This window comes from Bombina bombina, chromosome 2 (assembly GCF_027579735.1).
Source record: "Bombina bombina isolate aBomBom1 chromosome 2, aBomBom1.pri, whole genome shotgun sequence".
Taxonomy (NCBI): domain Eukaryota; kingdom Metazoa; phylum Chordata; class Amphibia; order Anura; family Bombinatoridae; genus Bombina; species Bombina bombina.
The window spans coordinates 589,920,744-589,992,832 of NC_069500.1; positions in this window are offsets into that span (position 1 = coordinate 589,920,744).

A 72,089-nucleotide genomic window follows, 5' to 3' on the forward strand; every position below is an offset into this window, starting at 1 on the left:
ATGTGCAGGGTTTTCAAGAGGATGTTCTCAAATCTTCATGTAAACAAAAAATACAAAGACTGATTTATTAATTATTGATATTAACAATGTAATATGTTTGACTGCAGCTTTTAAAGCTTAACTATATTTTCAAATCCATGGCAAGCGCAATTGCCAAATTTAAACTGTTTTTGTGTCATTTTAAAATTCACACATTAAAGTTGTGTACATATTTAATAGTTTAACAATATAATTTGAGATTGAATTTCAAGAGGATATGGATGGGAATAACACTATCAAATTGTTTTAATTCAAAATATAAATTAAATCAAAATAGTACAAAGTAATTAGAAAACCATACTACAACTGGGTTTTGACACACAGTTCACATAATAGCAATAATACAGAAGCAGAAGTGTAAAAAGGAAAAAATATAAAAATAAAAAATAGTAAAAGTAAAAAGTGAAAAATGGTCTCCTTAAGTGATCCACAAATAATCAGAGATATGCGGTTACCATGTATATATCCCCATCTTCTCCCTCCGGCGTGGCACTCCACTCCGATTAGATGCACTGTAATGATGTGATCTATTGCCGTTGTTATGGAAACTGGCCGAGAGAGCCTACATAACTTTTTTTTTTTTTTGCACTTCTTCTGGGGACTTTATCTCAGATCTTCTGGATACTATTCATTTGGGAACTTTATCACTTTGGATATCACCATAGAGGACATACTGTATATCACTACAGAGACGTACATTACTCCTGAATTTGCACTGTTATATTTTTGTATCTTTTGTATGTATTATATTAGCTGGTCTATTTTTTACCTTTATAGGTTACCCTATTTTTTTGCTTTTTGTGTTATAATAAATGTCATATTTTAATATAGATTGATGCTTTAGCCTATTTTTGGTGCTCCCTGCCTCTGTATTATTGATATTTACCTTTGAGATTGTTAGGGGTCTAGTTTGGGAGCTTGTGTCATTTATGTAGGCGCTGTGTAGATCTATCTTTCATTAATACAGTTCACCTAATAGGTCCCCAGTGTTGTTGTAATACATTTATTCTTTGCCCATGGGTTAAAATAAATATTTAATTAATTCCAGTCAAGAGCATCTCTTGGCTTTATGCAGTGTTTTTTTTAATCTGAGTCTATTCAAAGTACTATTAGAAAAACTCCATCAAAAATCATTTAGTGAATGCTTTTTTCTACCCACAAAAACAATCACTATACCTTACATGGGGACAATTCTTCACCAGATTTCTATTTAATAATAAATCATAGTTTAAGTAATTTGCTAAAGGATCTTTCAACTTTTTAAATTTGATAATTTGGACCTGTTTAAGTGGCATTTTTGGCTATTTACGTTACATTTTCTTGCACATGCTCAATTCACACATGTTAAAGGGCCATGCTCTAATTCATTGCAGCATGTCATTTTTGCATTAGTAAGCATAGTTTACTATTAATTTATCATCTGAGCTGGACTCGACTGATTAAACATAGCTGACAATCACCCACTGTGTCCATTTCGGGAGCTTCAATGATTGCAACTCCTGATGGTGGCCTTTACCTATGTTTTTAACCATAGCTCCCACCATTTCCTGGAGGCTTTCTGGTATGCAGGAGGTTCAAATGCTTGTGGGAAGTGGCCCATCAGCATTTTGTGAGGGCAAGGCTGTGTTGGAAGGGGCGGCTGGGTCACATATGGACCATGGGTGTGGACACATGTAACCCTTTAACCACTGCAATATACCCTGTATGTCACTGTTCATTAAGGGATTGTCTGGGTATAATTGCACGAGCAGCAAGACTGCGCTATTAGACCCTCCGTTCCTCCTGCAGGCTTGCACCCCCATAAAAAGACCAGCAACATAATAATACATTTAATTAAAATTAGATAAAATAATTAATTCAACATATTATAATTTAATATTGGTAGTAAGTGAGGAAAAACTACATTCAAACATATTAGTAAGTCATTATTCATATTGGATACTTTGGGGCCCATTTATTAAATGCCGGATTGGACAAGGTTTGATCTTGGAACCTCGTCCAGCCAGTATTGCGGGCAGCCATGCCCCATGTCAGTCAGCCCGATCGTATCAGGATGAGGTGGTGGAGAGGCTAAGCAGCTGCAATCTTAAGACCACAGCTACTTAACTATTGTTTCAGGCCTGCACAAGCCTGAAACACTCTGGCCCAAAAGCTGCATCTGCAGCTTCATAAGTGGGGCCCATTATCTGAAATATTTTAGGTTTACCTTGGTTACTTATCTTTTGCTTCAATCGGGGTCTCTGAAAATCTTTGTGAAGCCTCAGAAATATCAGTTTAGTCTATATATATATATATACTGTATATATATATATATATATATATATATATATATATACACACACTCACACATATACAGTATGTATATGTGTGTGAGTATGTGTATATATATATATATATATATATATATATATATATACTGTATATACAGTGTGCGTATATATATATATATATATATATATATATGTATATATATATATATTTATATACAATTAAACTTAGAGAGAAAGGATTGAAAAGCATATCTCAGTGGAATTAACAGCTCAGCCTTTGGGAATATCATATCAGAGCATGTTTTATACACTAAGTGCCTGGTTTCAGAGACTATATATGATCAACAATAGTATTGGGGCCCCATACTTTTCACTTGTGAAGTATTATCTTTTTACTGCTGCTTAGTATTTGCGGCAATTGTAATTTTTAAAGTGATAAGTTTGGTATATACCTGATATACTTTTTATTTAGCTTTTACAAGCTTGGTGGTAGCTGCTAGGTATTGTAGTGGTTTTTTAGGTACATAAGTTACACAGAACAGATTGGTAGTTTTAGAAGATTTGGCTCATTATTTGAATTAATTCTCACATATAGCTGTACTCTTTTTGTTATAAGAGGAATATTAAAGCTATAAGTTTGGTGTGAACCTTGAGTATATAAATCTTATCCTGTGAACATATGTAAACTACAAGCATTTTCAGTGATCTCCAGTTTCAGTGCAATCATCTCATAGAACCTATAGTGTTAGATTGTTCATTTTAAATTTTATGGTGAATTTTGCTTTTTGGAAATAGGGTGGAGGATAGACGGTCTGGAATTGCAAGATTACAACCATAGTATTAAAAAATGTTTGAAATCACTGTGCAGCCATTGTCCTTCTTTGATTGATAGTTACTGCTTTTCAATCCTTTCTCTCTAAGTTTAATTGTATATTATTTTGGGACAGCTAGCACGGATGGTAAACAATTTGGAATTGTAGGAGTGTACCTCTATGTTTAAAGCTTTTTGCTATATATATATATATATATATATATATATATATATATATATACTGTATTTACAGTATATTTATGTATATATTATTTTTTTATTTCTTATAGGATACATAGGACCATATAAATGCAATGACTATTGTTTGTGTATAAGTTGACATGTCCTATATAGCATATTCATTTCTACAAGGTAATAATGTCAATAAAGTCTGAACACGGTTCTTTTGTCAGCAAATAATATGTTCCTATATAGAGGCAAATAAGTAATAAATAACATATTATAACCAAAGAAGAGTGGTACATAATTTTGCAGAGCATTAACTATATAATTTTTAGAAATGTGATCCCTGAGGTAGTCTGTTTTTTGTCATTTTTCATTTGTTGTTTATGTATTTAACTAACAGTTCCTGTTATATTTTTTTCTAATTAAAACTTATTTTCTTATTTAATTCTTATTGATTGGCATAGTTGGTTTATGTTGAAATATGGTATATATAGATGGTATATGGTGAAATATGGTATATAGATGGTATATGATGAAATATGGCATATAGATGGTAAATGGTGAAATATGGTTTATAGATGGTATATGATGAAATATGGCATATAGATGGTAAATGGTGAAATATGGTATATAGATGGTACAGTGGGTATTGAAAAGAATCACCCCCCTTGAAAATAATCACATTTTGTTGCTTTGTAGCCTGAAATAAAGACAGACACAGTTTTTGTTTATCCAGTTGTAGTTACTTAGTGCAACTTATAACATCCAAGTGAAAGATATAACATCAACATGTCAGGTAACAATAAAGACAATTCAAAAACAGAATCACAAAGGCCTCGCTTCCATTGAGTCGTTAAAAAGGGAGCCGTAAGCTACCGAAGCGGACGACAGCTAAAAGTAATTTACGGCTCCATTTTAGTACCAGGTTTCCATTGAAAAGATTAGCGTGTTGCGCGCAGTCGCTCTTTTCGGCCATATGTAAGTTTGCGTGGCCAACCAATGTCTGATTTGTCGAAAAGCGCGCCATAGCAAGTGCATTGCCATGGTAACCCGACCTCTGTCTATAAGAATAACGGTTTGCGCCTGCGCCCTTTACCTGTGATCGCCTCTAGAGAGAAAGACACAGGAGCTAGTTGCGTTGGTAGGAGTTTTGGGTTTTTGCAAGTTGTTTGAGAGTTAGTGGATAGTTTGATATTTTATTTTCATATATTCTTATTGAAGGCCTCATATAATATTAGGAACACACACACACATCCATAGATTAGTTAATTAACACACATTAGTTTATACACACAAACACACACACACTTTTATTTGATACAAACACATTCACATTTTTTTTTTTTTATTTCATTAACCCCCATATCCCCATCTTCCTTTATTACTCCTTTCATTAACCCCCTTATCCCACTTCCCATCTCCCCTTTGACTACCCTTCCCTTCCTCACTATATAACTTTATTTTTTTTTTATATACATTTTGCCCATCCTTTTGTTTTGTTACATCCCATATTTTTTGTTTAATTTGACTATATAGCCCACCCCTTTCTTCATTTGCATCCCTTATTATTTTTCTATAATTTTGTTATAATCCTCTTTTTTTTTGTATCTTTTTTCATTTACATCCCTTTGTTTATTTTCACCCCCACATTTTATTTTTATTTTGAGGGATATAGAATAGAGATAGTTAGGGTCTAGATAGGTTAGGTAGTTAGTTTTGGGGATATTTAATTTAGGGTTTATTTAGGTGAATTTGTGTAGTTAAGTAAGTTAGGGACTTTAGTGTTAGGTTAGAGTTAGGGAGGAAGGAGAAAGGGATGGATAGGCCTAGTGGAGTTGGGAAGGGGGTGGCTAGGGGGAGGGCAGTGGAGAGGGTGGATAGAGTGAGGGGGAGGGGGGAAGTAGGGAGTAGTATGGGCAGGACTAGGGGCCGAGGTTTGGGTGGAGGATTTGTCCTTCCTCAAACCCTGGCAGAGGAGGGAAGGAGAGAGGGTGGAAGAGGAGTGGAGGTGGGAGGAGTGAGGAGGAGTCAGCCTCAGCTAGGCACAAAAAGAAAAGGGAAAGTGGGGCAGACTGTGGCAAGTGGGAGTGGGGCTGGTGGTAGCCTGTCACAGCCTGCAGGGACAGAGGAGGGAGAGAGGGCTGGTCCCCAGTCACAGGAGGGAGAGTCTGTGTCTGCTGGCCCTTCAGGTGTGAAGGGCAGGCTAAGAGAGGAGAAGTACTCTGAGGAGGAGAAGGCCTACTTGGAGAGGGCACCTCAGCTGGAGAATCCTAACCTGAGGGCGGGTGTCCGGAATAAGCTGTGGGAGGAGATTCGAGTGGCAGTCAGCTGCTTAGGACGTAATCGTTCTACTGCCAGCATTAAACACCGCTATCATGACTGCAGGAGGGAAACCAAAGCTAAGCTGGCACAGCAGGCCAAATATGCACGTGGGACAGGTGGTGGTCCTAGCAAGAAAATCCACCTAAGGTCATGGGAGGAGATGCTGTCCAATGTCATCTCGGATGAATCTGTTCACGGATGTAAGGGGACAATGGACACCTCTGTGCACCTGCAGAGGTGTATGAAGGTGAATATTCAATATTAAATATAACCATATATGTGAGGTATATATGTTGTATATCATAAATACCCATCTGTGTTTAGCTATGAATCTAAATTTACATAGTTGTATTTAATATGTTCAGCAAGCACTCTGTATTGTATATCTGCTCCGACAAGCAAGAATATTGATAATATAATATCCAAGAATATTAAGCATTTCATATAAATCATGTGTCATTGTCCTTAAAGGGACACTGTACCCAAATTTTTTCTTTTGTGAATCAGATACAGCATGCAATTTTAAGCAACTTTCTAATTTACTCCTATTATCAATTTCTCTTTGTTCTCTTGCTATCTTTATATGAAAAAGAAGGCATGTAAGCTTTTTTTCTAGGTTCAGAACTCTGGACAGCAGTTTTTGATTGGTGGATGCATTTATCCACCAATCAGCAAGGACAACCTAGGTTGTTCACCAAAAATGGGCCCCCATCTAAACTTACGTTCTTGCATTTCAAATAAAGATACCAAGAGAATAAAGAAGATTTGAAAATAGGAGTAAATTAGAAAGTTGCTTAAAATTGCATGCTCTATCTGAAGCACAACAGAAAATATTTGGGTACAGTGTCCCTTTAACAATGTTTCTTTAAGACACAGTCTATAAAGATTCATCAGTTATGGTCATATATGCTTGGATTTTATCCCAAACACACTATATGTATGTGTGTGTATGTGTGTGTGTGTATGTGTATGTGTGTGTGTGTACATATATACACATAAATATGGAATATAATAGTCTGTATTGTTATGCTACAAAGTAATATATTCTATTAGATAGATAATGTAAACATACCGTATATTTATTTGTAGGTTCCGAACAGGAGGAGTATGAAGCTGCACCAACTGAGGAGAATGAGGATATCTATGGCGACACTACCTCCTATATCAGCCTCTTAGAAGATGATATGCAGCAGCCTAGGGCATATGAGGTGGAGGATTTATCAGGCCCTTCTCCATCTACCTCGGAGACAACATATCATGTTCTGGGTTCTGAACCCCAGCAGACTCATCCTCCTCAACATTGGCAGTTCATGCATACTTCGCAGCAACAAATGGCACAGCCCCCACAGCTGCACCCACCGCAGCAGATGATGCACCCCCCACAACATCCTCCTCAGCAGCAGATGATGCACCCCCCACAACATCCTCCTCAGCAGCAGATGATGCACCCCCCACAACATCCTCCTCAGCAGCAGATGATGCACCCACCACAACATCATTATCCTCAGCAGCAGATGATGCACCCACCACAGCAGCATACAGATCTGCATCATCTGTACTATATGCCTCCCACTCCTATGGCACAACAGGAATCCACACCACCACCCACTGCACCCACCAATGTATTGCCAACAGTGCCATCACAGACAACCTCCCAGTCACCAATACGGAGAGACAGCCCTGGAACCAGCCAATTATTGGTTCCTGAGACACCAACTGTACAACAGGGTCCGGCACAGTCCCAGCAGGATGATCTACTGAGGCTCATACATAGAGAGCTTAGGCTGTCCAAGCTCCAGCAGCAGCAGGGTTTCAGGAGGATACAGAGCCAAATGGACATCCATAATGCCTCACTCGTCCACCTGGCAGAGGCAGTGGAGAGGCTCGCGGATAGGCCCCAAACTCCATCCTCCCTTGCATCCTCTGTCATCTCCCTGCAGGACCCTGAATCACGGTTATTAGCCTCACATTCAGCTGGTGGGCATCACACAAGACGCCACACTTCCCCCCTAAGTACCTCTCCAAAGTCAAAATCCCGCCGCAAGAAGTAATTAATATTCTTTTCTTTCCACCCAAGATATATCATATCTAATTTTTGCACTAAAGCACTTTTTTAAGTGCGATTTCATCTCATAAATATGCATCCATTTTTCTAATCCAAATTTGAACATATATCTTAATATTATTCTAATAGCTGTTTCTCTGCTAAAAATTAACAGCTTTATTCATTTTTATTTCACATGATGTCAATTAATATGCAGGTGTACATTGTTGATAAATGTATGTGTCCTTTTATTGAGGATATTATGCCGTTTAAGAATACTTGGGGATACGTGTCTGAAATTTATACAGTAGAATTATTAGGCAAATGAGTATTTTGACCACATCATCCTCTTTATGCATGTTGTCTTACTCCAAGCTGTATAGGCTCGAAAGCCTACTACCAATTAAGCATATTAGGTGATGTGCATCTCTGTAATGAGAAGGGGTGTGGTCTAATGACATCAACACCCTATATCAGGTGTGCATAATTATTAGGCAACTTCCTTTCCTTTGGCAAAATGGGTCAAAAGAAGGACTTGACAGGCTCAGAAAAGTCAAAAATAGTGAGATATCTTGCAGAGGGATGCAGCACTCTTAAAATTGCAAAGCTTCTGAAGCGTGATCATCGAACAATCAAATGTTTCATTCAAAATAGTCAACAGGGTCGCAAGAAGCGTGTGGAAAAACCAAGGCGCAAAATAACTGCCCATGAACTGAGAAAAGTCAAGCGTGCAGCTGCCAAGATGCCACTTGCCACCAGTTTGGCCATATTTCAGAGCTGCAACATCACTGGAGTGCCCAAAAGCACAAGGTGTGCAATACTCAGAGACATGGCCAAGGTAAGAAAGGCTGAAAGACGACCACCACTGAACAAGACACACAAGCTGAAACGTCAAGACTGGGCCAAGAAATATCTCAAGACTGATTTTTCTAAGGTTTTATGGACTGATGAAATGAGAGTGAGTCTTGATGGGCCAGATGGATGGGCCCGTGGCTGGATTGGTAAAGGGCAGAGAGCTCCAGTCCGACTCAGATGCCAGCAAGGTGGAGGTGGAGTACTGGTTTGGGCTGGTATCATCAAAGATGAGCTTGTGGGGCCTTTTCGGGTTGAGGATGGAGTCAAGCTCAACTCCCAGTCCTACTGCCAGTTCCTGGAAGACACCTTCTTCAAGCAGTGGTACAGGAAGAAGTCTGCATCCTTCAAGAAAAACATGATTTTCATGCAGGACAATGCTCCATCACACGCGTCCAAGTACTCCACAGCATGGCTGGCAAGAAAGGGTATAAAAGAAGAAAATCTAATGACATGGCCTCCTTGTTCACCTGATCTGAACCCCATTGAGAACCTGTGGTCCATCATCAAATGTGAGATTTACAAGGAGGAAAAACAGTACACCTCTCTGAACAGTGTCTGGGAGGCTGTGGTTGCTGCTGCATGCAATGTTGATGGTGAACAGATCAAAACACTGACAGAATCCATGGATGGCAGGCTTTTGGGTGTCCTTGCAAAGAAAGGTGGCTATATTGGTCACTGATTTGTTTTTGTTTTGTTTTTGAATGTCAGAAATGTATATTTGTGAATGTTGAGATGTTATATTGGTTTCACTGGTAAAAATAAATAATTTAAATGGGTATATATTTGTTTTTTGTTAAGTTGCCTAATAATTATGCACAGTAATAGTCACCTGCACACACAGATATCCCCCTAAAATAGCTAAAACTAAAAACAAACTAAAAACTACTTCCAAAAATATTCAGCTTTGATATTAATGAGTTTTTTGGGTTCATTGAGAACATGGTTGTTGTTCAATAATAAAATTAATCCTCAAAAATACAACTTGCCTAATAATTCTGCACTCCCTGTATGCTATCTAACATTAGTCAACGTGACATGTGTAAATGTTATAATTTATATTCCACAAGCATGTGTTGTTTGCTCCTTCAGATGAAGCTAATAAGGCTTATACAGTTATAGAAGAGTTGAAAGGTAAATACTCCTTCCTGTTAATATGGCCAAACACCTTGCATTCATTCTTATAGTCCTATGTGGAATGTAATATCTGAAATATATACCTATCATGACTAATACCTATCATGACTAATGCACTCCTTTTTGTCAAGATTATTATTCAATATTTAGAATAATTAGATAAATGTATCTTTATGATATTTAAGCACAGATGTATACACAACATATATGTGATTGCCATGATATACAGGGAGTGCAGAATTATTAGGCAAGTTGTATTTTTGAGGATTAATTTTATTATTGAACAACAACCATGTTCTCAATGAACCCAAAAAACTCATTTATATCAAAGCTGAATATTTTTGGAAGTAGTTTTTAGTTTGTTTTTAGTTTTAGCTATGTTAGGGGGATATCTGTGTGTGCAGGTGACTATTACTGTGCATAATTATTAGGCAACTTAACAAAAAACAAATATATACCCATTTCAATTATTTATTTTTACCAGTGAAACCAATATAACATCTCAACATTCACAAATATACATTTCTGACATTCAAAAACAAAACAAAAACAAATCAGTGACCAATATAGCCACCTTTCTTTGTAAGGACACTCAAAAGCCTGCCATCCATGGATTCTGTCAGTGTTTTGATCTGTTCACCATCAACATTGCGTGCAGCAGCAACCACAGCCTCCCAGACACTGTTCAGAGAGGTGTACTGTTTTCCCTCCTTGTAAATCTCACATTTGATGATGGACCACAGGTTCTCAATGGGGTTCAGATCAGATGAACAAGGAGGCCATGTCATTAGATTTTCTTCTTTTATACCCTTTCTTGCCAGCCACGCTGTGGAGTACTTGGACGCGTGTGATGGAGCATTGTCCTGCATGAAAATCATGTTTTTCTTGAAGGATGCAGACTTCTTCCTGTACCACTGCTTGAAGAAGGTGTCTTCCAGAAACTGGCAGTAGGACTGGGAGTTGAGCTTGACTCCATCCTCAACCCGAAAAGGCCCCACAAGCTCATCTTTGATGATACCAGCCCAAACCAGTACTCCACCTCCACCTTGCTGGCGTCTGAGTCGGACTGGAGCTCTCTGCCCTTTACCAATCCAGCCACGGGCCCATCCATCTGGCCCATCAAGACTCACTCTCATTTCATCAGTCCATAAAACCTTAGAAAAATCAGTCTTGAGATATTTCTTGGCCCAGTCTTGACGTTTCAGCTTGTGTGTCTTGTTCAGTGGTGGTCGTCTTTCAGCCTTTCTTACCTTGGCCCTGTCTCTGAGTATTGCACACCTTGTGCTTTTGGGAACTCCAGTGATGTTGCAGCTCTGAAATATGGCCAAACTGGTGGCAAGTGGCATCTTGGCAGCTGCACGCTTGACTTTTCTCAGTTCATGGGCAGTTATTTTGCGCCTTGGTTTTTCCACACGCTTCTTGCGACCCTGTTGACTATTTTGAATGAAACGCTTGATTGTTCGATGATCACGCTTCAGAAGCTTTGCAATTTTAAGAGTGCTGCATCCCTCTGCAAGATATCTCACTATTTTTGACTTTTCTGAGCCTGTCAAGTCCTTCTTTTGACCCATTTTGCCAAAGGAAAGGAAGTTGCCTAATAATTATGCACACCTGATATAGGGTGTTGATGTCATTAGACCACACCCCTTCTCATTACAGAGATGCACATCACCTAATATGCTTAATTGGTAGTAGGCTTTCGAGCCTATACAGCTTGGAGTAAGACAACATGCATAAAGAGGATGATGTGGTTAAAATACTCATTTGCCTAATAATTCTGCACTCCCTGTAGAGGTGATTAATACATTTTAATTGACATCATGTGAACAGACACAGACTCTTCCTAGGACCAATGCACAATGCACTTTAAAATTGTTTCAATAATTCCATGTTAAAGACAATACTTCATATCTCTTGAAGTATGGAATATTAAGCACTTATGTATTTTGGTTAATAGTCTAAATATTGCAAATGTATTATCTGCTTTAGCAGACATGACATTACATATATTTTATAAATATTAGTACTATGACACATTATAACTTTAATGTGTTATCGTTTTGTATTGAATAAATATGATTTTCACATTGAAAATTACATTTGAATGAGGGTAAATCTGTAATAATAAAACTCATCTTCATGATAAACAACTTATTTCCTTTGAATTATTTTTCTATATGTATTGAGATTATATATAGCATCCCTGGGCAAAGGTTTCATTTTGAATAGGTAGATATTTTATTTATTTTTATAATATTTTACCAGGAAAGATACATTGAGATTTCTATAGTTTTCAAGTATGTCCTGGGTACACAAAACATTGCATTGATACAATGGGTACAATAAAATAAAAAACAATAATAATACATATGCCCAAAAATTTAACATAGAACAGGTAGGAAATATATAATCAACAATGACAGGTGCATTCTTTTTTGAGCTATGTAGAGAGGGATCTCTTAAAGAATATTAGGCATGGGGAAGGTTTGAAAGTGTACGGGAGGTCGCTCCATAATTGTGGTGCTTGCATATATTTTTATATGTACATACATATTGATATTTCTATGACAACATGAGTGCAAATATTCCTATACATAGGACCAATAAATGTAGCATATATAATGTTATTTGTACATTGAAACACTCATAATTTCTTTTGGATTTGCAATTTCAATGAGAAACAGGCCTCAAAAAAGCTCTTTTTCCTCCTTTACACCTAGTTGAGCTGGGGGTAATATGTCTCAATGTATCGACAGCCTCCGACAGTGTATTAACGGTTAGCTCTTTCATTGGAAACCTGGTATAATTTATCGATTAACGGCTTCTATTACTTTCTATGGGACGCGAAGATCTTTTCGGTGGTATAACCACCTTTTGCTTTAATTACAGCCTTTAGTCTGTTGGAATATGTCTCTACTAACTTTGCACATCTAGACTGTATCAATCCATAGTTGATTGTTTGCTTCAGTTGCACTACCAGGGACTGAGATGCTCCAGGAAATCTCTTTTCAAGCTGAGCTAATCAATATGTCCACAGCTGATCACAGTTAAAGGTCAAATGACTTTGTGTGTGCCGTTGAGAAGGTGATCACCTGATTGAGTTTACAAGTAATTTTAGGAGGGGGTGATCCTTTTTCCTACTCAGTGATTCTGTTTTTGAATTGTCCTTATTTTTGCCTGACATGTTGGTGTTATATCTTTCACTTGGATGTTATAAGTTGCACTGAGTAATTACAACTGGATAAACAAAAGCTGTGTCTGTCTTTTTTTTTAGGCTGCAAAGCATCAAAATTTGATTATTTTCAAGGGGGGTGATTATTTAAAATACCCACTGTATATGGTGAAATATGGTATTTAGATGGTATATGGTGAAATATGGTATATAGCTGGTATATGGAGAAATATAAATGGAGGCCTCTAACTGCAAATTGTGATAGTTTAATTTAAGCAAAAGGTAAAATCAATAAAGTAAATGTAAGCTAATAATCTAAGGTATCTAATTCAACAGACATTTTCTCCTATTTAAATGAAGAAAACAATCCAACAAAGGCATATGTTCCTGATATAAAGATAGAACAATTATAATGCAGCTTACTTGCTTTAAAGTAAGTATATCATAAATATGTATGAGCAAAACTAAAAATATTTTCTACTTTTGTACTTACTGTATATTATATTTATGATACATTCATTTTATTAAATCAAACAAAATAAATAGTTAAAGTGTGAGCATATGGCTAAAATGTATCAGGTTTAAAATGTGTTTTAATTTTACAAAATTGTAGAGAATCCAGTATATGGAGCTGCTTAAAGGGACATTGCAATGTAATATTTACTTCTAATGTGTTCTCAGTGAACTATTTTATCTGTTGGAGCGCATTAAATTGTTTGAAATATGTATGTGTGCCTATTGAAAAGGCAATATATACTTGTAAATTTAAATGCTGCTGTATTATATATATAGAAAAGCTATGAAAACAATAGGCAGCAGTAGAAACCAACCTCTGTCTTTTTAAAAGGGTGTTCCTGACGCTGCTTTGAATACAATGAAATCTTATCTGCTGCTTTCCCGTATACATTGTCCATTTAATCAATTTCTTTGTTATCAGTACTATACTTCTGCTGTCTATGTTACAATTAAACAAATATGGGGAGACTAACTGTGCTACAGTTAAATAGAAACATAGATATTGACAGAAGATAAGAGCCATGGGCCCAGCAAGTCTGCCCGATATTTTCTAAAGGTATAAGCGTATCTAGTTTGTAAGATAGGCTTATGCTTATCCCAGGCATTCTTAATGTCCCCCACAGTATTTGTCATTACTACCTCTTGTGGAAGTTTATTCCATGAATCAATCACCCTTTCTGTAAAAAAGTGCTTCCTCAAATTACTCCTGAATCTACTACCCTTTAGTTATAGATCATGACCCCTTGTATTGAATTTTAAAATTTTATGTAAAATACTCACAGCCTCAGATTTACTAAGCCCTTTAATATACTTGAAAATATCACCACTTTCCCTTCTCTCCTCTAAGCTATACATATTTAGGTAATTGAGCCTATCCTGGTAAGTTTTATTTTTTAGACCATGTACCATTTTTGGTACACCTCCTTTGCACAGATTCAAGTTTCTTAATATCCTTCTGAAGATTTAGGGGCCGAATTATATGTTTCCGCGCGAGCCTTCAGGTTCGCCGGAAACAGCAGTTATGAAGCAGCGGTCTCATGTCCGCTCGTATTATCCGCTCACACTTTCAGAAATTGTCCCATGGCCTCCAGAACTGTACACAATACTCAAGATGAGGCATTACTAATGATCTGTATAGTGGCATAAGAACCTTACTATTTCTGCTGCAAATACCTCTACCAATATATCCCAGCATTCTGCTGGCCTTACTTGCTGCAGTACCACATTGTTTATTAATTTTGAAATCATCTGAAATAATAATCCCCAAGCCCCGTTCCTCATTTGTAACAGTCAGTAAAGTGTCTTTGAGTCTGTAATTAACGTTTGTATTTTTGTTACCTAAATGCATAATTTTACACTTTGCTGTGTTAAACTTTAGATCCCAGTCATTTGTCCAATCCTCCAATTGCTGTATATCACTTCTCATTTTGTCTACCCCTCTGGAACATCTACTCTATTAAAAATGTCTGTATCATCTGCAAACAGAGATAATTTCCCCTGTAACCCTTTGCTGATACCTCTGATAACTATGTTAAACAAAACAGACCCCAGAACTGGCCCCTGAGGAACACCACTAGTAACATCCCCTGTGCTGAATGAACTCCATTTACTAAGACACTTTGTTTTCTGTCCTTAAGCCATAATTCTACCCAGTTCAAATTTTTTTAGTCTAGACCATAAGATACAGCTTATGAAGTTTGTTCTGTGGGACGGTGTCAAATGCTTTGCTGAAATATAAATATAGTTGTTAAAATCCATCTGACAAATGAGCTGCTAATTTGAGTCTCACCAGGTTTCAAGGTACCTTGAGAAGTTCATAAAGAACAATACTTAATTTAAAATCTTGGAAGCTTTCAGTATTATTCAGGAATATAAGACAAGAATAATTTCTTATGATATGAATTTATATTTATAATCACAAAAGTAAAAAAAAAACACAAAAGTAAAAAAAATAAACATTCATTCATGATTCAGATAGAGCGCATCATTTTAAACAACTTTCCAATTCACTTCCATTATCTAAATGTGCACTATCTTTTTATTTGCCCAGTTTCGAAGGCACCATCTCCTACTGAGCATGTGCAAGATTCACAGTATATACGTATATGCATTTTGTGGTTAGTTGATGGCTGTCACATGATGCAGTGGGAAGGAAAATAAAACTAACATTGAAATTTGTCAGAATAAAAACCTACTGCTCATTTGAAATTCAAACTAAGTGCTTTTGCGTTGCCTTTTTATTATGACTTTATTGATTGTGTTATTCTACTGTTTTTAGTGGTCCTGTAATCTCTCTAAGGCTTCTCTCTAATGGGCCCATGATCTAAAGCTCTCCAATGATCTAAAACGTTTTGTCAGTACAGCGAGGTCCCACAAAACAATTTACCTTTAGATGTTTATCTCACTATGCAGGGTTCTGTATGTTATGGAGAGACTCCTAAATTACAATATAAAGTCTAAAACATTCCAAAGATTTTGTGTGATTTCTCTCCATGCTGGCGAGTTTTTGATCATCATCAGACCCAAAGGGGCCGATTTATCAAGCGTCTAGCAGACATGATCCATGTATACACTGTCGGCATTTATCATTGCACTAGCAGTTCTGGTTAACTGCTTGTGCAATGCCGCCCCCTGCAGTTAGCAGGGGGTGTCAATCAACCCAATCGTATGAGATCGAGCGTATTAATGTCCACAACCTCAGAGGCAGTGGACGAGTTAAGGAGCAGCGGTCTCAAGGCTTGCATGGAAGCAGAGGTATTGGGGCCAATTGACTGCTTGGTAAATTGGCCCCTTAGGCTCAGTAGTTACTTTTAACCATTTAAATTCATTTACCTTCCTACAGTATTCACCAATAAAATATGAATCAATACTGTAAAGAGAGAGACTAAACTCACAACTCCTGCATTTCTTTATAAATCTGAGTTGCCTGTGAAATGTGTTCTGATGGATATACTCTTGCCAGAGCTAAGAGTTTTATTGCATCTAGCCAACTGAAATAAAACCACATATACAGGGGCCTAGTTATCAAGCCGTCAACCTCAAATACGCTGGAATTCCGCAGCGTATTTGTGGCGAGGCTGATTCGCCTTAGTTATCAAAGGCTCGAGACCGGCAAAAGTAGAAATTTGTGACGTAAACTTCGATCCGCCGGACTCAGTCCGACACAGATCGATTCTTACGTCACTCCAGATGTTCACATTCTCACTACTTTTGCTAGTTATCAAAAAACTAGCAGGTACGCTCGGCACTTTTACGGCCCAGCGTACCTGGTTTTCAAAGCGCCAGCCTGGAGGCGGCGGATCCCATAGGAATCAATGGGAGTCTGACCATAGCGAAAGTACAATCAGCCAATCAGATTGAGTGGAATCAGCCAATCAGATTGAGCTTGCATTCTATTGGCTGTTCCGATCAGCCAATAGAATGCGAGCTCAATCTGATTGGCTGATTGGATCAGCCAATCGGATTGAACTTGAATCTGATTGGCTGATTCCATCAGCCAATCAGATTTTCCTACCTTAATTCCGATTGGCTGATAGAATCCTATCAGCCAATCGGAATTGAGGGGACGCCATCTTGGATGACGTCCCTTAAAGGAGCCGTCATTCATCGTAGTCCGTCGGTGAAGAAGGTGGTTCCGCGTCGGCGGAAGGAAGATTCAAGTCCCGGCTTGGAAGATGACTTCGCCCGGATAGAAGACATCTTCAGCGCCTCTTTGAAGATGACATCGGCCGGATCGAAGACTTTTCTTCAGCGCCGCCTGGATGATGACTTCATCGGATGGAAGATTTCTTCAGCGCCGCTTGGAGGATTAACTTCTTCCGCTCCGGATGTCCTCTTCAGTTCCATCGGTGGCTCGGCTGAGTGAAGACGATTCAAGGTAGGATGATCTTCAGGGGATTAGTGTTAGGTTTTTGTAAGGGGGGTTTGGGTTAGATTAGGGGTATGTGGGTGGTGGGTTTTAATGTTGGGGGGGGTTGTATTTTTCTTTTACAGGCAAAAGAGCTAAACTTTTTGGGGCATGCCCCCACAAATGGCCCTTTTAAGGGCTGGTAAGGTAAAAGAGCTTTGAAATTTATTTAATTTAGAATAGGGTAGGGATTTTTCTTATTTTGGGGGGTTTGTTATTTTATTAGGGGGCTTAGATTAGGTGTAAGTAGCTTAAAATTGTTGTAATATTTTTAACATGTTTGTAACTTATTTTTTTAATTTTTGTAACTTAGCTTTTTTTATTTTTTTGTACTTTAGTTAGTTTATGTAATTGTATTTAATTGTAGTTATTTGTAGGTAGTTTATTTAGTTAATTTAATGATAGTGTAGTATTAGGTTTAATTGTAACTTAGGTTATGATTTATTTTACAGGTAATTTTGTATTTCTTTTAGCTAGGTAGTTATTAAATAGTTAATAACTATTTAATAACTATTCTAACTAGCTAAAATAAATTGAAAGTTACCTGTCAAATAAATATAAATCCTAAAATAGCTAGAATATAATTCTTATTTATATTGTAGCTATATTAGGGTTTATTTTAAAGGTAAGTATTTAGTTTTAAATAGGATTCATTTAGTTAATAAGAGTTAATTTATTTAGATTTATTTAATTAATATTTAAGTTAGGGGGGCGTTAGGGTTAGACTTAGGTTTAGGGGTTAATAATTTTATTACAGTGGCGGCGGCGTAGTGGGGGGCAGGATAGGGGTTAATAAATTTATTATAGGTGGCGACGGTGTAGGGGGGGCAGGATAGGGGTTAATAGGTTTAATATAGGTTGCGGCGGGTTCATGGAGCGGCGGTTTAGGGGTTAAACTATTTATTTAGTTGCGGAGAGGTGCGGGATCAGCAGGATAGGGGTTAATAATTTTATAATAGAGGGCGACGGTGTAGGGGGGGCAGGATAGGGGTTACTAGGTATACTGTAGGTGGCAGCGGTGTCCGGGAGCGGCGGTTTAGGGGTTAATACATTTATAAGAGTTGCGGCAGGATCTAGGAGCGGCGGTTTAGGGGTTAGTAACTTTATTTCGTTGCGGGGGGCTCCGGGGGCGCCGGTATAGGGGGTAGAACAGTGCAGTTTAGTGTGAGTGCTTAGTGACAGGCTAGCAATAAAGCTGGGAAAAAGCCGAAGGGCAGCGAGATCGGATGAGTGATAACTGTCACAGTCCGCTGCTCATCGCCCCACGGCTTTTTGACAGCTTTATTTGATAACTTAGGCGAACGTATTCAAGGTCCGCGGCGGCGAAGGTAGGCGAGCTTAGGCGGGCGTATTGGGCCGGCGAAGCCAGAAAAGTAGACAGCTTGATAACTACCCCCCACAGTCTCTGGGCTTGATTTATTAAACCTGTCTGGGTCTAAGAGAAATAACACAAATCCATGAAAAGTGTGAGCTAACTCATGAGATGCAATAAAGGAATTTTGTAGTGAAAACTGTATGTCGCACTACAAGCCCCATGATCAAAACTTGCCATCATGGAGAGAAATCACATGAAAGCTTTTAGGGGGGACATTTTGTAATGTAGGTACCTCTATTACATACAGAACCCTACATCGGCTATCAATATTGCAGAACTGTGCTAAGATTAGCATGCAATCTGGTATAACAAGTCTATGTAAAACATAATTGCCAGTTTGTTTATGCGTGGCCGACATCCCTTTAGTGCACCCTATACTTTTAATGGATATATGTTTTTTGACTATTTGTATGTGTGTATGTATATATGTGTGTTTATATGTGCACACATACATACATATATATATAGGTGAAACTCGTAAAATTAGAATATTGTGCAAAAGTTAATTTATTTCACTAATGCAACTTAAAAGGTGAAACTAATATATGAGATAGACTCATTACATGCAAAGCAAGATAATTAAAGCTGTGATTTGTCATAATTGTGATGATTATGGCTTACAGCTCATGAAAACCCAAACTCCACAATCTCAGAAAATTTGAATATTGTGAAAAGGTGCAATATTCTAGGCTCAAAGTGTCCCACTCTAATCAGCTAATTAAGCCATAACACCTGCAAAGGGTTCCTGAGCCTTTAAATGGTCTCTCAGTCTGGTTCAGTAGGAATCACAATCATGGGAAAGACTGCTGACCTGACAGTTGTGCAGAAAACCATCATTGACACCCTCCATAAGGAGGGAAAGCCTCAAAAGGTAATTGCAGAAGAAGTTGGATGTTCCCAAAGTGCTGTATCAAAGTACATTAATATAAAGTTATGTGGAAGGGTAAAGTGTGGAAGAAAAAGGTGCACAAGCAGCAGGGATGACCGCAGCCTGGAGAGCATTGTCAGGGAAAGGCCATTCAAAAGTGTTGGGGACTTTCACAAGAGCCACCACACACAGACGATCCTGGACATGGGCTTCAAATGTCGTATTCCTCTTGTCAAGCCACTCCTGAACAACAAACATCATCAGAAGCGTCTTACCTGGGCTAAAGAAAAACAGACCTGGTCTGTTGCTCAGTGGTCCAAAGTCCTCTTTTCTGATGAGAGCAAATTTTGCATCTCATTTGGAAACCAAGGACCCAGAGTATGGAGGAAGAATGGAGAGGAACACACTGCAAGATGCTTGAGGTCCAGTGTGAAGTTTCATTTGGGGAGCCATGTCAGCTGCTGGTGTTGGTTCACTGTGCTTCATTAAGTCCAGGGTCAACGCAGCCATCTACCAGGAGATTTTGGAGCACTTCCTGCTTCCTTCCGCAGACAAGCTCTATGGGGATGCTGACTTCATTTTTCAGCAGGACTTGACACCTGCCCACACTGACAAAAGCACTAAAACCTGGTTCAATGACCATGGGATTACTGTGCTTGATTGGCCAACACACTCGCCTGAACTGAACCCCATAGAGAATTTATGGGGCATTGCCAAGAGAAAGATGAGAGATATGAGACCGAACAATGCAGAAGAGCTGAAGGCCGCTATTGAAGCATCCTGGTATTCCATAACACCTCAACAGTGACACAGGCTGATAGCTTCCATGCCACGCCGCATTGAGGCAGTAATTGCTGCAATAGGGGCCCAAACCAAGTACTGAGTACATACAGTATGCATGCTTATACTTTTCAGAGGCCCGATATTGCTCTACAGGTATGTACAATCCTTCTTTTATTGATTGCATGTAATCTAATTTTCTGAGATTGTGGATTTGGGATTTTCATGAGCTGTAAGCCATAATCATCACAATTATGACAAATCATGGCTTGAATTATCTTGCTTTGCATATAATGAGTCTATCTCATATATTAGTTTCACCTTTTAAGTTGCATTAGTGAAATAAATGAACTTTTGCACAATATTCTAATTTTTTGAGTTTCACCTGTAGAATAAACTACCAAGGGCCCTTAAAAGGGCCTTTTGTAGGGCATTGCCCTAAAGTTAACAGCTATTTTGCTACAAAAGAAAACAAACACCCCCTAACAGTATACAAACCCCCACCCCCCAAACTACCAAAGGCCCTTAAAAGGGCCTTTTGTAGGGAATTGCCCTAAAGTTAACAGTTATTTTGCTACAAAACAAAACAAACACCCCCTAACAGTATACAAACCCCCACCCCTCAAACCCACAAAATAAAAATTAAGTTAAACCTAATCTACCAATTGCCCTGAAAAGGTCATTTGTATGGGCTTTGCCTTTAAAAGGGCATTTAGCTCTTTTTGCTGCCCTTAAAAGGGCAATCAGTTCTTTTATGAACTGCCAAAGCCCTAATCTATAAAAACCCACCCCAAAATGAAAAAAATACATTACACAAAATAACAAATTATCAAAAAAAAAATGATTCCTATTCTAATACCCATGTAAAAAAAAAACACCCCAAAATAAAAAACCTAATCTGGAATAAACTACCAATAGCCATTAAAAGGGCCTTTTTTAGGGCATTACCCTAAGTTAAACAGGTCTTTTACCTGAATTTTTTTTTTACAAAGACCCACTAACATTACAAACCCCCACCCCCGAAACCCACAAAATAAATAAAACTAAAATAAAAAACCTAAGCTACTGATTGCCCTGTGCATTTAGCTCTTTTGCTGCACAAACCCTAAACTAAAAAAAAAAAAAAAAAAAAACCACCCAAAAAACCCTTACTAACCCTCACTAATCCCGACAATCCACTTACAGTTTTTGAAGTCCTGCTTGAATGATCTTCCTCCAGGCGGCGAAGTCCTCATCCAGGTGGCGAGAAGTATTCATCCAGGTGGCCTCTTCAATCTTCATCCAGACGGCATCTTCTATCTTGATCCCAGTGACACGGAGCGGGTCCATCCTGAAGACATCCAGCGGGTCCATCGTCTTCATATGGTCGCCACTGTACACTGAAGCTTCAATGCAAGGTACACGATTCAAGATGGCATCCTTTGCATTCCTATTGGCTGAAATATTTGAATTAGCCAATAGGAATTAGAGCTGCTAAAATCCTATTGGCTGTTCAAATCAGCCAATAGGATTTAAGCAGCTCCCATTCTATTGGATGATTCATCATCCAATAGAATGAGAGCTGCTTAAATCCTATTGGCTTAGGAGCTCTCATTCTATTGGATGATGAATCACCCAAGAGAATGAGAGCTGTTTAAATCCTATTGGCTGATTTGAACAGCCAATAGGATTTTAGCAGCTCTAATTCCTTTTGGCTGTTTCAAATTTTTCATCCATAAGGAATGCAAGGGACGCCATCTTGAATCGCGTACCTTGCATTGATGATTCATTATATGGTGGCGACCGTATGAAGAGGATGCTCCACGCCGGATGTCTTCAGGATTGACCAGCTCCGCGCCGCGGGGATCAAGATTGAAGATGCCGCCTGGATAAAGATTGAAGAGGCCGTCTGGATGAAGACTTCTTGATGCCTGGATAAGGACTTTGCCGCCTGGATGAAGATAGAAGAGGCCATCTGGATGAAGACTTCTCGTCGCCTGGATGAAGATCGTTCAAGCAGGACTTCAAAAACTGTTAGTGGATCTTAGGGGAGCATTCAGCTCTTTTTAAAAAGCCCAAAGCCCTAATCTAAAAAAAAACACCCAAAAAAATGAAAAAGAAACCCCAGAATATCTACTCATGGTTCCTGAAGTTCCGGACATCCATCTCCATCCTGGCAGTGAGAAATCTTCATCCATGCGCTGATATCTTCATCCATCCCAGGGGCATCTTCTATCTTCATCCCGGCAGCACAGAGCGGAGCCACCCTGGAAGCCGATCCCATCCTGCGCGGAGTATCCTCTTCATAGGTCACCGTTGTACACTCAAGTTGATTGCAAGGTAGCCGTTTCAAAATGGCGTACCTTGCATTCTTATTGGCTGATTTGATTCTTCGAATTCAAATCAGCCAATAGGATGAGAGCTTCTGACGTCCTATTGACTGTTCAAATCAAATAAAGGTTATTGACCCCTATTCCGCTGCTCCCCGACATCACAGACACTATAATAAAGTTATTAACCCCTATTCTGCCGCTCCCCGACATTGCCGACACTATAATAAAGCAATTAACCCCTTTATCCGCCACTCCCTGACATTGCCGCCACTATATTAAAGTTATTTACCCCTAAACCTCTGGCCCCCACATCACCGCTACTAAATAAACCTATTAACCCCTAAACCTCAAGCCCCCACATCACTGCTACTAAATAAACCCATTAACCCCTAAACTGCCAGTTTCCCCACATTGCAAAACACTAAATTAAACTATTAATCCCTAAACCTAACACCCCCTAACTTTAAATTTAAATTACAATATAACTATCTTAAAATAAATAAAAACTTACCTGTGAAATAAAAATAAAGCTAACATTAAACTATAAATTAAACTGCCATTACTATTCTAATAAAATAAAAAAATACTACCAATTAAAAAATCTAAATTACAAATTTTAAATGAGAGCTACTGAAATCCTATTGGCTGTTCAAATCAGCCAATAGGATTTCAGTAGCTCTCATTCTATTGGCTGATTTGAATTTGAAGAATTAAATCAGCCAATAGGAATGCAAGGTACGCCAATTTGAAAAGGCTACCTTGCATTCAACGTCATTGTACGGTGGTGACCTATGAAGAGGACGTTCTGCACAGGATGGGATCTGTTTCCAGGATGGATTCGCTCTGCGCTGCCGGGATGAAGATAGAAGACGCCCCCGAGATGGATGAAGATATAGCCGCCTGGATGAAGACTACTCACCGCTTGGATGGAAATGGATGTCCAGACTTCAGGAACCGTGAGTAGATATTCTGGGGTTAGGTTTTTTTTTTTTTGTGTGTTGTTTTTTTTTAGATTTGGGCTTTTGTAAAAGAGCTAAATGCCCTTACAAATGCCCCTTTAGGTTTTTATTTATTTAAATATAGTTATATTGTAATTTTAATTTAAAGTTAGGGGGTGTTAGGTTTAGAGGTTATTAGTTTAATTTAGTGTTTTGCGATGTGGGAGGGCGGCGGATTGGGGGTTAATAGGTTTATTATAGTGGCGACTATGTCAGGGAGTGGTGGATTAGGGTTAATAGCTTTATTATAGTGGCGGCAATGTCGGGGGGTGGGGTTAATAGGTTTATTTAATAGCCGCAATGTGGGTGGGCGGCAGATTAGGGGTTAATACGTTTTACATAGTGTTTGCAATGCAGGAGGGCAGCAGTTTAGGGGTTGATAGGTAGTTTATGGGTGTTAGTGTACTTTGTAACAGTTTAGTTATGAGTTTTGTGAAACATTTTTGTTTTGCAAAATCCATAAATACTGCTCTCAGATGGCTGTATGGATCGTGTCGGTATAGGCTGTTACGCAAGCTTTTTAGCCTGAATGCACAACCTGTAATACTGGTGCTATGAAAATCTCACACAAAAACGTCATTCTTTTGAGAGCGGAATTGACGTTGCGTTACAGGCTAAAATGCTTGCGGTATAGCTATTTCAGCGTTAAAAGCCGTACCACAACACTTTAATCTAGCCGTTTGTAAATTGCAGAAAGAAATTTGTACCCGCCCTTCATCAGGGCAGCGAGTGGCAAGATCATCTACATTGAAATAAACATCCCCCCACATAGAATGACTTCCACTGTCAAGGATCCTAGTATCACAAAAATGTTTTGCAATATTACAGCACAAATAAATCAAAATGAAAAACAAAAAAACAGCACCATCACAGTTTTACATATGCACAAAAGAAAAAAAAAATCAAGAAAAAATAAATGTAGTGCGTATTTATTTTCAACAAGGGTTACCAAAAGAACAAAGTATATTTGAAAATAATTTCAAAGTGTCTTAAAATGACATGCTCTATTTGAATCAAGTTTAATTTTGACTTTCCTATCCCTTTAAAGAATCCCCTTAGTGAATAGCATGATTGGCTGTAGCGAATCATGACTGCCCGACATCGCTAAATGCCGACAGCATATGCTGTTGGCATTAACATTGCACAAGCATTTCTGGTGAAATGCTTGTGCAATACGGCCCCCCGCACATTTGTATCGGGATGATTGCAGTCTGACACCTAAAAGGCAAGTTAAGGAGCAGCAGTCTTAAGGATCGTGCAGAAAAAGCATCATCCGCTGCTTAGTAAATATACTGTACCCCTTAGTGTAAAGTGTAAGGGACCGAATTATCAAGCTCTGAATGGAGCTTGAAACAGAAGTTATGAAGCTGCGGTCTAAAGGCCACTGCTCCATAACTTGTCCGCCTGCTCTGAGGTGGCGGAAAGGAAATCAACCCGATCGAAAGCATCGTGATTGGTTAGCACGTAATTGATAACTGTTAGTTTAACAGCGTGCCCTGGTTTATGGGAGAAGTTAATGCAGTTGCGATATCTGAAATTAGCTCGCAATTGACTTTCGCTCTCGCCCTAACTTTCTACGTTCAACTGTGCTAACCCAATCTTTGTTAAAAACTTACTTTGAGCACAGTTTGAGTGTTCCACTTGTAATCTGGCCCTATGTTAGGCTGCTGGGGGCACTCGTCACTTGATGGACAATAGAAACTTAATACCCAACTGGTTTCTTTTAAATAAAGGAGATGAGGACACCTAGATCAAGACCTTCTTTACACCTTTTTGAGGTGTGGGGATTATTATGACTTTACCAGTGGCTTTTCCTATTTTAAAACACATGACAGCAATGCACCAGTTATCTGTTTCTTGACACACTTAATCTACCTAAGTCTTAGGGGCTGATTTATGAAAGTGCGAGCGGACATGATACAATGTAGCGTATCATGTCCGCCGCACATCGATAAATGCCGACAGCATACGCTGTCTGCATTTATCATTGCACAAGCAGTTCTTGTGATCTGCTTGTGCAATGCCGCCCCCTGCATATTTAATCAGCACAATCGTATAGAATCGGGATGGATTGATGTCCGCAGCCTCAGAGCAGGCGGACAAGTTTAGGGGCAGCGGTCTTTAGACCACTGCTTCATAACTGCGGTTTCCGGTGTGCCTGAAGGCTCGCAGGGAAACAAGGGCATCAAGCTCCATTCGAAGCTTGATAATTCAGCCCCATAAACTCTACAATAAATATTAGCCAATAATGTGTTAGCATACAACACTTATGAAAGAAAAAAACAAATGAATTGCCAAGAAGTCATATAGCAGTGAGCAGGTAAACAACAGTAATAGCACATCATTACAGAGCATAGGTTCTGACTGTGTTTGACAGAGTAATGATCTTGCTATGTTTTGTAACTTCTAGTCAGCCAGGCTGGCATGAGACAGTGATGTAAGTGGAACTATTTACATAACAATTCTATTTCTAACTGTACAGTACAAATTAGGATCCCATGGAGAATGCTAATTTATTTCACAGAGAGTGACCATAATGACAGCAGAGGTGATCTTTTACCCTTGTTATGTTTGACTTTTTTTCCCTTACTGTTCAACAATAAAGTTTTAACCCATTAGTTCCCTTAAAATACATTATATTTTACAAATATTTATGCTGGCAAAATTAAAGGGACAGAACTTTTTTTTTTAGCATGATTCAGACAGAGCAAGCTTTATTATCAAATTGTCTTCCTTTTGTTTTGTTGGAATCAGGGGGATAAGCTCTGGAGTGGACAAGTGTCTGGAGCTCTATATAACTGCAGTTTTGCCAGAATGTCAGCCATTTGCAAGAGGACTAGATGGCAGCCCTATTTCCTGCTATTAAGTGTTCCAGACACCTACATAGGAATCTCTTCAACAAAGAATACTATTGGAACAAAGCAAATTTGATAATAGATGTAAATTGGAAACTTTTTTTTTAATTGCATGCTCTGTCTGAGTCACATATCACTTTAAGATAAATGTCAAGTTAACCACCATTTAATTCAATAGCTTTTTACATGATGCACTATTGCTAACAAGGCAACTATTTTCTTCCTTTTTGTGTTAAACAAAAGACTGATGCTGAAGTATTATTATTTACAATGACTACATATTTCTGGGTATTTTTCATGCATACATTTTATTTTGACTTTTAAAATAAAAACAGTACATAAAGGGCATGATAAACTACAATGTTTAACCCCTTAAGGATGGAGGCAATTTTTCAAGTTCTGAATGTAAATAAAACCTAGAATTTGAGCTATATATTTGTTCAACCATAATTTATCTTTTTCACATTGAGTGCACCCCCATTTATTATATATCATTTTTTAGAGGACAGTTAGGACTTTGTTTTGACATCAAATATTTATGAGCTATAATTTAAAATGAATAAAATCATGTTATTACATTTTTTCCAAACACACACATTTGTTATTGTAAATATCATAATTCCGATTTACTGTAATAAAAAACGCATATTTGTGTTCTGCAATGTCCCACAAGTACAATGATACCCCACATGTACAGGTTTTCTGGGATTCCGGGTTGTTACAGACCAAAATATGGGGCCTGCTCATTTACATGGAAGTTTGACAAATTGATTTTCTGGGCCTATGTCGCCTTTGAAGCAGTATGGCAGACCAGGAAAGAAATTACCCCCATGATGGCATACCATTTGCAACAGAAGACATCCCAGGATATACAAAATTGGTGTATGTGCAGTCTTTTTTTTTATAACCACTTAGTCACAAAACTTGACCAAATTTAGTGGTCATGTTTTTTTTTGATAGTGTAGTGACCCCTAGTGGGAATGAAACATATTAAGGGCTGTGGCCTGGCAAGGATAGGAATGTAAAGAAAAGATGGAGATGCAACAATGTTGCAGCTTAAGGGGAGTGACTCACCTAGGGGTTTAAGAACCGATGTTCTGGAGAGTTCTGCCTCTTTCCTCCGGTTTTCTGCAAGAAGTTGGAGTTGCCCACCCTCCCTTTCCCTAAAAAAGATATAAGCGGGGCAGCATGAGTAGCGGCTGAGTTTCGTCATTAGTCAACACGGCAGGGGTAGGTTTAGTCGAACTAGCCTTAGGGTAAGCCCGTGTTTGTAAGGTTTGGGCCTCTGCCAGCATCTTATTCGGCTCTTTCGGCTGTCAAGAGCTGGGCCCCTTAAGGGCAGGAGTTATAGTTGCTATAGCGGCGAGAGGTAGTGGCCTAAATTTGAAGCCTTGGGGTGGAGTGATTGGTCAGGCTGGAGGAAAGGCGACGTCACTAGGTCCGGGCCTAGGGTGCCTTTTCCTCGCAGGTAGGCAGACTGGAAAAAATCCTCCTAACCCCCTTGACTAACACCTGATGGGGCAGAGTCATCCGGGGGACTCCGTCATATCCCGAATCGAAATTGGGCCGCTACCTCCCAAAGTAGGATTTATGGATAGGGATTCATGCACGCCCGCATATTCGCATATGCTGTTGGTTACTAAGTAACCTGCTAGTGTGATCATGCACACTAGCTGTTTGAATAAATGCGACCTATGGGTCTTCCTCCCAACTTTGTGTTGTGTTTTATTTCAGGGAGTAAGAGGGGGGGAATAAAGTGTGGTTAGGTGTGTGTCACTTTACTGGTATCCTGAAGTAGGCCATTCAGTCCTTATGCGTTTGTTACACAAACACTGCACTTCACTGTTCATATAATCATCCTTATATGTTTTACTGCTATAAAACACCCATAATTGTGTTCAGAGATATCCCAAGAGTACAAACCCCCCCCCATGTACAGGTTTTATGGGGCTTTGAGAAGTTACAGGGTCAAATCATTTCTGCATTTTTCACAAAACACTTTCACTGTTTACTGTATATCATAATCCTTATATGCTTTACTGCAATAATACACACATATTTCTATTCAACCATGTCACACAAGTACAACAATACCTCCCTATGTACAAATTTTATGGGAATTTTGGAAGTTACAGGGCCAAATATAGAAATTTGAGTAATTGATTTTCTGAGCTTATGCGGCCTTTGAGACAGTATGGCAGCCCAGGAATGAAAACTACCCCATGATGGCATATCATTTGCAAATGTATTCAAAAGGGGTATGTCAAGTATTTTTTTGCAGCCACTAAGTCCCAAAGCCTGGCCAAATTTAGTGGTCATGAGTTAGGTTTGTGTTTTTCACACAAATACTGCTCTTTCACTGTTTATATCATCATCCTTATATATTTTACTGCTATAAAACACATATATTTGTGTTCAGTGGTATTCCATTACTACAACAATACCCACTTTGTTTTTTGTTTTTTGTTAGTTACAGGGCTAAATATGGGGCCTGCCCATTTCAATTTGACACATTGATTTTCTGTCGATTTTGAGACAGAATGGCAGCCTAGGAAAGTAAATTCCCCCCATGATGACATACCATTTTCAAAAGTTGATAACCTAGGGTATTCTAAATAGGGTATTTTGAGTTGTTTTGTGTAGCCACTTTATCATGATCTTAGAGTGGCTGAGCTTAACATAATAAAGGACAGGTACAAGTAGTCAGTATAACAGATAAATAAGTACAGACAGCTAACAAAGAGTAATCAGAACAAGCCAAGGTCAGGAATACAGAATAACCAACAATATATCAAGAACACATATGGCATAATTTGAATAAAAAGTTTAACTTTGTATGGAAGATTTTGAAAGAGACTGTAATACATAGGCCAGGTAGAGATGGGCCGGAATGACAATAGTAGCTAAGAGTCCCTCCTCATTTTTTGTAACAGACTCTTTTTGTGGGGTGACATTTTTTGCAGGCAGTGGGGGGAATCCTACAAGGAAAGTGCCACAAATTCTCTGAACATTCTCTGATTCAAATGTGGGAGGAATAGCTGACAAATGCTTTAGTGTAAATTTCAGGAAAGTGTTTTTTTGTGCAGCACATATTAATTATACACTGCTAGCTGTGTTAAGTATATGGCTAATTTTTTGTTCCAGGTTTTGTCCTTGCAGTAAATGAGATATAGTTGTTTTACAGCCGTGCATGGATTTGAACCACAGCCATTTTCTCTGTTCCTGTGCCACCAGAGGGCTTGTATTCTGTCAATATTTTTGGAGACCTGTTACCTGCAGTGGCTAGATATCTGGCTCCTCCTGCTTGCCAGCTGCAGGTAGTTCTGCAATCAGCTCTTCTATAAAAGGCTGCTTCACAGACCACTCCCTGCCCTGACATTGTGGTTCATCGTGTTCCTGCCTTTGACCTTGCCTGAATTTCCTGTTTTGTTCAAGAATCCGGTTTGTTCTCTGACTACCCTTTTGGATCTCCCATGGAGTTAATGTAAGATTGTACTATTTTTATGTTTACCAAACTTGTCCTTGAACTCTGACTATTCTATTGGATTCTCCCTGGATTTGGTGACTTTACTTACTGCTTTAAGGTTTCTGACCCTAGGCTTGTCTCCTGGCTATTCATTCAGTACCAGCCTGTCTCTGCTTCCAGTCTTTTCTGTGGCATAATTCTGCGTATCTGGCATCCTGTTCCTGTAACCTAGTCCTGCAGAAGGCACCTGCCAAGTGCTGGTGTACCCAAGCACTGCAGAGAATATCTGTCAAGTACCAGTCACCTGCTTCAGCATCCAAGTTCTGCAGAGGGTTTTTGCCAAGTGCCATTCTCCAGCTATTGTGTTCAAGCACTGCAGAAGGTCACTGTCATCAAGCACATATTCCAAGCTCTGCAGAGGGATCTGCCAAGTGCCATTTTTTTCTTTGTCAAGCATCTGTGTCCTACTCCTGTCTCCTGTGGGCAATCCTGTGTCGGTCTCAAGCGGGCAACTCCAGTCTCTGCCTTAGAGAGGGCAACTCCTGTCTTGACCTCCAGTGGGCAACTCCTGTCTTTGCCTTTAATGGGTAACTCCTGTCTTGGCCTCCAGTGGGCAACTCCTGTCTTGGCCTCCAGCGGGCAACTCCTGTCTAGGACTCCAGTGGGCAACTCCTGTCTTGGCTTCCAGTGGGCATTCCTGTCTATGGCCTAAGTTGGCACTTTGTTCCTCACCTTACAGTGGTCACTCCTGTTCCATTACCGCAGAGTCCAGTTCTGGTGTGCTGGCCTATACTCCAGTGGGCATTCCTTTCTTGGTTATAAGAGGGCAACTCCAGTCTTGACCTTAGAGTTGTGCACTGCTGTCTTTGGCCTTCAAGTGGTAACTCCAGTCTCAGCCTTAGAGTGGGCAACCTCTGTCTTGATCTTCAGCAGGCAACTCCTGTCTTGGCTTCCAGTGGACAACTCCTGTTTTGGCCTCCAGCAGGCAACTCTGGTCTTGGCCTCCAATGGGCAATGCCTGTCTAAGCCTCCAGTGGGCAACTCCTGTCTTGGTAACCAGTGCGCATTCTTATCTTTGGCCTAAGTTGTCACTTTGTTCCTGACTTTACAGTGGGCACTCCTGTGGCATTACCACAGACTCCAGTTCTGGTGTGGGCACACCCACTTGCCTATCCTGTTTCCAGTATCCAGTTTCAGTACAATAAACTTCCTTGCTTGTCTGTTACTAAACCATCCCTAAAAAGGGGTATTTCCATAGTGAAATACATACTGCTGGCCACTTTCAGTATTCAAGAAAGTCCTAAACCTGTCAGCACCTCGCATATGCTCCTAACCCTGAACCCGCTCCGCATAGTGTGATAGGTTGTATGCACTGATTAGCTATATCTACTCCCCCATATATTTTCTGTACTCAACAATAAACTTTGTCAGGAGAAATAATGCACAAATCCAAAAACCAGACACTGACACTTTACTTTTCATAATGCATTGTGGACAGCATGTACACGTCTTTTTTTGACAGTGTACTAAAGTGATGATTTGCCTCTTCAATTTTTGCCATATGTCAGCTTCTGGGGGAAACCTGTGCATTTGTGTGCACTGCACCACCAGCTAGGGTTTCAAAATAAGATTTTTTTTTAAAATAAATCTATGCTGATAGTAGTTGTTGATCCGTAGATAGTAACCTTCATTCAGCAAGGGTAGGAGATGATCCCACACAGTCTTGCTATTTGTGCCCATAGAATCTGGGCATCCAGGTGGAACAAGATGGCTATCTTTCCCTTCATAAATGGTAACATGTAGTTCAATTTTTAACATTTAATTCCATAGAGTGAATGCTTAGATGGAATATATTACTTATAAAGCAATCTTCCCTTAAATTTCATCAGATATTCACCTACACATATGTTCTGGTCAGGAGTGTAATTTTATGAAAACTTTTCAGACAGGTGTCAAGTCAGAAACAGGTATAAATAATTTATTGGCTCACAAACTGAAATGCTGGTTGTGATGCTAGGAGTTGCTGTAAATGGGGGTATTTTAGGGGCGGTTAAGTTTGGGTTTACCTAATTTTCAAGTAAGATTGTTGGACGTTCTGAACACCTCTTTTTAGATGGTATTAGGCTGCAAGCACCATCATTGGAATCCTGATTAGGGGCTTTATATCAGATGCTGTCAGAGGGTCATTATCACATACAGCAAAGGTGTCACTCTCTGAATCACGTGCAAGAATGGTGTAAGCCGCTTCTGCAGAATAGTAAAATGCCATGATGCAAAAAGCAATTTTTTAAAATGTTTTACTTCTACCCAACACTAACTCCCTTAACCCACCCACCAACTCCCACTTCCACCCCTAATTCACACTTCTACCCCCCAATTCCCATAGCACTGAATGTTTTTTTTTTAAGTACACTACCTAAAAAATAAGAAAAATTAACAGATCAGGTTGATCAGACAGAACGCTCTGATCAGACTCCTCACAGACAAAGTGCGGTGATAAGAAAAACATTGTTAAAAATTACAAAAAGGGTCATTTTTAAATTATAACTATATATAACTACACTGTGTAGCACCGATCTCTCTGCCTATGTCACCTCAGATCACACTGAGGAAAAGGAGATGCAGAGGCAGTGCAGACAGATAATGATTCCAATCATTGGCTGTCACATTGTATCAGGTATTGGTTCCCACTGCAACCCGATGCACTTAGGGGACTGTATGTCTGCTGTAATAAATGAAGTAGCTTTCTAATGTCATCAATATAAAGCACATCACGTGTCACCAGAATATAATCTACATCCAACAACCTATATTTGTGTTAGAGATTGATAAAATATTTGTAGATAACAAAAATCAGAATTGATAAAAATGTTTATAATATATCAAAAGGTTTAATGTGTCCTTGAAATATACTAATCTCTGGGGTATCGCTAAAAGGAACTATTTGCAAATAATTTAATACACTCCAGAAAGCAAAATGGGGAGGCAATTGTACAGTACAATGTGTCTTTAAAGAGGCAGTAAAGTCAAGATTAAACTTTCATGATTCAGACATGGGGTAGATTTAACAAGCAGCGGATGCTGCAATCTACCCCTGTAGCTTCAATTTCCACTGAAACATAAGTCAAGAAGTAGCGGTCTTAAGACCGCAGCTCCTTAACTCGTCCACCACCTCTGAGGCGGTAGACAGCAATCAGCCTGAGCGAATATGATCGGTTGATTGACACCCCCTGCTAGCGGCCAATTGGCCTTGAATATGCAAGGGGCACTATTGCACAAGCATTTCACTAGAAATGCTTGTGCAATGATAAATGCCGACCGCGTATGCACAATGATAATTCAGCCCCATGGGTTCCATTAATGAAGTTGTGGCTGCAGCTTTTGAGTATGAGCGTTTCGGGCTCCTGTGAGCAGAAGTTAAAGGGACATGAAACCCAACATTTTTCTTTTTCTTCTTTGTTATGATTCAAATAAAACATGTGATTTTAAACAACTTTAAATTTTACTTCTTGTATCTAATTTGCTTCATTCTCTTTGTATCCTTTTTTTTTGAAGGAATAGCTATACACTACTGGGAACTATCTGAAGACTTCTGGTGAACCAAAAAAAAGAGGAATTTTTGTGCAGCCACCAATCAGCAGCTAGCTCCCAGTAATACATTGCTGCTCCTGAGCCTACCTAGATATGCTTTTCAACTAAGGATATCAAGAGAATTATGCAATTTAGATAATAGAAGCAAATTGGAAAGTTGTTTCAAATCACGTTCTGTCTCAATCATGAAAGAAAATGTTGGGGTTTCATGTCCCTTTAAGAAGCTGTGGTTTTAAGACTGGGATGATTGATAAGCTCTGCTCTTGTGCAATTGGTTGCACAAGAGTGAGGGGCGCAGCCACACAAGCAGTTCTTTTTGCATTCACTTCCTAAGTCTCTCCAAATCCACCGGTCTCTATATTATTCTGTGCAGCCGCAGTAAAGTTTACTCATCACCTTTATTCTTTATAGAGATATGGAATTTAAAAAAAATAAACTTGCACAATACAATAAAAAAAAAAAAAAATCAAATGTACTTAATTTATCAAATTTACTTCTTTCACTTGGTAAGGAGGAGGGGAGCTAAGTTTCAGCAAAATGGGTACATTTAATATCAGTAGTATTTTTATATTTTATTAAATCATGAAAGCTTCATCTTGACTTCCATGTCCCCTTAATAACATAGGTGGCTGGTGAGGACAGTGAAGTTGGAGGCATTTTTAACCACTATGGTTTGTGGGATTGTGAGCTGCCCTCCACTAAAATTCTGGGTGACCCATAGGTGATCAGTAGAAAAAGGTAGATGGGCTTATGACCAGACCTCAGGACAGAACCCAAAGTCTTGAATTTTATGTCACCCAAACGCTCACAGACCACACCCTGCACATCACTGTAGCCTCTGTTGGCCATTTACCCACATGAGTCACAATCAGTTAAGTGTGCAGGTTTTTTTAACATGCATTTTACTAGACGCCTATATAAAATACTAGAGTATCCAGTTAACTAGTGGAAAACTGCCAATCCTAATGGGGTGCTTGATCTTTAGCACTTACAAAATATTTGCCATAGAGATTATTTTTATAAATAAATAAAAACAGAGTGAAGAAATCTGCAATTAAGGTAATTTACATAAAAAAATTACATTTAAAAAATTATCACCAGATACATTCAAGAAGTAAACATTTTTCATTAGCTCACCTGTACGATTGTTGTTATTTATTCATAGCTGTGCAAAGGAAACATATATACAAAATATAAAATATACTTTGGGCTCCATGTACTAAAGTGTCAATTTTCTCGCTGAACAACGTGTCTTCTCGACTCGCTTGAACTCGCAGCTAGCGAGATGTTGCCCGCTCGCCATATGTACTAAAAACTATCCCAAAAAATGGCGCGTCTAATCCGCATCAAGCACTGGCGAATGATTCATACATATGACGCCTCGCTATTTGCGAATGTACTATTAATCGCTTACAACTTGTCATTCATGTTTGTCCCACGTGACTGTAAGGTGTCAGAAACGTCATATTTGTCGCGGGAACATATTACAGCACTATATAAAGTAGAATTTATAAATTTTGTCAGACTGCATAGTTCCCAAACTTGAAGCTTTACTGACTGTTATTCTTATCGATAAATTAAGTATGGCTACTTCTCGATCTGATCAATTTTTATTGGCGACAATTTTGATTATGTAAAATCTAGGCCTATTACTGCTAGATTTTTGTATAGCTTACCAAATAACGTATGTTATGTAATCGTCTGGATCACAGATGATTGTGATAGCGACCTAAGAGGTAAAACATTCATCTAATTACTATTATTTAATTTGAATGATGATCATATTGTAATTATCCAGTAGAGTCGGTTTATCAAAATATTTATTATTTAAAGATATTTTGGCAAATCAATTTTTATTGGCGACAATTTTGATTATGCAAAATCTAGGCCTATTACTGCTTTATTTTTTTATAGCTTTAAAAATAACAATTGTTATCTAATTTACTTCATTCTCTTGATATCCTTTGCTGTAAAGCATATCTAGAAATGCTTACTAGCTAATTGAAAATAGATGCCTGTAATGGAAGTTTATTTGAATGTATTTTAAAATCGTATTTTCTTTCTGACTCCTGAACAAATATTTTGTGGTTTAATGTCCCTATTCATCAAATCAAATGCAGCTCCAAACAATGGTATTGCTATGTGAGCTCTGTATTAAATGAACGTTTGCAGATACAGTGCTATATTTTTGTAGCCTAATTTTGGTTTTAATAATATATTATTTAAAATGATAATAAAATGCATATACACCTGCATAGTATAAACCTACAAATGCAGAAACACAAATTGTGACCCTATTGTTTATTATGGTGCTCGCCACCTATTAGCAGGCGAGGGATTTTTAACGAGGTAGGTGCGGAGAAATTCATGAGCGTATAAATAGATAGTTTAGTAATTACTGTTTTGTGCGAGATTTATGTCGAGCGAGTATTTTCGAGCTACAAAAAAGACCAGAATTCAAGAGTTGCGGACAAGTTCGCTCGACATATGTTATTGTAAGGTTTTCAATGGATTTGTGGCATAGTACATACGGTTATTGATCCGCAAGCAGAAATTTAGACGGAAATAGTCACGAAGACCTCGCAGACAGCTTAGTACATGGAGCCCTTTGGTGTGATTATAAAATATAGCCAATATGGATACATAGGTTAAACAGATTATATTTTGTATCTTGGCACTGTCCTGTAGTTATACAAACCCCAACTGGGTCAGATATCAAATCAGGAATAGCCAACACTAAGCAGCCTTTATATTGCTAAGGCAGATGCCTGCAGCCATGTCTAGCTGAAATTCCGCATATCAAGGGCGCGATCCGATATAGATCGCAGTTTGCGGCGCAACCGAGGGAACCCGCGTCGCCCGCAGTTTCAGCTCGCAACTCGAGCGATCCCATATATGTCGCCGTCAGATGCTAACGTGCCGTAAGTCTGACAAACCAGCGATGTCCAGAAATCTGCGCAAGTACAAATTTCTGGCGTCGCCAGTGACTTGCGGCACGTTAGAAACTGCCGGCGCCTACAAAACCTGACTAAAGTCTAAATCACCCGCACTGTCTAACACGCCTCCCTAACATAGCCCGACACGTCTAACACGCCTCCCTAACATAGCCCGACACGTCTAACCCTCTATCCGCTATCCCCCCTCACTAGCCTAACAATAAAATATGTATTAACCCCTAAACCGCCGCTACCTAATAAAGTTATTAACCCCTAAACCGCCGCCAGCTATATTAAATCTATAACCCCCTAAAGTGAGCCCCTAACACCGCCGCCATCTACCTTGCCTACCCCCTAAAGTGAGCCCCTACCCCGCCGCTATTTTAAAATTATTAACCCCTAATCTAATCCCCCTACCCCGCCGCCATCTATATTAAATTATTTAACCCCTAAAATACTAAACTATCCCTACCACTAAACCTAAGTCTAACCCTACAAATAGCCCTGAAAAGGGCTTTTTGCGTGGCATTGCCCCAAATTAACAGCTCTTTTGCCAGCCCTTAAAAGGGCTTATTGCGGGGCATGCCCCAAAGTAACAGCTCTTTTGCCAGCCCTTAAAAGGGCTTTTGGCGGGGCTTTGTCACAAAGTAAACTGCTCTTTTGCCTACAATCTACATCCCCCTACACCGCGGCCACCTATAATAAATGTATTAACCCCTAATCTAATCCCCCTACACCGCCGCCAGCTATATTAACTATATTAACCCTAATTATATTAGGGTTAATATAGTTAATATAGTTATTATATTATATATATTAACTATATTAACCCTAATTATATTAGGGTTAATACAGTTAATATCGTTATTATATTATATATATATATTAAGTATAATAACCCTATCTAACTCTAACATCCTAACTAAACTCTTATTAAAATAAATCTAATATTAATATTATTAATTAAAATATTCCTATTTAAATCTAAATACTTACCTATAAAATAATCCCTAAGATAGCTACAATGTAATTAATAATTACATTATAGCTATGTTAGGGTTTATATTTATTTTACAGGTAAATTGTTAATTATTTTAACTAGGTATAATAGCTATTAAATAGTTATTAACTATTTAATAGCTACCTAGTTAAAATAATTACCCAATTACCTGTAAAATAAATCCTAACCTAAGTTACAAATACACCTACACTATCAATAAATTAAATAAACTACAAATATCTATCTAAAATTACAATTAAATAAACTAAACTAAATTACAAAAAAACCCCACTAAATTACAAAAAAATAAAAAAAAGATTACAAGATTTTTAAGCTAATTACACCTATTCTAAGCCCCCTAATAAAATAAAAAAAAATTCCCTACCCTATTCTAAATTAAAACAAGTTCAAAGCTCTTTTACCTTACCAGCCCTTAAAAGGGCCTTTTGTGGGGGCATGCCCCAAAGAAAACTGCTCTTTTGCCTGCAAAAAAAAACACAATACCACCCCCCAACATTACAACCCACCACCCACATACCCCTAATCTAACCCAAACCCCCCTTAAATAAACCTAACACTACCCCCCCTGAAGATCTCCCTACCTTGTATTCACCCCGCCGGGCATACATACATATACAAAATACACAACACTTTCTTTTTCTAGCACCTCACACATTTTATTTATCTTTTACAGTGTGATAGGCTGAGTGTTTGGTTGTGATTGTGTGTGATTGAAGTGGGAGTGAGTGTGAGTGTGTGAGTGTGTGTAGTTTGAGGATGACAGGGAGAGCTAGGGCGGGGGGAGGAGGGAAGGGGAGTTGCAGGGAGAGGATTATGGACAGGAGGAGCAGCAGGGTCCCTGTCAGGGAGTGAGTGGAGGGGGGAGAGTTAGAAGGGAGGATGGGAGTGGGGTTGCCCCAAGGTCAAGCACACTCAGAAGAGGGACAGAGGGTGCTCATGGGGATAGAAGGGGGGAGGAGGGAGAGGATAGGGAGGAACCCACACCAGGGACATCCCAGGGAGGGAGCCAGGCGGCCCAGGACGAGGAGCGCATGAGGTGCCCCAACTTCTCTTTTGCAGAAAATCTCGCGCTAGTCCAGGCCATCCTGGAGAACCACACCGCCCTCTTTGGCCAAGAGAAGGGCAAAGTAGTTGCCCGAAGGAGTAAAGATGCATGACTGAGGGTCGAGGAGGCAGTCAACGGTGTGGCCCAGCAGAGAAGGAATGTGGCGGTGGTCCTCACCAGGAGGCGGAATATAATGAGTGGCAGGAGCTCATTCGCAGGTCCCTGAGCGTCACAGCAGTCCGTGGACTTCCAGGGGCTTGTGACTCAGGGACTGCAACATCAGCACAGCATGCTGGTGAGTAACATCCCACACACCAGTATTATATGTATTTGAGATATAACATCCTTTAATGTCACACATTCATGTACACAATGAGGAGCATGGTATTTGGCCTACTAACAAAAACATCTACAATTATATTTCACATTAAACCAAAGCTTTTTATGTCATTATTCAGATAGAGAATACAGTTTTAAACAACATCCCAATTTACTTCTATTATGTAATTTGCTTCATTATTTTGTTATTCTTTGTTTATTAAATATCAATGCACATGGGTGAGCCAATCACATGAGAAATTGATGTGCAGCCACCAATCAGCAGCTTCTGAGCCTATCTAGATATGCTTTTCAGCTAAGAATATCAAGAGAATGAAGCAAATTAGGTAATGGAAGTAAATTACAAAGTTGTTTAAAATTGCATGCTCTAGCTGAATCATGAAAGAATAAAAATGGATTTAATGTCCATTTAATGCTACTTAACACAATGAAATTCATGATATGAGGTAAAATAGTGAAATACTAACATGTCTCAGAGTAACACAGGCCACAAGCCACATGTAGAGTTTTCAGTAAATGGACACTATAGCCATCACAATACTTTTAGCTCAAGAAAGCAAGTTATGTGCCTACATCAGGCTAAAGGAAATTGTGTGACCATAGTGTCACTTAAAGAACACATTTTCTCCATCACTGAACTATTGTATGAAACACATACAGGGAGTGCAGAATTATTAGGCAAGTTGTATTTTTGAGGATTAATTTTATTATTGAACAACAACCATGTTCTCAATGAACCCAAAAAACTCATTAATATCAAAGCTGAATATTTTTGGAAGTAGTTTTTAGTTTGTTTTTAGTTATAGCTATTTTAGGGGGATATCTGTGTGTGCAGGTGACTATTACTGTGCATAATTATTAGGCAACTTAACAAAAAACAAATATATACCCATTTCAATTATTTATTTTTACCAGTGAAACCAATATAACATCTCAACATTCACAAATATACATTTCTGACATTCAAAAACAAAACAAAAACAAATCAGTGACCAATATAGCCACCTTTCTTTGCAAGGACACTCAAAAGCCTGCCATCCATGGATTCTGTCAGTGTTTTGATCTGTTCACCATCAACATTGCGTGCAGCAGCAACCACAGCCTCCCAGACACTGTTCAGAGAGGTGTACTGTTTTCCCTCCTTGTAAATCTCACATTTGATGATGGACCACAGGTTCTCAATGGGGTTCAGATCAGGTGAACAAGGAGGCCATGTCATTAGATTTTCTTCTTTTATACCCTTTCTTGCCAGCCACGCTGTGGAGTACTTGGACGCGTGTGATGGAGCATTGTCCTGCATGAAAATCATGTTTTTCTTGAAGGATGCAGACTTCTTCCTGTACCACTGCTTGAAGAAGGTGTCTTCCAGAAACTGGCAGTAGGACTGGGAGTTGAGCTTGACTCCATCCTCAACCCGAAAAGGCCCCACAAGCTCATCTTTGATGATACCAGCCCAAACCAGTACTCCACCTCCACCTTGCTGGCGTCTGAGTCGGACTGGAGCTCTCTGCCCTTTACCAATCCAGCCACGGGCCCATCCATCTGGCCCATCAAGACTCACTCTCATTTCATCAGTCCATAAAACCTTAGAAAAATCAGTTGAGATATTTCTTGGCCCAGTCTTGACGTTTCAGCTTGTGTGTCTTGTTCAGTGGTGGTTGTCTTTCAGCCTTTCTTACCTTGGCCATGTCTCTGAGTATTGCACACCTTGTGCTTTTGGGCACTCCAGTGATGTTGCAGCTCTGAAATATGGCCAAACTGGTGGCAAGTGGCATCTTGGCAGCTGCACGCTTGACTTTTCTCAGTTCATGGGCAGTTATTTTGCGCCTTGGTTTTTCCACACGCTTCTTGCGACCCTGTTGACTATTTTGAATGAAACGCTTGATTGTTCGATGATCACGCTTCAGAAGTTTTGCAATTTTAAGAGTGTTGCATCCCTCTGCAAGATATCTCACTATTTTTGACTTTTCTGAGCCTGTCAAGTCCTTCTTTTGACCCATTTTGCCAAAGAAAAGGAAGTTGCTTAATATTATGCACACCTGATATAGGGTGTTGATGTCATTAGACCACATCCCTTCTCATTACAGAGATGCACATCACCTAATATGCTTAATTGGTAGTAGGCTTTCGAGCCTATACAGCTTGGAGTAAGACAACATGCATAAAGAGGATGATGTGGTCAAAATACTCATTTGCCTAATAATTCTGCACACAGTGTACATGTATACTTTGCATATTAAAATCCCTCATATCACAAATCATAATGTGCACATGCATGTTATAGAGTTTGACATGAGAATTAGTATAGGCCCTAGCATGTATCAATGTACATTGTATGCCCACATGGATATATATATGATTGTACTAATACCTTATTATCGCAACCACCAGGCCTAGAGGATCGCTCCAGCACAACCAGCAGGCCAGAAGATGACTCCAGCACATGGCAGCATCTTTAAGTGGTATCGTCCAGAACCGATCTCAGATGCTGAGAGTTATTTTGGACATGCAGATGCAGAGTGACAACAGATGGCGGAAACAAAACCAACTGTTGGGTGTTTTGGTGGAGCATTTCACACACCAGCAGGACATTGCCTCCAGCCTCTCATCTGTGGCCAGCACTCCTGCAGAATCCTCTGAATCCACACAACCCAGGAGAGGCAGGAGAGCCACTCCAGGCACCTCAGCCCCCTCATCTAAGAAGCCTAAAAAAAAAAAATATTGTTATATTTCATCCTAAATCTTGTCCTCTGTTATTTACCATATAATTGTCATCCCCATCCATGTGAGGGGTGTTTTAGTACACTAATATTTTTGAAAAATATAATAAGGCCTGCGTGGAAATGGCCCAGAAAAGGTAATATCATCATGTTTATGACAAATTTATGTTCTCTATACCACATCACATAGTTGTGTATGAAGGGTACATATAGTGATATTCACTTTTAAGATGTAAATCAAGGTTTCTCACATCCAATAGAAATTGACCCATGTGCAGAGAGAGGCACGAGCCAAGGGTGTGGCTTACATTTTCTAAGGTAAAGACCTTTAGTGAAGGACACCTTTCCTATCCCTGCACATGGGTATATATATCTAAATAATAATGTTTTTACAGAAGGTGTGAACATAAGGTATAAACATCCATTTTCATTCCTCAAAATGATAGTCAATAAATCATAGTGACCAAAACATGAATTGAACTAATGATATATTTTCAGTAATTAGGGTGGTTAAGGGAATGGGGGTGGGATGTAGTAGTTTCACTTACATGCAGTGGAAATCCGCAGTATGTAATTCGATGACCAGCTGCAGCAGGGGCAGCACCATCACCATGGACCATGGACCTCAGCAGCAACTATAGAATCAGCATGTGTAGACAGAACAACAGGGGATTATAGGGCTTCCAGCACCCCTTGTGCCCCATGATTGACCCCTTGTGCCCCATGATTGACCCCTTGTGCCCCATGATGACCCCTTGTGCCCCATGATGACCCCTTGTGCCCCATGATGCACCCCTTTGTGATTGGTTTGACAAACTTGCAGGGGCAGGAATAATAAATGCTTTGAAGAGGTTAACTATTTGTGATCAAGCTGCTGATATGTATGTTGTTAAGCATGCACTTGTTAGGCCTTCAGAGAGTTACGTTGGTTTCTAAGTCAGTGCAAGGGTTGCTGCGCCTTCAATTTGTGGCCAGATGAGAATGGAGTAGATTTTCTGAAATCTGCGCGCGTAAGTCCTTACGCCGTATATTGGATACCAAACTGCGCGTGTTTTGTATGTCAGTCTATGGGACAAAAAACGACGGGCGAAGGCAGAAATATACGCGCATAACTTCTAAGTTACGCCTTATATAGGATACCAAACCCGCGCAAATTTTGGCGTCGCCGGCTTTTGCTGGCAACGATTTAGATCGGATCGAGGCCCAGGTTTTTTGCTCGTATTACAAGTTGAAAGTTAATGTGATCGCTTGAGTGAAATTGAAATTAACGAGTCCTCAGAGCTCTGGTTAACTATTTTGCAAAACAAAAAAGTGTCACAAAACACACACAAAATACATTACAAAGTACAGTTATACTCATAATAACACAATCTGATACAAATAATTTAAAAATAATATTGCACAACAAAGTTATAAGGGCTCAAAGATATCTGATCTCAGGTGTTAGAAAAAAAATGGCAGCCAAAGGCCTTTAACATAGTGATATATACATATATATGCCTAAAGATGTATATGTATATGTGTGTATATATATATATATATATATATATATATATTTATATATATATATATATATATATAATGTATATATATATATATATATATATATATGTTGATATGTGTGTACATATGTATTTATATATTTCTATGTGTATGTATGTATTTACAGCCATATATACACATATAAACGCATAAATACATATGTACACATAATAGGGCTTATTTATCAAGCTCCGTAGGGAGCTTGATGCTCCTTGTTTCCGGCGAGCCTGAAGACCGCTGCTCCATAACTTATCCACCTGCTCTGAGGCCGCAGACAAAAATAAATCCGATCGAATACGATCAGGTTGATTGACACCCCCTGCTAGCGGGTGAAATTGCAACAGCAGTTCACAAGAACAGCAGTTCACAAGAACAAGAACTGCTGGTGCAATGATAAATGCCGACAGCATATGCTGTCACCATTTATTGATGTGTGGCGGACATGATACGCTACTTCGTATCATGTCCGCTCGCACATTTATAAATATGCCTCAATGTATATAAACACATATATAAGTGCACTGGAGCTCTTTGATGTTAAGTAGATGAAAATATGAAACAAGCATATTTATGAAATATTCATATTTAATTAAGTGTTATACTGTGTATTTACTGTAAATATTTCACATTATAATGTTCTGCACATAGCAGAACATAATCTATGCATTTCTAAATAGATATTCCTATATATATCTGTATATATCTATATGCATATATAATCATGTACTGTATATATATATATATATATATATATATATATATATATATATTTATATATATATATATACACAGTATATATATAGGTATTGTAAGAAAAAGTCAGATTGCCCCAGTGAGCCTGTGCTCAGTGCTACAAGTTGTCAAAATATTGTTGTAACGGGAGAAAGGGGCTTTTACTAGATTAGCAATAGGAAAGTCACAAAGGATGGCTGTAATACTCCCCCCAGGGTAAGGGTAAAAACTTACATCCATGCGCTCTGGGCTTTCTATCACAAGTTATCCCATCGACCGCTTCCGCAGCTCTGTGAGAGACGAGGACTGCTTCATGAACCGGAAGGTTACCTCCTTAGCCTTTGTGGGGAGAATACTTGCCTTGTAATTTCAACAGCCTCCTAGGTTCCCACGCTATATGAAGCGTTCAGCGTCTGAACAAAGATCCTGCCCCTTTCTCTACCTTGTGACTGTTTTCGCCTCCAATGACCAAGTAGAACTGTGCTGTAGTGGTTCCTATGCAGACCCAAAGATGCTCAGCTTGATAGGGAAAAGTTCTTAAGCGATGAGTTTGTAATAAGCCGGCAAACACTTTCGTCCATTAAAAGCCCAAGTTTATTCAACATACATTAAAAGGAGAACTAGAAATATCAAACAGCTTTAGGCAGCAATTTTGTCTGACATGTTTCGGCCGTAGCCTTAATCATAGAAATAATTAAAACCATATGTGCAATTAAAATATATACCTTTAGCTTGTTACTCATTGGTTCACTATAAGTCACTTAACAGTCATCAATAATTACCCCTAATAATAGATTTAACCATTCATTTACTTTGTATAACAGGGCAACTAGACTCATCTCTACATTCATCTTCACGCATTAAAGCTTAAACCAATTATGATTACTATTTCCCACCCGTAAAAAATATACATATATACCAGCATAGTTTTTTTTTGGAATATGTTGAAAAAATAGAGTACAAATCTAACATATATTATGTTGTATTATATTCTACTGAACACTGTAGCCAATGCTCTCATACCTCCTAGAAAATGTGTTAATCTCTACCATTGTAACTTAAAGCGGTGTGCAATTAGGAATTATGCTCTATAATACACATATACCAACACTCTAACAATTCTATGTGAGTATTCTCATAAATTGCTCCAGCACTAGTGTTATAAGATGCTAATACATTTAGGGACAGTTCATATATGAATATTCTAATGTACTCTTATTGTCACCATATGCATTTATTTTCAGACAGAGGCCTCTATTTATCAAGCTGTCAACCGCAAATACGCTTGATTTCCACAGCATATTTGTGGCGAGACTGATTCGCAATAGTTATCAAGCCCTACAGACCAGCAAAAGTAGAATCTAGTGACTCAGTCCGACACAGATCGATGGATACGTCACTCCAGATGTTCAGAACGCAAGTTCGGCACAATCTGACTACTTTTGGAAGTTATCAAAGAACAACCAGGAACGCTCGCAACTATTCCGGCCCAGCGTACCTGGTTTTCAATCCACCGCGGCGGATCCCATAGGAATCAATGGGAGTCTGACAGCAGCGAGAGCTTATGTTCGCTGCTGCCCGATATCCCATTGATTTCTATGGGAAGTGTCTGCACCTAACACCCTAACATGTACTCCGAGTCTAAACACCCCTAATCTGTCCCCCCTACACCGCCGGAACCTACATTATACTTATTAACCCCTAAACTGCCGCCACCTACATTATACGTATTAACCCCTAAACCGCCGCTCCCGGCCCCCGGCGCAACTATAATAAATGTATTAACCCCTAAACCGCTGCTCCCGGACCCCACCGCCACCTACATTATACTTATTAACCCCTAATCTGCCGCCACCTATACCGCCGACATCTACATAAAGTTATTAACCTCTATCCTGCCGATCCCGGACCCCGCCCCTAATAAATTAATTGTTTAACCCCTAAATCGCCACTCCCGGAGCCCACCGCCACCTACATTACATTTATTAACCCCTAATCTGCCCCCCTACACTGCCGCCACCTACATTATATCTCATAACCCCTAAACCTAAGTCTAACCCTAACCCTAACACCCCCTAACTTAAATATTATTTAAATTAATCTAAATAAATATTCCTATCATTAAATAAATTATTCCTATTTAAAACTAAATACTTACCTATAAAATAAACCCTAAGATATCTACAATATAACTAATAGTTACATTGTAGCTATTTTAGGGGTTATATTTATTTTACAGGCAACTTTGTATTTATTTTAACTAGGTAGAATAGTTACTAAATAGTTATTAACTATTTAATAACTACCTAGCTAAAATAAATACAAATTTCCCTGTAAAATAAATCCTAACCTAAGTTACAATTACACCTAACAATATACTACAATTAAATAAATTAAATTAATTAAATACAATTACCTACAATTAAATAAAAATAACTAAAAAAGTACAAAAAAAACAACTCTAAATTAGAGAAAATAAAAAAATTACAAGAAGTTTAAACTAATTACACCTAATCTAAGCCCCCTAATAAAATAAAAAATCCCCCCAAAATAATAAAATTCCCTACCCTATACTAAATTACAAATAGCCCTTAAAAGGGCTTTTGCGCGGCATTGCCCCAAAGTAATCAGCTCTTTTACCTGTAAAAAAAGAAATACACCCCCCCACCAACATTAAAACCCACCACCCACACCCAACCTTACTCTAAAACCCACCCAAACCCCCCTTAAAAAAACTAACACTACCACATTGAAGATCACCCTACCTTGAGCCGTCTTCACCCAGCCGGGCCTAAGCCCTCAATGAATCCGGGCAAAGTGGTCCTTCAGATGGGCAGAAGTCTTCATCCAATCCGGCCAGAAGAGGTCCTTCAGATGGGCAGAAGTCTTCATCCAAGCGGCATCTTCTATCATCTTCCTTTCGGCAAGGAGCCGCACCATCTTGAAGACATCCGTCGCGGAGCATCCACTAATCCCGACGACTAAACGACGAATGACGGTTCCTTTAAATTACGTCATCCAAGATGGCGTCCCTTGAATTCCGATTGGCTGATAGGATTCTATCAGTCAATCGGAATTAAGGTAGGAAAAATCTGATTGGCTGATGAAATCAGCCAATCGGATTGAAGTTCAATCCGATTGGCTGATCCAATCAGCCAATAGGATTTACCTCGCATTCTATTGGCTGATCGGAACAGCCAATAGAATGCGAGGTAAATCTGATTGACTGATTTCATCAGCCAATCGGATTTTTCCTACCTTAATTCCGATTGGCTGATAGAATCCTATCAGTCAATCGGAATTCAAGGGACACCATTGTGGATGACATCATTTAAAGGAACTGTCATTCGTCGTTTAGTCGTCGGGATCGATGGATGCTCCGCGTCGGATGTCTTCAAGATGGTGCGCTCCTCACCGGATGGAAGAAGATAGAAGATGCCGCTTGGATGAAGACTTCTGCCCATCTGGAGGACCTCTTCTGGCCGTATTGGATGAAGACTTCTGCCCATCTGGAGGACCACTTTGCCCGGATTCGTTGAGGCCCGGCTGGGTGAAGACGGCTCAAGCACTACACCAGTATGCAATAGTTAAAGCCTGTATGAGCTGAGTACACTCTGGAGTTGAAACTATGCATTTAGACAGTTTTAAGAAAATACTTTTCACCATCTTTTTGTTATGTTATCTGAAAAATATATGTGTATAGAGAATAAATCATAATATTGAATAATTATGATAGAAGGAAGATTCTGCTGTTCTACTTACACCCACAATAAAGACTAGCACTCTATTATGCTAGCATCACATTACATAAGTTAAACTGATACTCTGAGAATAAATGCATATGGTGGCAATAAGAGTACCTTAGAATATTCATATACGAACTGCACCTAAATGTATTAGCATCTTATAACACTAGTGCTGGAGCAATTTATGAGAATACTCACATAGAATTGTTAGAGTGTTGGTATATGAGTATTATAGAGCATAATTCCTAATTGCACACCACTTTAAGTTACAATGGTAGAGATTAACACATTTTCTAGGAGGTAAAGAGCATTGGCTACAGTGTTCAGTAGAATATAATACAGCATAATATATGCTAGATTTGTACTCAACATATTCCAAAAAAACTATGCTGGTATATATGTATATTTTTAAAGAAAAATCACATATAGCTGTGAGAGCTGCTTTTTTACGGGTGTGAAATAGTAATCATGATTGGTTTAAGCTTTAATGCTCAAAGTGAATGTAGGGATGAGTCTAGTTGCCCTGTTATACAAAGTAGATGATGGGTTAAATCTATTATTAGGGGTAATTATTGATGACTGTGAAGTGACTTATAGTGAACCAATGAGTAACAAGCTAAAGGTATATATTTTTATTGCACATATGGTTTTAATTATGTCTATAATTAAGGCTACGGCCGAAACATGTCAGACAAAATTGCTGCCTAAGGCTGTTTAATATTTCTAGTTCTCCTTTTAATGTATGTTGAATAAACTTGGGCTTTTAATGGAAGAATGTGTTTGCCGGCTTATTTCAAACTCATTGCTATATATATATATATATAGGTATAAATATATATTTGTGCAAAATACCATCAGCTATACTGTATATAGAAATATGTATTCATGAATAAATAGGACATATTATTCTATGTGAAGAACATTGGAATGTGAAATATTAATATTTTCATTTTGGGCTAACACACTTGAGAATATACAATCGGGTTTGCGTTGCAGTAGGGTTTTTTTCCACTTTGCTCCATTGACCTCTATAGGGGAATACGTTAACATGTGTGCAATATTCTAAGTTCGGCGTTGCAGGCAGATATTCGTTTGGGTTTTAAAAATATGAAATCATGTTGTGTTGGGTGTTGACTGTCCCTTTAATTCAGAATGATAATAAAGTTAGCTAAACGGATTCCAGAAAAACTTATCAAATCTAATTTAAATGACATTTTTGAAAAAAAAAAATCAGCACTAATGTTTGCTTTAAAATAACAAGCAACCAAAAAAAAAAAACAACGTAGATTTCATTTTTACTTAACTCACATTTCCTTTTAACGTTGTTTGAAAATTTATATATATATATATAGCTGTCATATTATTCTGCACTTGCTACTGCAGGATATGCATACAATAACTAAACACAGCTTATGATTAAATAGGGGAGCTCAGCATAGGATGTTTCCTACTCTAGCATGTAAATCAGAAAAGCACACAATAGATGGAAATGTCATTAAAACAAATTGCTTGTGTTGTTGCTGTTGTATGACTTCCATTACGCATCTGAGATAATATTAAACTAGCTGGAATTATTACTGATGCATTTTTACAATCATGTTTTGTCTGGTCATCTAAATTATTATTTTTCCATTACTGTATTTCTCTATAAAGTAGAGTAAATGAAAAATATATATAATTTATTTTAAATCAAGACTCTTCACCTCCAGCAAAGATTTAAACTCATGGTACAGTAGTTATGAACAAGAATGGATTAAAGAACTTAGCAACCATGCTGATTCTATCAAAGCTCTACTCTGTATATCTCCATTATGCGAACAGCTCTGTTAACCAAACCTATTATCTTTCCCCCCTTGGTTATCAACTTGAAAAAGTGAAAGCAACTTTCTATAATGGCCCACAGACTGATGATTAACATTTTACATGTCCCAGCTGGTAGGTAAAAGAGCTGTTTAGTGGACATTTAAAATGCCTAAGAGGAAGAAGCGGGAGTCAAGTTGCTTTATTAAGTTGTCCTGCTTCATTAATCACAATCTTGTTTTATTGCAGTGCTTACAGCCAAATTCATTGTACATTTCCAGAATAAGGTTGGATCAAAAGTGAGGGCGCTTAATGCACCTTGACATCTGGCCCAGCAGCTGGCTGTCCGCTATATCATTCTTAAGAAGTGTCTAGAGTCACATTCGCTTTGACCATGTAGCCCTTCTGAACAAAGCAACTGCAGAGGGCAATGAATTATCACAAAGTAGCGTCTCTCTCTAAAACCCCAAGTTATTTGGACCCCTGCCAGCCACAGCACTTCATGAGTAGGAACAATCAGACAATTGAACTGATTTAACTTTGCCACTCCCGGAGTTTCATTGCACTTAACCTGGGATGTAATGCATTTTTTGAAAGGAATCAGGGGCATTTCTTGTCATGCTATTTGCTTCTGCTACCAGTGGGAATGTTTATTACTATCTCAACTAGGGCACCCACTCTTGTTAATTTAGCACTGTTAGTTTATAAAGAAATGAGATGTGAATGCAATGAAAACAGGTTTAACCCTTTAAATACTATTAAAAAAAAAGTAAAGGGCACACGATGACCTAGAATAGACAAATCTCTCTAATCTTAATATATTTATCAATACAAACAAGACCTCTCCAAAACTTAGTGAGTATGTTGAGAACTCTTCACAATCTTAAAGAGACATAAAAAAGTGAAAAAAGAAAATAGTCTAATGTTATTAAATGTTGCTATAGAACTATTGTTTACATATACTATTGGGGTCAATTTCAATCTATTAGCTGATTTGTTTTCAGCAAAAAGGGGTACTTTTCATTTCCTCATGTTCCCATGTTTTCGTCTGTTTCTCATAGCCGATAATGGGCCAGATTACAAGTGGTGCGCTATTTAATGGTCCCTCCCGAGCATAAACTTTACTATATGTAATCATTTTGCTTGCATGCTTACCCGAAAGGAGTTATGAATATTCACATTCCAATGTTCTTCACATACAGAACATCTTAACTTTTATATATATATATCTGTATATACTTATACCTGTAAATCTATTCCTATACAAAATCTATTTTACATAAACATTATCAGATACATAAAAATATATATTTCATAATAAAAATGACATTTTGTTCTATGTAAAGAATGTAGGAATGTAAAATATGTGTAACGCGCATTGGGGTTTGCGCTTTAGGCCTAATGCGGTTTTGGGTTAGTACACATGAAGAATTACTAATCTTACATCATGTTATTGAAATGTTAGATATTAAATATTAAAAAATTAATAATAATTATTAGAAAATATTATAGATACTGTAAAAAATAATAATATATATGTATTATGGATTATTTAGAATTGTTTAAAGTATCTATACCATTTTTTAATTATTTTTTTTAATATATTTTACATGTAATAGTTTTATAATGCAATGGAAGATTAGTAATTAATCATGTGCGCTAGCCCGAGACTGCACTAGACTTACAATAGATATCTATGCCTATATATCTGTATAGGTATATATATATATATATATATATATATATATATATATATATATATATATATATATATATAGAGATAGATAGAGTTGTACTTACAACAAAAATATCATTATCCTGTATGTGAAGAACATTGGAATGTTAAATATGTACAGTAAATATACAGTAAAACACATAAATACATATGTGCATACACACACACTCATATATATATACATATACATTATCAAACAGTGTTTATATGAGTGTAACTGTAATTTTAAATGTATATCTGTTGTGTTTAGTGCAACTTTTTGAATGAACTACCCTTTATGCGAGAGTTTCAGTCATGCATATCTTGCGAGTGTAAAATGTTTTTGCTCTCTCGCATTTACATTCAACTTGTAATATGTGCGTTATTTTCGACACATGCAAAAATCTGATATTGCTCACATGCCACTTGTAATCTAGCCCAATGCATTTTAGGCTGTGCAAAAAGCTACATTATTCCAATGCAGGAAACCTAGTCACTTGTGGAAAAGTGGAACAAAAAATGTGTGCTTAGCGGATTTATGGAAAAGAATCAAACAAGGCGGTCACAACTCAAAAAAACTCTTGGGGAGGGAAAACAGAATTCAGAGTATATTCAGCAGCCTTACCTAAATATCGATCTGTGCCTTTTGATGTTTTTAGGAAATATATTATTTATGTGTATGTTTAAATTTGAATTGTACGCCTAATTTAAATCAGAATATACTGTTTTCAGTGCATGGGTTTTTCTTTCAGAGTAATTATTGTTTTGAAAATATTAATAAAAACTGCAACTTTTAATTGACAAGAAAAAACTGTTAAATCTGTAGGGTGAAAATGTTTAGATAATTACGCTGGGATTTGAGAGAAAATTTCATACACGCCCATTTTTACCAAAAAAAAACAAACATTACTATTTTACCAAATAAACAACAATTATCCTTTGTATTTTGTACTTATACGTACAAATTTCTATTAATTTTTTGCACATACAGTGTACCTAAAATATGATTTTATACGTTTCATTCCTGTGTGATTTACTTACAAATTTTATGTTTTTGATACAATATGATTTTTGGTGAACAATATGATTTTTACGATTTTTGATGCAGCTTAACAATACATTTTTTTCCTGCATGTGTTTGTGTGAATGGTTCAATGATTCATTTTGTATAATTTTTAAATTAAGAATTTCATTGTGCACTTTTATAATGTATACATCTCTTCTCCATATGAAAGTGTAATATACACCCCTTAGCGAGACACCCTCTTTCAGGATAAAAAGTGGCTTTAGATCATTCCACCAGAGAAATTGAAAGGAATAGATTACAAGTGGCGCGCTAATGATAGCGCACACAAAAGCCAGTTTTGCTGGCCCGCGCTACCATTAGCACCCCAGTTTGATATTATAAGTCCATGGTAAAGAGTGTTAAGCAGAAAAGAGTTAGCGTGCCAGAATTTGCTTGAGTGCAACCTATACTTTCAATGTAGATCGCAACCACACTTGGTGACCAAGGACATGTCAGGCACGTCCTACAAAAAAATACAGTTAAGGACCAAGGATTTGCCTGACGTCCTCAGGTAATCGCTTCCAGCTGCTTAAACAGTATTGCAGTGATGCCTCAATGTTGAGGCATCTTGCAATACTGTTCCTGACAGCCGGGCTCTGTTTTGATTGCTCCCATGAAGTGATCACTTCTGGTTTTGCTCCAGGTGGAGCCCGGCAGTCAAGCAAAGCATCAGAAGCTATCGGGCAAAATAGTATATAATAAGAAATATATATATCTTTATTATAATAAAACACCATATAGCCCCCCTCCCCCATGTGGCTTCAAAGATGGCGGTACCCAGTGCATCATGGGGCATCTGGGGGTGTCCCTAGCCTGCCTCATCATAGGGGCAGGCTGGGGTCATCCAATCTGAGCTTGCCCCTATAATTACATTTATAATAATAAAAAATCCCATTTGTCTGATCATGTCAATATTAGTAAATATTGACTCTGACCAGTGTGGATATCCCTCCCTCTCCTCACTTGCGTTTTTGATCTGTGTTTAGAGAGAAAGAGATATATGGCCAGATTATGAGTTTTGTGGTAAGAGGGGTGCGTTGTTAACTTGCACGTTATTGTCACCGCTCACTTACCTACAGCGCTGGTATTACAGGTTTTTATAAACCCGGTATTAAAAGACAAGAAGTGAGCGTAGAGCAAAATTGTGCTCCATACCGCACTCCAATACCAGCGCTGCTTAAGTCAGCAGTGAGCTGGTTGTACGTGCTCGTGCACAATTTTATCATAGACATCAATGGGGAGAGCTGGCTGAGAAAAAGTCTAACACATGCAAAAAAGCAACGTAAAGCTCAGTAATGCAGCCCCATTGATTCCTATGAGAAAACTAAATTTATGTTTACACCTAACACCCTAACATGAAACCCGAGTCTAAACACCCCTAATCTTACACTTATTAACCCTAATCTACCACCCCCGACATTGCTGACACCTACATTATACTTATTAACCCCTAATCTGCCGCTCCAGACATAATACACATATTAACCCCTAAACCACCGCACTCCCGCATCGCAAACATTAGTTAAATATTATTAACCCCTAATCTGCCGCCCCTAACATTGCCGCCACATACCTACAATTATTAACTCCTAATCTGCCGCCTCCAACGTCGCAGCCACTATACTATATTTATTAACCCTAAACCTAAGTCTAACCCTAACACCCCCTAACTTAAAGGCACACTGAACCCACATTTTTTTTCTTTCGTGATTCAGATAGAGCATACAATTTTAAGCAACTTTCTAATTTACTCCTATTATCAATTTTTCTTCATTCTCTTGCTATCTTTATTTGAAAAAGAAAGCATCTAAGCTTTAATTTTGGTTCAGAACTCTGGACCCCACTTTTTTATTGGTGGATGAATTTATCCACCAATCCGCAAGAACAACCCAGGTTGTTCACCAAAAATGGGCCGGCATCTAAACTTACATTCTTGCATTTTAAATAAAGATACCAAGAGAATGAAGAAAATTTGATAATAGGAGTAAATTAGAAAGTTGCTTAAAATGTCATGCTCTATCTGAATCATGAAAGAAAAAAAAATTGGATTCAGTATCCCTTTAAATACAATTAAAATAAATCTAAGTAAAACCTACAATTAATAACTAAATAATTCCTATATATTACCTATAAAATAAACCCTAAGCTAGCTACAATATAACTAATAGTTACATTGTATCTAGCTTAGGGTTTATTTTTATTTTACAGGAAAGTTTGTATTTATTTTAACTAGGTAGAATAGTTACTAAATATTTATTAACTATTTAATAACTACCTAGCTAAAATAAATACAAATTTACCTGTAAAATAAAACCTTACCTAAGTTACAGTAACACTACACTACAATTACATAAATCACCTAAATTAAATACAATTAACTAAATTAAATACAAATACCTAAATTACAAAAACAAACAAACACTAAATTACACAAAATAAAAAACAAATTACAAGATATTTGAACTAATTACACCTAATCTAATAGCCCTATCAAAATAAAAAAGCCCCCCCAAAATTAAAAAAAAAACCACTAGCCTAAACTAAACTACCAATAGCCCTTAAAAGGGTCCTTTGCGGGCATTGCCCCAAAGAAATCAGCTCTTTTATCTGTAAGAAAAAATAAAAACAACCCCCCAACAGTAAAACCCACTACCCACACAACCCACCCCCCAAATAAAACCCTAACTAAAAAAACCTAAGCTCTCCATTGCCCTGAAAAGGACATTTGGATGGGCATTGCCCTTAAAAGGGCATTTAGTTCTATTGCATCCCAAAGCCCTAACCTAAAAATAAAACCCACCCAATAAACCCTTAAAAAACCTAACACTAACCCCTGAATATCCACTTACAGTTTTGAAGAGCCGACATCCATCGTCAACAAAGCCGGGAGAAGTCCTCAGCGAAGTGGAAAGAAGTCCTCAACGAAGCCGGGAGAAGTGGTCCTCCAGACGGGCAGAAGTCTTCATCCAGACGGCATCTTCTATCTTCATCCATCCGGCATGGAGCAGGTGTATCTTCAAGACATCCGGGGTGGAGCATCCTCTTCTGCCAACAACTACCTGACAAATGAAGGTTCCTTTAAGTGACGTCATCCAAGATGGCGTCCCTTAGATTCCGATTGGCTGATAGAATTCTATCAGCCAATCGGAATAAAGGTTGAAAAAATCCTATTGGCTGATGCAATCAGCCAATAGGATTGAACTTAAATCCTATTGGCTGATCCAATCAGCCAATAGGATTGAGCTTGCATTCTATTGGCTGATTGGAACAGATTGGTTAGGGCTTTGGGCTGCAATAGAGCTAAATGCCCTTTTAAGGGCAATGCCCATCCAAATGCCCTTTTCAGGGCAATGGGGAGCTTAGGTTTTTTTAGTTAGGGTTTTATTTGGGGAGTTGGTTGTGTGGGTGGTGGGTTTTACTGTTGGGGGGTTGTTTATATGTGGGGGGTTTTTACAGGTAAAAGAGCTGATTTATTTGGGGCAATGCCCAACAAAAGGCCCTTTTAAGGGCTATTGGTAGTTTAGTTTAGGCTAGGGATTTTTATTTTTTATTTTGTGGGGCTTTTTTATTTTGATAGGGCTATTAGATTAGGTGTAATTAGTTTAAATATCTTGTATTTGTTTTTTGTTTTCTGTAATTTAGTGTTTGTTTGTTTTTGTAATTTAGGTATTTGTATTTAATTTAGTTAATTGTTTTTAATTTAGGTAATTTATTTAACTGTAGTGTAGTGTTAGGTGTTAGTGTTACTTAGGTTAGGTTTTATTTAGTAACTATTCTAAATAGTTAAAATAAATACAAACTTGCCTGTAAAATAAAAATAAACCCTAAGCTAGATACAATGTAACTATTAGTTATATTGTAGCTAGCTTAGGGTTAATTTTATAGGTAAGTATTTAGTTTTAAATAGGAATTATTTAGTTATTAATTGTAGATTTTATTTAGATTTATTTTAATTATGTTTAAGTTAGGGGGTGTTAGGGTTAGGGATAGACTTAGGTTTAGGGGTTAATACAGGGAGTGCAGAATTATTAGGCAAGTTGTATTTTTGAGGATTAATTTTATTATTGAACAACAACCATGTTCTCAATGAACCCAAAAAACTCATTAATATCAAAGCTGAATAGTTTTGGAAGTAGTTTTTAGTTTGTTTTTAGTTTTAGCTATTTTAGGGGGATATCTGTGTGTGCAGGTGACTATTACTGTGCATAATTATTAGGCAACTTAACAAAAAACAAATATATACCCATTTCAATTATTTATTTTTACCAGTGAAACCAATATAACATCTCAACATTCACAAATATACATTTCTGACATTCAAAAACAAAACAAAAACAAATCAGTGACCAATATAGCCACCTTTCTTTGCAAGGACACTCAAAAGCCTGCCATCCATGGATTCTGTCAGTGTTGTTATCTGTTCACCATCAACATTGCGTGCAGTAGCAACCACAGCCTCCCAGACACTGTTCAGAGAGGTGTACTGTTTTCCCTCCTTGTAAATCTCACATTTGATGATGGACCACAGGTTCTCAATGGGGTTCAGATCAGGTGAACAAGGAGGCCATGTCATTAGATTTTCTTCTTTTATACCCTTTCTTGCCAGCCACGCTGTGGAGTACTTGGACGCGTGTGATGGAGCATTGTCCTGCATGAAAATCATGTTTTTCTTGAAGGATGCAGACTTCTTCCTGTACCACTGCTTGAAGGTGTCTTCCAGAAACTGGCAGTAGGACTGGGAGTTGAGCTTGACTCCATCCTCAACCCGAAAAGGCCCCACAAGCTCATCTTTGATGATACCAGCCCAAACCAGTACTCCACCTCCACCTTGCTGGCGTCTGAGTCGGACTGGAGCTCTCTGCCCTTTACCAATCCAGCCACGGGCCCATCCATCTGGCCCATCAAGACTCACTCTCATTTCATCAGTCCATAAAACCTTAGAAAAATCAGTCTTGAGATATTTCTTGGCCCAGTCTTGACGTTTCAGCTTGTGTGTCTTGTTCAGTGGTGGTCGTCTTTCAGCCTTTCTTACCTTGGCCATGTCTCTGAGTATTGCACACCTTGTGCTTTTGGGCACTCCAGTGATGTTGCAGCTCTGAAATATGGCCAAACTGGTGGCAAGTGACATCTTGGCAGCTGCACGCTTGACTTTTCTCAGTTCATGGGCAGTTATTTTGTGCCTTGGTTTTTCCACACGCTTCTTGCGACCCTGTTGACTATTTTGAATGAAACGCTTGATTGTTCGATGATCACGCTTCAGAAGCTTTGCAATTTTAAGAGTGATGCATCCCTCTGCAAGATATCTCACTATTTTTTACTTTTCTGAGCCTGTCAAGTCCTTCTTTTGACCCATTTTGCCAAAGGAAAGGAAGTTGCCTAATAATTATGCACACCTGATATAGGGTGTTGATGTCATTAGACCACACCCCTTCTCATTACAGAGATGCACATCACCTAATATGCTTAATTGGTAGTAGGCTTTCGAGCCTATACAGCTTGGAGTAAGACAACATGCATAAAGAGGATGATGTGGTCAAAATACTCATTTGCCTAATAATTCTGCACTCCCTGTAAATATAGTACAATGGCGGCGACATTGGGGGCGGCAGATTAGGGGTTAATAAATGTAGGTTGGTGGCGGCCATGTTAGGGACAGCAGATTAGGGGTTAATAATATTTAACTAGTTTTTACAATGCGGGAGTGCGGCGGTTTAGGGGTTAATATGTTTATTCTAGTGGTGGCGATGTCGGGAGCGGCAGATTAGGGGTTAATAATTTTATTTTAGTATTTGCAATGCGGGAGGGCCTCGGTTTAGGGGTTAACAGGTATTTTATGGATGTTAGTGTAATTTTTAACACTTTAGTTATGAGTTTTATGCTACAGCTTTGTAGTGTAAAACTCATAACTACTGACTTTAAAATGCGTTACGAATCTTGCGGGATAGGCTGTACAGCTCACTTTTTGGCCTAAAAAAAAAAAGCTTGTAATACCGGCGCTATGGAAGTCCCATTGAAAAAAGACTATATGCAAATTGCGTAAGTTGATTTGCGTTACAGCCAAAAAAGTGTGCGGGACAGCTGTACCTACAAGACTCGTAATAGCAGTGGTAGTAAAAAAGCAACGTTATGAACCTTAACGCTGCTTTTTTACTCATAATGCAAAACTAGTAATCTAGTCGTTAGTTAGTTATATTAGTTTAAAAATTGTGAGACCCAAAGGTTCTTTTAAGAGCCATTAATCCCTAGCTTGCCAGTGATCGCTACAAATTAGACATGTGCGTTTCATTTTGTTCCAAATCAAAATTCGGACTATGTCAAATCTTCAGATCAATTCAAATTTCCGAATTACCCTAGAAACTAAACTAAACTAATCCAAAAGCATTTGTAACAAATAAATCTGAATTAGTTCGGATTTATTTGTTACATTCGAATGGCCATGGACTAATCACAATTACACTAGTATTGTACAGTATATTAGGTTATATCACTCTGCTAGCTCTGTGCATATTGTGTAGCTGGTACCTGTGAGGTTGGTACTTATGTTGATTCAGATGGGTTACACCTGATATACAGTACATAATACTAGTCTAATACACAGCACATCCCACCTAACACATACCAAACTTCCGAATATACGAATCGAATCCGAATACATCTGAATTTATTCAAATCTGAATGACTGCAAAATGAATACATTTGAATGTATCCAATTTCGAATCTATCCGGAAATGAAATTCCAAAAAAGCTGAATCTGTCCCAAACGAACCAAAATAAAAATTTCCACCGCGCACAAATCTACCACAAATCACTGGCAAGCAGCACTTTTTTGCTCTCTGTGCATTTTTTTAAGGGACATTTAGCTAGTTTAAATTAATTTTTATAAAATATTGTGAGTTCCAAATGCCCTTTTTAGAGCCATTAACCTCTAGCTTGCTATAAATCACTGGCTCGTCCACAACAGCACTTTTTTGCTCTGTGCATTTTTTTAGGGTTTATTTTTTTTATAGTAATTTTTTGTGAGACCCAAAGGCTCTTTTCAGAGCCATTTAGTTAATTTAGTTAATTTAAATTTAAATTTTGTGTTGATTTTTTTTTTAGTAATGTTTTTTCTATGACTGATAAAAATAAATCATGTCACAGAGAACATATAGTGCTGACTCAGACCACAATTTTGACACTGCCATATGTTCAGATACACAATTAGATACAGTCTCAAATGATAGTCATGAACCTGTGGCTGCTTGCCCCCCTGCTGGCCCCTTTTTTGCTCCAGCTGGCATTGCTGCTGAAGGGTGGGTAATGCCTCATCACCAGAGGCCAGTTATCCCACCCTTCACTGCAAATCCTGGCATCAATGTGGATGTGGCAGGATTTAGCCCCCAACAGTTTATGGAGGTGTTTCTGGGCGATGATGTATTAGGGAACATTGTCGGCCAAACTAATTTATATGCCCATCAGTTCCTTGCTGCAAAGCCTGACTCATATTTAACAAAGCAGCAATGGGACCCCATCAATGTGCCAGAATTTAAGACATTCTGGTCATTGACTATGCTAATGGGCATAATAAAGAAACCATCCATCCGCTCCTACTGGAGCAGTAACCCCATCTGCTCTACCTCAATTTTCTCCCAGTGAATGTTGAAGAAGAGGAATGAAATTATTCTACATTTCATGCACTTTAGCAACAAAAGCCTGTGCCCCTCTAGGGAGCATCCCCAGTTTAACAGGCTGTTTAAAATCTGCCCCCTAATTACCCACTTTGCTGCCAGATTTGCAGAGGCTTATACACCTGTGAGGAATATATGCATGGATGAATCCCTGATGAAGTATAAGGGAATGCTGAGATTCAAGCAGTATATTCATTCCAAGCACTCCAGGTATGGAGTAAAGGTGTATAAGCTGTGTGAGAGCGAGTCTGGGTATACTCAGGCCTTCCGTGTGTATGAGGGAAAGGCTATCCACCTTGACCCTCCAGGTTGCCCAGAACATATGGGAACCACTGGCAAGATTGTCTGGGACCTGATATTACCCCTGATGAACAAAGGGTACCACTTGTATCTAGACAATTTTCATACAAGTGTCCTTTTGTTCAAGCTACTGTATTGCTTTGATACAGTAACTTGCCCGCACCCAGCTATGGAGGGGCGAGACCTCAGCTCTGCACCAAGAGGAGCTGTTGGCAGTTAAGTACAGAGACAAGAAGGATGTGTACCTTCTTACCACCATCCACAATGAGAGAATTGTGGAGGTCTCTGTACATGGCAGAGCTGAGAGCATAAGGAAGCCAGTGTGCATCAAGGATTATAACCGGCATATTGGTGGGTCAGTGGCGTAGCATGGGGGGCCCACAGGGGTGGTTGTAACAGGCATATTATTCTTAGGGGTGCAAAATGAAAGAGCCATCTCCTTATCATGAGGTGCGCTCTCCAGTCTCCACCACCTCTCTCACTGAGTGTCTCACATGCAGCACCGGGAGGAAGTGATCATCCTGGTGGTATGTGCCTGCACTTTTCATTTCTACCTCTGGGTGTCACTGTTCTGTTATAGCTCAATGTAAATAGTTACTGCGTTCCTCTCTAGACTTTTCTCCCCCTTCAATGTCTTAAATGGGACCCCATCAATGTGCCAGAATTTAAGACATTCTGGTCATTGACTATGCTAATGGGCATAATAAAGAAACCATCCATCCGCTCCTACTGGAGCAGTAACCCCATCTGCTCTACCTCAATTTTCTCCCAGTGAATGTTGAAGAAGAGGAATGAAATTATTCTACATTTCATGCACTTTAGCAACAAAAGCCTGTGCCCCTCTAGGGAGCATCCCCAGTTTAACAGGCTGTTTAAAATCTGCCCCCTAATTACCCACTTTGCTGCCAGATTTGCAGAGGCTTATACACCTGTGAGGAATATATGCATGGATGAATCCCTGATGAAGTATAAGGGAATGCTGAGATTCAAGCAGTATATTCATTCCAAGCACTCCGGGTATGGAGTAAAGGTGTATAAGCTGTGTGAGAGTGAGTCTGGGTATACTCAGGCCTTCCGTGTGTATGAGGGAAAGGCTATCCACCTTGACCCTCCAGGTTGCCCAGAACATATGGGAACCACTGGCAAGATTGTCTGGGACCTGATATTACCCCTGATGAACAAAGGGTACCACTTGTATCTAGACAATTTTCATACAAGTGTCCTTTTGTTCAAGCTACTGTATTGCTTTGATACAGTAACTTGCCCGCACCCAGCTATGGAGGGGCGAGACCTCAGCTCTGCACCAAGAGGAGCTGTTGGCAGTTAAGTACAGAGACAAGAAGGATGTGTACCTTCTTACCACCATCCACAATGAGAGAATTGTGGAGGTCTCTGTACATGGCAGAGCTGAGAGCATAAGGAAGCCAGTGTGCATCAAGGATTATAACCGGCATATTGGTGGGTCAGTGGCGTAGCATGGGGGGCCCACAGGGGTGGTTGTAACAGGCATATTATTCTTAGGGGTGCAAAATGAAAGAGCCATCTCCTTATCATGAGGTGCGCTCTCCAGTCTCCACCACCTCTCTCACTGAGTGTCTCACATGCAGCACCGGGAGGAAGTGATCATCCTGGTGGTATGTGCCTGCACTTTTCATTTCTACCTCTGGGTGTCACTGTTCTGTTATAGCTCAATGTAAATAGTTACTGCGTTCCTCTCTAGACTTTTCTCCCCCTTCAATGTCTTAAATGGGACCCCATCAATGTGCCAGAATTTAAGACATTCTGGTCATTGACTATGCTAATGGGCATAATAAAGAAACCATCCATCCGCTCCTACTGGAGCAGTAACCCCATCTGCTCTACCTCAATTTTCTCCCAGTGAATGTTGAAGAAGAGGAATGAAATTATTCTACATTTCATGCACTTTAGCAACAAAAGCCTGTGCCCCTCTAGGGAGCATCCCCAGTTTAACAGGCTGTTTAAAATCTGCCCCCTAATTACCCACTTTGCTGCCAGATTTGCAGAGGCTTATACACCTGTGAGGAATATATGCATGGATGAATCCCTGATGAAGTATAAGGGAATGCTGAGATTCAAGCAGTATATTCATTCCAAGCACTCCGGGTATGGAGTAAAGGTGTATAAGCTGTGTGAGAGTGAGTCTGGGTATACTCAGGCCTTCCGTGTGTATGAGGGAAAGGCTATCCACCTTGACCCTCCAGGTTGCCCAGAACATATGGGAACCACTGGCAAGATTGTCTGGGACCTGATATTACCCCTGATGAACAAAGGGTACCACTTGTATCTAGACAATTTTCATACAAGTGTCCTTTTGTTCAAGCTACTGTATTGCTTTGATACAGTAACTTGCCCGCACCCAGCTATGGAGGGGCGAGACCTCAGCTCTGCACCAAGAGGAGCTGTTGGCAGTTAAGTACAGAGACAAGAAGGATGTGTACCTTCTTACCACCATCCACAATGAGAGAATTGTGGAGGTCTCTGTACATGGCAGAGCTGAGAGCATAAGGAAGCCAGTGTGCATCAAGGATTATAACCGGCATATTGGTGGGTCAGTGGCGTAGCATGGGGGGCCCACAGGGGTGGTTGTAACAGGCATATTATTCTTAGGGGTGCAAAATGAAAGAGCCATCTCCTTATCATGAGGTGCGCTCTCCAGTCTCCACCACCTCTCTCACTGAGTGTCTCACATGCAGCACCGGGAGGAAGTGATCATCCTGGTGGTATGTGCCTGCACTTTTCATTTCTACCTCTAGGTGTCACTGTTCTGTTATAGCTCAATGTAAATAGTTACTGCGTTCCTCTCTAGACTTTTCTCCCCCTTCCTGAGCTCTAATGCAGTATGAGACATAGCAGCAGACCTGAATAGGTGAGTTGTGCAGGCTCCCATACTTTATATTGACCAGACTCCCATACTTTATATTGTGCAGACTCCCAAACGTTATATTGTGCAGACTTCCATACTTTATATTGTGTAGACTCCCAAACTGTATATTGTACAGACTCCTAAACTCTATATTGTACTTACTCCCAAACTCTATATTGTGCAGACTCCCAAACTCTATATTGTACAGACTCCCAAACTCTATATTGTGCAGACCCCTAAACTCTATATTGTGCAGACTCCCAAACTCTATATTATACAGATTTCCATACTTTATATTGTGCAGACTCACAAACTTTATATTGTGCAGACTCCCATATTTTATATTGTGCAGACTCCCAAACTTTATATTATGTAGACTCCAAAATTATATATTGTGCAGACTTCTAAACTCTATATTGTACTGACTCCCAAACTCTATATTGTGCAGACTCCCAAACTCTATATTGTGCAGATTCCCAAACTCTTTATTGTACAGACTCCCAAACTTTAGATTGTGCAGACTCCCAAACTTTATGTTGTACAGACTCATAAAATCTATATTGTGCAGCTTTCCAAACTTTATATTGTGCAGACTCCTAAACTCTATATTGTGCAGACTCCCAAACTCTATATTGTGCAGACTCCCAAACTCTATATTTTGCCGACTCCCAAACTCTGTACAGACTCCCAAACTCTATATTTTGCAGACTCCCAAACTCTATATTATGCAGACTCCCAAACTATTTATTGTGCAGACTCCTATACTCTATATTGTACAGACTCTTATACTTTATATTGTGCAGACTCCCATACTTTATATTGTGCAGACTCTAATACTTTATATTGGGCAGACTCCCAAACTCTATATTGTACAGACTCCCAAACTCTATATTGTGCAGACTCCCATACTCTATATTCTGCAGACTCTCAAACTCTATATTGTGCAGATTCCCAAACTCTTTATTGTACAGAGTCCCAAACTTTAGATTGTGCAGACCCCTAAACTTTATATTGTGCAGACTCCCAAACTCTATTTTGTACAGACTCCCAAACTTCATATTATGTAGACTCCCAAATTCTATATTGTGCAGACTCCCAAACTCTATGTTGTACAGACTCCTAAAATCTATATTGTGCAACCTTCCAAACTTTATATTGTGCAGACTCCCAAACTCTATATTGTGCAGACTCCCAAACTCTATATTGTACAGACTCCCAAATGTTATATTGTGCAGACTCCCAAACTCTATATTGTGCAGACTCCCAAACTCTATATTTTGCAGACCCTCAAACTATATTGTGCAGACTGCCAAACTCTTTATTGTGCAGACTCCTATACTCTATATTGTGCAGACTCTTATACTTTATATTGTGCAGACTCCCATACTTTATATTGTGCAGACTCCCAAACTTTATATTGGGCAGACAGACTCCCATACTCTATATTGTGCAGCCTCCCATACTCTATATTGTGCAGACTCCCATACTCTATAATGTGCAGATTCCCATACTCTAAATTGTGCAGACTCCCATACTTTATAGCTATAAGATGGTAATATATATTTATACATGCAAGGTTCATCTTGTCTTTTTTATTTATGTGTGTATTTTTTTTCTCACATACTTTTAGTGATAACATTTCAACTATTTCATAATCAGAGCACTAAGGAATTCTGAATTGGGGGGGGCTTGGGGTACAATAGTGAGGTGGTACATTGAGCTACAATACAGAGGTGGAACAGTGAGGTACTATAGTGAGGTGGGCAGAGAAGGGACACCACCTTTTACTGTCCTGATTGCCCTGGACAGCCTGGGGACTGCTTCAAGCGGTATCACACAATGGTAAATGTTTATTTTTTTTACATTTGCCGTTGTTTTTTTTTTTGAGGACAGGGTTGGTTACGTTTACTTTTACTGAGTTTGTTTGTTTTTTGCTTTTACTTTGCCAGATTTTTACATTTCACTGTTCTATTTTTTTATAAGCTCTAAGTTGACACCTGTCAAACCTATGCATGGGGGCATGGGTGTACTTAGTCGGTCTTGCAGAAAACAGCCTTGAGTGTTTTCTTGCAATAACTTACAACAATCTCTCCTAAATCATAGTTAAAAAGCAATGTGTGTGTATAAATGAAAATGGAAAAATTACCACCATACACTTTCTCCATTTGTTTTTTGCTAAAACGGTTGCATCAAAGGCATCAAAGTACTCCATATAAAATACCTTGGGGTGTCAATGTTTCAAATACATACACTTTCATGACAATAAATAAACCTGGGGTATGCAATAGGCCCCAAACTAAAGATAGGTCTATCAGAAGAAATACTCTCACTTTCAACTCAAATTACAAGTCATACAATTGTAACTGAACCTTCCCTAAATCCTGGCAAATCTATGCATGGGGGCATGGGTGTACTCAGGAGGTCTTGTAAAAAAACAACCTGGAGTGTTTTCTTGCAATAACTTACAACAATCTCTCCTAAATCATAAATTCTCCAATTTTTTTGGCTAAAACAGTTGCATCAAAGGCATCAAAACACTCCATATTCAATACATTGGGGTGTTAACTTTTCAAATATATGCACATTCATGGCAAGCAAATACATTGGGATATGTAAAAAGGCAACCCAAAAAAGATATGTTAAATGTGAAACAAATCACAAACACATGTCAGACGTTTGTCATTGCACCCACCAAACAAGCCAACAAACCTATTCATGGGTGGTATCTCTGTATTTAGGAGATGTTGTTGAATACATATTGAGGTGTTTTTTGTCAGCAACACATAACAGGAACTGAGAATCCATGCCTAAAGTACAATGTGTGTGAAAAATAACACAAAACAAATTAGTACCCAAAAGTTTGACAAAGACTGGTGGTTGAATTAGTGCATGGAAAGTGTTAAAATACCAGCTTTTCAAATACCCTATGGTACCTACAATTAAAAAATATATGGTTTGATTGGGGTAAATTACATTGACCACCTTCAAAAACGTCCCAAATAGGACATGGGTGAATGATGACAAATGTGAAAATTCCAAGTTGGAAAACTGGAATGTGCCCCCTAAAAATAAGGCCTTTTAGCCCCCTGAGAACCTGTCAAACCTATTCATGGGGGGTATCACTGTACTCAGGAGATGTTGTTGCAAATATATTGAGGTGTTTTTTTGTCAGTACCACATAACAGGAACTGAGAATCCATGCCTAAAGTACAATGTGTGTGAAAAATAACACAAAAAAATTAGTACCCAAAAGTTTGACAAAGACTGGTGGTTGAATTAGTGCATGGAAAGTGTTAAACTACCAGCTTTTCAAATACCCTATGGTACCTACAATTCAAAAATATATGGTTTAATTGGGGTAAATTACATTGACCGGCTTCAAAAATGTCCCAAATAGGACATGGGTGCATGATGACAAATGTGAAAATTCCAAGTTGGAAAACTGGAATGCGCCCTCTAAAAATAAGGCCTTTTAGCCCCCTGAGAACCCAACAAACCTATTCATGGGTGGTATCACTGTACTTAGGAGATGTTGTTGAACACATATTGAGGTATTTGTTTGTCAGTAACACATAACAGGAACTGAGAATCCATGCCTAAAATACGTGTGTGAAAAATAACACAAAAAATCACTACCCAAAAGTTTGACAAAGATTGGTGGTTGAATTAGTGCATGGAAAGTGTTAAAATACCAGCATTTCAAATACCCTAGGGTGCCTACTTTTTAAAAAATATATGGTTTCTTTGGGGTAAATTACATTGACCGGCTTCAAAAATGTCCTAAATATAGGACATGGGTGCATGATGACTGATGTGAAAATTCCAAGTTGGAAAACTGGAATACGCACCTTAAAATTAGGCATTTTAGCCCCCTGAGAACACGACAAACCTTTTTTGTCAGTAACACATAACAGGAACAGAGAATCCATGCCTAAAGTACAATGTGTGTGAAAAATAACACAAAAAAATGACTACCCAAAGATTTGACAAAGACTGGTGGTTGAATTAGTGCATGGAAAGTGTTAAAATACCAGCATTTCAAATACCCAAAGGTGTCTACTTTTCAAAAATATATGGTTTGATTGGGGTAAATTACATTAGCCAGCTTAAGAAATGCACCAAATAGGACATGGGTGCATGATAACAGTTTGAAAACTGGAATGCGCCCCCTACAAGTAAGACCTTTTAGCCCCCATAGAACCCGACCCACCTATACATTGATGGTATCAAGAGAGGTTGCTGAACACATATTGAGGTATTATTTAGCAGTAACTATTAACATTCTCAGTAAATGTAATCTTAAATTGCTATTTTGTAAAAAAAATAGATTGGTGGCATAGATGGTAAATGGTTTCATGAAAAGAGTCAAAATACTCCAAGTTTAATACCTTAGGGTTTCTTCTTTTTAAAAATATATACATGTGAAGGGTTTTTCAGGAATTTTTGACAGATTTCAGTGTTACAATGTAACTATTGATAATTTTGAAAAAAAAAAATGGTTTGGAAATAGCAAAGTGCTACTTGTACTTATTGCCCTATAACTTGAAAAAAAAATCAAAGAACATGTAAACATTGGGTATTTCTAAACTCAGGACAAAATTTAGAAACTATTTAACATAGGTATTTTTTGGTGGTTGTAGATGTGTAACAAATTTTGTGGATCAAAGTTAGAAAAAGTGTGTTTTTTCCATTTTTTTTCATTATATTTTATAAAATTTTTATAGTAAATTATATGACATTATAAAAATAATAGTATCTTTAGAAATTCCATTTAATGGCGAGAAAAATGGTATATAATATGTGTGGGTAAATGAGAAAATGAGTAAGAGGAAAATTACAGCTAAACACAAACACCACAGAAATGTAAAATTAGCCCTGGTCTCCAAACGGTAAGAAATTGGAAAGTGCTGTGGTCACTAAGAGGCTAATTTACTCTGGTAGTACAAGTTGAAAGTTATAGTTTGTGCTCGAGCAAAAGCCGCAACTTTAGACCTGAAGTAAACTGTAACGGGGATATCTATCAAGCCGTCAACTTTCTTGAATTCGACGGCACCAATATGCTCGTCTAACATCGCATAACATCTCAGCCACAGACCTGAATACGATCTCCATATTTATAAAAAAAGACTGCAAAAGCTAAAACTAAGATAGAATATTTATTGCAACTTTAGACCTGAAGTAAACTGTAAGGGGGATATCTATCAAGCCATCAACTTTCTTGAATTCAACGGCACCAATACGCTCGCCTAACATCGCCTAACATCGCGGCCGCTGACCTGAATATGATCTCCATATTTATAAAAAAAGCCGGCAAAAAGCTGTGCACCAAGTACGGGGCAATGAGCATCGGACTGTTGTTAACTAACAGTCATCGATCTCGCGTCTATTCGGCTTTTACCAACTTTATTTATACCGTCACTAAATTCCACCACTATACTAAAATGTTTAACCCCGCGTACCCCGCTGCCACCTAAATAAAGTTATTAACCCCTATCCCACCACTCCCGGACCCCACCACCACCTAAATAAAGTTATTAACCCCTAAACCTTTGGCCTCCACATCCCTACCACTAACTAAACCTATTAACCCCTAAACCTCCAGCCCGCACATCCTCATAAACTAAATTAAGCTATTATCCCCTAAACCTAACACCCCGCTAACTTTAAATTAAAATTACCACATCCCTATCTTAAAATAAATTTATACTTACCTGTAGAATTAAACTATTTTTAAACTATTAATTAACCTACCCTAACTATTATACTACACTTAAATTAAACTACCAATTAAATTAGCCAAATTACATATTAAAAAATCCTAACCATACTCAAATTGTTTAAATCTACTATTTAACCTTATTAAAAATTACTAAATTACAAAATAAAAAAAATGCTAAGTTACAAAAAAAAAAAAAAAAAATTCCGAAAAAAATAGCCCTAACAAAATAAAAAAGCCCCCTGTTAGGTGTTATTTTCAGGGGGGGAGTGTGTCAGTCAGCACTTGGCCTGGATCATACACTTTCACCTGGAAATGAATGGGTTACTTGATGGGATATCCCAGAGAACAGGAATCAGACCACAAAGCAATCAGTCTAACACCTATTCTGTTTATTAGAAGATGCACAATACATTTTATAGGCAGTGGTTACAGCATAGAAGGTTAACATGGTGACCCGTTCATAACTACATCATTTTACACAGTGTTTCTCAGGAAGAAAATAAGCTCATTATTATAATTGGGTAAAAAGGAGTTTTGAGAAGAAGTATTTCTATAACCATAATAAAAGTACATCTGGGCCCATAGCCCAGCCCAAAGCAAGGCTGTGTGGGCATCTTATAGAGATAATGGGCTTCCAGGCGTATCGCCAGGAACATTCACAAGGCCATCCTAGCTATACAAATATTCATAATATCTACATATTTCTTGATACCTAATAAGCTGTTAGAATAAACCTTTCTTAGACAAGATGGATGCCTAAGACAAAATGGCAACTAAAACAAGATGGCGTTGGTAAGGCTAATATATCCTAATATACCACCCTTTTATTCTAACAGAATAACATAAAAGTAAAAGCACAGAAAATTAGTAACTCCGTTAACAACACTATAAGCCTAATACCTCAGTATAGCATGAATCTATGTGAGAATACTGTAGGGAAACGTATTCACATTTACTGCTAATATGATTTTAAAGGCCAATAGGGCACAATTTGTCACTGCACATAGGTATGGCCCCTCCAATACTCTCCATCTACCTCAGAGCATGATCAAACTACTGGTCTATCTGCACAAAGACCCAACCAGCCCTCTATCTACCCCCCAACAACTATGCATCTTTATTTCTCAACCTGCATAGCTAGCACCCCCAATATTTCTGACAGTTTCTTGCTCTGTACATTCTCCACAGTGAAGCATGACGTGGGAACAGCACAAGTATCTCTAGGTAGCCTCTGATCACCTCTTACAGCTCCACCTTTCTCAGACACTCTGTGTCATGAACTCCTCAGTTCCACCTTAACTTATGTAACTACATCTCACATACCACCTTAAGAATCAATTATCTGGCTCTCTTTTCCTTTAAAAGCTTTCCATTTCCCATACACCTTTGCTGGTTTATTGAAGGTTGATACCCATTCACTCTCCAGCCTTTCTTGTTACTTGTCTAAAACAGAGTATCACTTGTTCTGTGATTAGCTCTGTCTCCTTCAACTGAAGCTACTTCTCATCAAAAGCAGAAGTCACCTGTTGCAACTGCAGCACGCACGCCGCTCTAACAACTTCCAGCTTAACAAGCACAGGCCGCAATCTGCAGAGAGGATCAGAGAGGCTGCACGCACACAGCTGCTAGAGCCAGGTTCCGTATACAAGTGTTAGCATTGCCGTTAAGACTGTGAACTTATCTTTACCGTATGGTGTAATGTTTAACAGCGCAGCAAGCTGATACAGTATTCTTAACACTGTTTACAAATCTTTACTGCAAGGTGTATTATTTAAAGGCCCAGCAAGCTGAAACAGTAAACTTAACACTGTGAACTTATCTTTACCACAAGGTGTATTATTTAAAGGGCCAGCAAGCTGAAACATTATACTCCACACTGTGAACTTATCTTTACTGCAAGGTGTATTATTTAAAGGCACAGTATTACCTTAAAGGGGACCTCACTTATCTGTCACAAACCTATATAAACTGCTACTTATTATCTAAAAGTTCACATAGTACAAACTTATCTCTGGACCCAGATATAATTCACCTGATCTTACTACTTAGGTGAATATTCCGGGCTACATTAATCCAGGTGATTAAGACTCTGTCTCCTCACTAGCAGACAGACTTAATCACATGATACATACAAACTATTTACCAGAGAATACTCATAATTAGACTAAAGAAACAGCAATCAAATTGCTGATCATTACATAATAAACCAGCCCTAAAATCTATATTTGATAATGGAGCCCAGTGACCTGACATCACAAATCCATACCCTAAATCAGCGTTTGGATAGTCTGACACAGGTTTTTAGAGAGCTGCAGGTAGAAAACCAGAGTCTCAAAGCCTGTTTAAGGGAAGCATTGTCAAATAGGAACTCTGGAACTGATCATCAAGCAGAACCCCAAGTCTCCTACCCGGAGAAATTTTCTGGAGATCGTTCCACATTTAGGCAGTTTAGGAATGCATGCCTCTTGCTTTTTGACCTTCGTCCTAGGACATATGCAACTGATAGGTCCAAGGTTCTAACCATACTCTCCTATCTCAGGGGAGAACCCAGGGCCTGGGCCGACTCCTTTTATGAGACCCAGGACCCCATTCTAAATTCCCTGGATACTTTCCTAAAGGCATTATCAGGCCTCTACGATGACCCCTACCGTCAAAAAACTGCAGAAAGTAAACTCAGGAACTTAAAGCAGTCTAAAGCACCGGTAGAAGAGTACATTACCAGATTTAGAATCTGGGCTAGAGATTCCCTCTGGAATGAGGTATCTCTAAAAAACCAATACCGTCTTGGACTTGCAGAGGAGATCAAGGATGAGCTTGCCAGGATTGGTATACCGGATCGTCTTGACGACCTTTATGCCCTCACGATTACAATTGACAGACGCCTTAGAGAGAGGAAGCAGGAAAGAAGCCCATCTACAGCACCTGTTCGCAGGGTACTGCCAACTCCTCCAACCGTTGGTCCACCGTCCGACCAACCCATGGACATCAGTTTTATTAGGGGTCCACTTACCCCGCAGGAAAAGGCTAGACGCCGAACTGCGAATTTATGTATGTACTGCGCAGGTACTGGTCATGCAGTTAAGGAGTGCCCTCTATTACTAAAGCAGAAGATAGGTAAGATCCATAACATAAAACATTGTTTCCACACAAAAACCACTGCTACAGCTTACCTTACCATTCCCTTGCTTTTGCAGTGGGACCGACACAGGATAGAGTGTAACGCCATCATCGATACAGGCGCTTGCGCCAACTTTATTGATTTACGTTTGGTTGAATTAAATAAAATACCCTTTCAGTTTAAAAGCACACCTTTGCCTATAAAAGTCATTGATGGTTCACATTTAGCATCTGGTCCAG